At 40.6% G+C, this 72089-nt stretch overlaps 1 non-coding gene across 1 annotated transcript; it reads right to left on the bottom strand.

The window, feature by feature from the left end:
• Nucleotides 1-34000: 34000 nt before the first annotated feature.
• LOC121483686 lies at nt 34001-34103 on the bottom strand. Its single transcript, XR_005985807.1, has one exon. It is a non-coding gene; the product is annotated as a U6 spliceosomal RNA (small nuclear RNA).
• Between the last annotated feature and the right edge of the window lie 37986 nt (nt 34104-72089).

Raw genomic sequence — 72089 nt, 5'->3', positions numbered from 1 at the left:
ATCAAAATATTTTGGGTAGTCTGTGAGCCAGCTGATTTCCTTAAAGTTTCTCTCCCCTGTGAAACATTCTTAATAAAAGGTCTTTATCCTCCAGTGTAATAAATTTCTCTTTCTTCAATGCTTATTTTAATATCTATTTTGTAATGGTTCAGTTTGACTTACAGCCAAAATTCTAAAATTCTATCAGTAATATCTAATCGTGAAGATTAAGAAAAAGTAAGGCAAGTTTCAGATAGTGTTTTAGGTATTTTTCTTATACAATATGGTTATGATTTTCTGCTTTGGGGGGAAAAGAAGCAAAAGTCATTCTAGCCACATTGAGAGTTCAGAAAGTGAATATATTTTGGCTTAAAATATGTCTTGGAATCAGAATTAACTTTGCACAGGCCGTTATGCCATAGCCAAATAATTGTTCTTATTTTTACTATTAAATTCTATTTTTTTAAAGAAGAAAAATGGAGGAGACCTCTACTCCAGAGAGAGAAACAAGAAAGGCCTGGCCCAGTTCAGATGGAGAGGAGTAATCAGTGGGGAATCTCATCAGCATTCTGAATGCTACAGCCGGGATTCTATCCATCTTGTTAAGGGACCCAAACTCAAGCCGCTGACCCCCTTTTGTGCAAGACCAGCACAGCTAAGCCTTGATCTCACATAAGACTTGAATATCTCCTTTTCTGTAAACCACTTCTAAGCCAAGAGGAAAAGGCAACAGTTTACAAACATTTGTATTGGTCATATTTTGCCACATGGCCAAGAGGGCAGAGTTAGGGGAGGGATGTTTGATGCTGGTTTGTTTAAAACACATACCTAAGTAGGTTTCTTTTCCACTGTTAAAGAGCTATTCATGATAGCTTCATTTAATTGAAACTGAGCTGAGAAGTGAAATCAGTTTATGAATCAATAAGCAAAGCTAGAAGCCATTTTGCAGTGTGGAGTCATGGCCATAAGACATTCGATTCCAGTGGCTAGCATGATGTCTCAGCCATAGAATAAACTCAGAAAAGATTTCAGTCTGCAAAACAAAATGGGTACAATTGAGTTAACAGAGGTTTAAATGATACTGAATGGAACATCAATAGAAAGAATAAAGAGAAAACTGATTTTATTACGAAGTCATTGTGGATCAATAATACATAATAACATGGGCACGAGAAGCAGTCAGTGACAGAAGACATTCAATGATTCATGAGCACATTGAGTTCATGAAATAATAAGCCCACACTGTTACATACTATCTTTTTTTCTGAATCGATAGCTATGGAATTGAATAAGAAAGTGGGATCTTTTCAAAAGGTGCAATAATAAGGGTGACAGAACTGCGCAGAGTTGATTATCCAGAGGATAGCTCCAGTATGTAGCTACATAAGAAGACAAATATTCAAAGGTTTAGCATGGAATAAACGCAGACATGTTCACCATGACAAATTGAGTAGACACATTGGTGGATCGTGATTAATTATCTTGTGTCAATGACTGGTTCTCTGCTCAAGTATCTCTTTTCTAAGATGGAAAAATCTTATATGCTGACGTCGTTTCCTCCCCCCGCTTCCACTGGGTCTTGAAGGGAGCAGTGTATTTAACAGCAGTGCAAGCACCCCAAGCCCCATCCAACTGCAGGATTCTGACTAATGTGAGCTGAGGACAAATAGATGACCCGGATATCTAAGAAGAGGAACAGCAGTCAATGAAATCTATTTTTTGACCCTCCTCCAGACAATATCATGTCTCTTTCAGCAACCAAATAAGTTTGCAAAGGGATCCATTCAAAATCTCAAAACAGGGGCAACTGGGTGGCTCAGTGTTTGAGCGTCTGCCTTCAGCTCAAGTCGTGATCCTGGGGTCTGAGGATCGAGTTCTGCATTGGGCTCCCTGCAGGGAGCCTGCTTCTCCCTCTACCTATGTCTCTGCCTCTCTTTGTGTGTCTCTCATGAAAAAATAAATTAAATCTTTTTAAAAAATCTCAAAACACTATCTAAAATAGTCCTTACTCTGAACAAAGGTTCTTATCATATGTTTTGTGCCAATTCCTTTAGAGTCATTTTCTCTCTCTTCGTGTCTCTCTCTCTCTCTCTCTCTCTCTCTCACACACACACACACACACACACACACACACACACAGAGACCACAAACATCAGCCTCATAAACTCATACACCAGAAATGGAGGTCTCAGAAGTCAAAAATGAAACATGATTTTAAAAAAACCCTCTTTATTAGCTTATTCTAAAACACAAAATAGAGATTCTAAGCCACAGAAAACTTTATCTGGGTCTTTATTCCAGAATGTTTGTGTGTCCATGTGGGTTTACAGATGTGTTTCTGTATCTTCTGTTAGAGCATCTGAAGCCTCTTCCAGTCCATCTCCTCTCTCTCTCTCTCTCTGTCTCTCTCTGTCTCTGTCTCTCTCTCTCTCTCCCTAATCTTCTTTCTTTCTTATTCCAGTAACTAGGGATAAGAGAGAATGGAAGTGCATATATATATTATTTGTTCTATTTATTGATTTTTTATGTTCTCTATTCCTCTTGTACAACTTAGAAAAGTCTAATTGATACATTTCTCTTTTAAAAACAATAAAAACCTAATTAAATTGCCTTTTCTGTATTGATTGCCAATGGTTTCTACCTCCTTCGAGCCATTGATCCTGAAAAGAAGCAAGCTTCACCTTCATTCTTAGCTTATTTTTATGAAGTCAGAGTTGGTTTTTTTTTTTTTTTCAGAAGAAAAGGAAGGAGGGCTTCCAATTTTTCCTTGCAGTCAGAATTTTGGTTGTCACTGCTTCTGGACTTTAATTCTTGACTTTGCTCTGTTAACAATGAGAACTCATGTTTCTACATCTCCATAATTTTGTGCATACATCTTTGTAGACGCCTGGCCTAAATTCCAGTCCACCTCTGGCACACCTTACCTCACTCTTTTAAATGAAGGATCCTGCTTAGGAGACATTCTTTTTTTCCCTCTCTCTCTCTCTTTCTCTCTCTTTTAACATTCTCATGTAGCCAAACAATTATCTTGCTTTAGAACCTCATTCACTTCCTGATTTAGGCAGAAAACAGCACGTTCTAAAATTACAGCGACTTGGGGATAGAAGGGATTAGTCAATGTATCTAATTTAACTTAGTTGGCTCCCAGTTGCATTCTCACTGGTTTAAAGGATAAGGCAAGAAATAGGGCTCGTTAGTTGTTCAACTCTCTAAACATTTATAAAGCCAGGCATTGGCAGACACCAGAGGTTCAGAAATGAACATGTGGTTCTTGTCTTCAGGAAGCTCGTAATCTAGTGGGTGGAAAAGAGAAGTAAACAGTTACCAATGCTGGGAATCATTTGTGTGAGAGGGAGATACCGAGAGAGCAGGAAACCCAGGCTGGGGGGCTGTTTTTAGGAACAAGATGCCTGATATGGACTCTGAAGGATGAAGCCTCAGAAATCCTCGAACTCTGGAAAGAGTCTCTCACACAGAGAGCATGCTATTTCAAATGCAGTTGCGGTCGGAGAAGTTACCATCAGAATAACTGTAAAAATGTCACCTTTATACTCAAGGTAGCGCAGCACGGTGTCTGTGTGGTTTATCGGCAATGGCAGGCTTATTACTTTTAATGCTGTGATTTTCCCAGGGTCACCGTTCTACTTTCCCTGTTATATGCGTTACATAAAAACTCTCCTTCTTCGTCTCTATTGGAAAAAGCAAAAATGCCTATGGAGGAAGTCGCTTTTTGATAACAGCGTATTTTCCATGAAGAAGATAAAACCCTTGCACATTCACTTCATTGTGCTTGGCTCCCTCCTACATCAGCTCCTTCCTTCCTTCTCTCCTTCCCCCCAACCCGTACCCAGCCGGTCCCTCCTGTTGCTCTGGTGTGGTGACCCTGGCCAGACTAGGAGGACCTATCTTGTGCTCTTGTTAAAGTTATGACTCAAAGCATAAATTGATTATTTTCTTTTTTTTAAGATTTCATTTATTTATTTGAGACAGAGAGAGCATGAATGGAGTGGAGTGGGGGAGAGGGTGAAGCAAATTCCCCACTGAGCAGAGAGCCTGCCCTAGAGGTTCCATCCCACAACCCCAGGATCAGGACCTGAGGCAAAGGCAGATGCCTAATCGACTGAGCCACTCAGGTGCCCCTACATTGATAATTTTCTTTTTTTAAGATTTTATTTATTTATTCATGAAAGACACAGAGAGAGAGAGAGAGAGGCAGAGACACAGGCAGAGGAGAAGCAGGCTCCCTACAGGGAGCCTGATGCGATACTCCAACCCAGGACCCCAGGATCATGACCTGAGCTGAAGGCAGACCCCTAACTGACTGAGCCACCCAGGCGCCCCTAAATTAATACTTTTCTTTTCTTTTCTTTTTATTTTTATTATTGTGATAATTTTCTAATTATCTTTGGCTATTGGATAGTTCAGCCAAAATAAGTCTGTCTTCATTTAAGGCCATTAGAAGTGTCTGGAAAGCTAAGTTGCTTCTGGTGTCCCCGTAGCCAGAGAGCAGGGACAGCCTCGCTCTGATCAAATCTATTCTCTACCCGGAATGTTAAGGAGCAGGAACCCATTCCGGGGGCCAGGAGAGAGAGAGGAGGAGTCGTGGGAACAACAGAGTGGAACAAGGACCAGAAAACTGAGCCTGACAGGCCAGAGTGCCACGTTTGCTGCAGTCTGGTTCGGAATAGAGGGACTGGCCACGGTAAGAGAGCAGAAGTGGGCACTAGGGGCACTTGACAACAGGGTGTGCTAACTTGGGCTCTCTGGTACACCACACATGCCCATGCAGGCTGCAAAAGCCAACTTGCTCTAAAGAGTGCCAGTTTTGCAGCCTCACACCGCCCCCCACCCCGCTGCCAGGGCCAGGCCTTGGCCCCCATTCAAGCATAATGGGAAGGTTTCTATAATTATCACCCCAGCGCTGGCATTTGCACACAGCTGTGTTATCGCACACACAGGTCTGCCCAGTCCCTGAGAGGGAGTTCCGAAACAAGAGGACTGCTGTCCTTGACACCATCTCCGCGGCCTCCAGAGAACCTCAGACCTCAACCCAGGCCCCACCGGGATGCTGACCCAGGGCCTGAGGCCTTTGCCTTTTTTAAATTTTTATTTTATTTTATTTTATTTTATTTTATTTTATTTTATTTTATTTTACTTTCTGTAGGGTTTGGTTTTAAAAGAAAAAAAAAAAACACCTCAAAACTGGTGAAACCGTCTAATATCCTAGCCCATAGTGCCAACTGACCAGAACCCCGGTTACAAAAACTGGTGAAACCGTCTAATATCCTAGCCCATAGTGCCAACTGTTGCAGGCCCAAAGGTCGGATGCTGGCAGAGCAGTGCCCGTGAATTTGCCATGGCCGGTGCCTCTCCTGTGTGTTCAGCGGGAGCTGAGAGAGCACAATCATTAGAGCCCTGTGTATTCCCAGAGGTTTGATGTCTGGACATGTATCCTTTTTTCTTGACCCAAGGGGGGAAGCTGGAGCACAAGACGATCTAGCTTTGGATGACAGTGAATGCATTCTCCAACTCTGGTGCCCTCTATCCCACTGTGAAGCCCGGGGGCCCTGACCAGAGGAGTCTTAGAAGTTTCAGAATTAGGAAAGATGTTTGAGAGTCTAACTTTCCACTCAGTGTGGCTTCCCCCTGGGAGATATCCTGGAGCCATCATCTAGGAAGAAGAAGGCTCTCCTTGGCTGTTTCCAGGAACCCGATCCTCATTCCTGGGGGAGGCAGCTGGATTTATATCTGAACAGCTCTGGTCCTTGGCCATTCTGGCTTCCTTACCTCTACAATGGGAAGAAAAAAATCACACTTGGGGCCTCCATGGCTTAAAACCTATCAGGGGCTCCCAGGACCCTTGGGATCAAGCCCACATTCACAGCAGCTCTGCACCCTTGGCCTCGTCCTTGATGACAGTCTCTTATCCACCTGACAGAGAGAGAGAGAGGGAGAGAGAGAGAGAGAGACACTCAACATCAGGTTTCCATTGATCTTCTAGAACAAGCCTCTCGCTCTCAGCCCTTCAGCCCTCTCACCTGTAAATTGCTCTTCTGGAAACAATGCTGCCTAGGTTGTCCTTTCTCTCCCCTGCACTCTCTACTCATCCTGCAGTTCTTTTTTCTGGGAGGCCTCTCCAGCTTCCAACCTACATGAAATCCCTTTGCTATGAGCTTTTGAAGCACTGCTGAGGGGTTAACACAATGCTTGGCACGCGGCAGAGGCTTAATAGGATTAGCTAAAGGAGTACATGAACCCAATCTTCCTGTAGCTTCTACTCTCTTGTGTTAATTCCACCCTCCCTCTTCCATATGACAGCCCTTGAAATATTCAAAGGCCATCATCCTAATCATTCCAGCATCAGTATGAATCTGGTCCCAGCGGGAGACAAATCACACACTTGGGCAGGGTAATTGGGGACAGCATGATAGAAGGGGATTTACAAAGATGGGAGCAGGGCTGAGTGAATCTTAGGAGCACCCCAGAGCTAATAAGAGCAGGATCTTAAGCATGAAGGGTCAAAGGGAAAGAAAGCTTACCTGAGGCCAGAGAGGGCAGCTGAGCTGGAGAAGACCACCCAGCAACCCAGTAGGGAGGCAGCCAAGGGAATAAATACCCACTTCACACTCCTCCCACCTTCTAATCTTCCCCGTGCCTCCCACTGGCAGATAAAGGGCAGGGAGCCTCCTACAATACAGAGCCCAATGGAAAAAGGTGGAGAATAAATGAATAGGGAGAAACCAATGAAAAATACCCAGAACCATCATCCAATTCCAATAGCTACCCCAAATCTACTTTTGCCAGGCTAAACAGCTTGAGTTGTTTCTACTATTGGACCAAAGGTGGTGTCTGCTGGATTCCTTATTATCTGAGTCAGCACCACCAGGGTAGGTTCTGGATTGCCATTTGTTGCCTGTCCTGAAGCCTGTTGCCAGGAATACCATGATGCTCCACACACTCTCTGAGTGGTACAGTGGCCAGGGTAAAGGATACCAATCTCCGCCACTCTGAATGCTACCTTTGTATTAATAATGCAGGTTTAGAACCAGAGTTCCTTGCTTGTTGAATACATTTCAATTGTTTTTTAATTGGGCTTATGATCAATTAAATCCCCCAGGCTTCCTCATGCAAACTACAGTGAAATCAAGCTTTCTCCTAAATTGTACTCACGTCATTGATTTTTCTTTTAACCTAACTGCAAGATTTTACATTCATCCCTGTCAGATCTTATCTTATTTACCTCTGTCCATTGTTCCAGATTATTAAATCCTTATTTTGTTACCTAGTGGAGCAGCTTTTCCTCTCCACTTTGAGTCACTAGCTAATTTCATTACGTTGTTCTCTTTGTTTTCATCCGTACTGATGATGATTGAGCAGAATCCTGGACAGCTAGGTGCTGAAGACCTCCTCTCAAGTAGTATGGTGTGGTTTTTTACATTTTACCAAGTGTGAGATATAGAACACTATTTTTGCAGTGAGTTGGTGGTACAGAGCTGTTAATATGCTAATATCTATGGACTATGTCTGGAATCAGACATTCAAGGCTCTACCACATTGATTTGACTCTGGAACACTCACCTGTGTTTGTGTGTATGCATATATTTGCACATGAGCGTATATGTAGTATTGCCCAGGATAGTGTTTCACAGAGTGCATCTTGGGAAATGTTGACTGTGGAATCTAACAGACCTGAGTTTCACTCCCAGTTCCACCACTTACCAGTTTGGAGCAAGATATTTAATCTCTCTAATCCTTGGTTTTCTTATCTGTTAAGAGGGAGTAAAAGAAGATCTTACCTCAACAGTTTGTGCTGAGAATGAAATAAGATAATGCATGAATGAATCAGTAATTTTTACCACCTCCAGATAGTAAATACTCACTATGTGTTAGCCAACATTAAACAGTATTTTTATAATTATAATAATTACTAATGTTATTTTGACATTGATCCACTAGTTAGGCTCTGTACAGCAAATACATCAAAATATAATAATATAAACAAACTAAAAGATACACAAGAAGCTAGAAATATGTTCTAGTTTATGTGACTCATATGACTAATAGAGGATGAATATTCTAAATAAATGAGAAAAATTCTCACAAATAAGTAAGAAAAAAAATGACATCCTAACAGTCAGTAAGAGACATGAGCAGATAAATAATAATAGAAGATACAAGTGGTCTTAGGTTGGAAATTTTTATTTTTATTTCTTATTTTATTTTTAAAAAGATTTTATTTTTTTTATGAGAGAGGGAGAGCAAGATCCTGCACATCCACGCACAAGCATGAAGGGAGGGGCAGATGAAGAGAGAGAAGCAGACTCTTCACTTGTGGGGACCCTGGGGCTCAATCTCCTGACCCCCAGAGATCATGACCTGAGCAGAAGTCAGACACTTTAACCAACTGAGCCACCTAGGTGCCCCAGAAATTTTTATTTTTATTTTTTTAATTTTTTAAGATTTTATTTATTTATTTGAGAGAAAGAGACAGAGAGGGAGCACCAATAGGGGAGAGAGGGAGAAGCAGGCTGCCTGCTGAGCAGGGAGCTCAATGTGGAGCTCGATCCCAGGACCCTGGAATTATGACCTTACCCCAAGGCAGACACTTAACTGACTGAGCCACCAAGGTGCCCTGAAATTTTTATTTTTATTGGAAAGAATTCACTACTGGTACCTGTGTAAAATAACAATGACAACAACAACAACAACAACAATAATAATAATAATGATAATGAAAATTTAGCATTTAGTATATACTGGCCACTGTCCTAAGTATATTGTAAATATTTACTCATTTAATTCTTACAACGAAAACTGTGAGGTAGATGCTTTTTAAATCATTTTTACTTTATAGATGAGAAAACTACAAAAGATTATATCATTTCTGGAACAGTGTTTGTGAAACTGAAATTTTTGATGGTATCCATTAAGAGCCTTAAAATATGCATATGTGTTGACTCTCTATAGTAGAAGCTGTGATGCATTCCCCAGATTCTCTTCAAGGCTTATTCCTCCAGCTGCTCCCTTGTGATGGTCTTCATCTCTCAGGCCTCTCTAGATATTGTCTTCAGCTGGGGACATGTGCCTTTGGACCAGCCCGTGTGCAATGACCAGATGATGTAGAAATATAAAGGCCTAGCTTCCTCACTGTGTTTAGGACAACTCTTTTTTTTAAATTTTTTTATTTATTTATGATAGTCACAGAGAGAGAGAGAGAGAGAGAGAGAGAGAGAGAGAGAGAGGCAGAGACACAGGCAGAGGGAGAAGCAGGCTCCATGCACTGGGAGCCCTACGTGGGACTCGATCCCGGGTCTCCAGGATCGCGCCCTGGGCCAAAGGCAGGCGCCAAACCGCTGCGCCACCCAGGGATCCCAGGACAACTCTTTAGGACCATCTCTCCTGCAGAGCTTCCCATGGGGTCAAGTGAACCTTTGTTGCACCTCTACCACAACTGAACCTCTCCCTTTATCCAATCCTCCTTCTCCCCCTCTCTCTTCCAGAAGTTTTGATTCCAAGGGTAATTTCTAACAAACTTCTGCAAGGTAATCTTCATCCTAGAGTCTGCTTCCTGGAGAAGGTACATTGCAACACCCAGTAATTTAATGTCTAAGAATATATCCTATGTTAAAGCCTACTGTGATTGTAAATAATTATACATGAGCCCTAGTGGATGGTAAAACCACAAGAGGAAGGAACCTAGGTCCCTGAATCAATGCATGAAAAGTTTCATCCACCACTTTCAGCTTGGATCTCCCAGCCATAGAAAGCCGGGAAGAGCTTTGCTCTCATCCTTTCTACAACAACAACAACAAAAAGGTAAACAAACTACAAAGAAATGGCTTTTTATTGAACACAAGAGAAAACTGAGGTCAGAGGGCAAACAACTATCCTGAAATCTAGAGAGAGAGAGGTGATGGTAGGGAAGAACAGAATGTTAGCATTTAGTTACCTGGCACAGAGCCTGCCAGAAGCCACGTAAGCTGAGAAGAGGATTTAGCTAGATTTAAAAAAAAATCAAATTGCAAAAGGCTGAGTGTGTGCTAGTGTGGGAGAATAAAATGCCTTAGCTGAAAACATAGAAAAGTTCATATCTTGCAGGATTTTCCTATTGAGACCCACAGGTCCTCACAGGGTGGGGTGGGGGGGAGTTCTAAGAAAGTTTCCCCCCTCCCCGTGGTGCTGACTGGTGGAAGAGAACATCTGCTACTGCTAAAACTCCATCTAGACTCCATGCCTGTCTCTCATAAGAAACAAAAACAATCTGCTAGGAGCAAAGAAAACTGTAGCCTTATGGCACTGGTGGAAACCAGGGATTATCTGGGAGAAAGAAACGCAGGGAAAAAACCCTAAATTTCTGCTCCGGGGATAAGACAGGAATCCATAATTGGCCCAGCATTATGTTTGGAAGAAGGGCAGGGATACTTGTGAAGGCTACAACCCCTAACCCAGGTTTATAGCACCTGCTCAAGACTGAAGCTAAAGCAGAACATCAGAGAATGCCGCCCCCCTCCACTGCCACCAACATGGTAACTAGTGCCAAGTGAAAATAATAGTGGAATAGAACTGGGGAGCTGCAGAATAAAAACTGTCTTTGAGGAGCATGACAGCGAGAAGACCCAAACCAAGTGGAAAGCAAATTTCAAACTTAGCCCATCTCCCAATTATGTTATTACAACCTTTCATACTAAAAGCATGGTAGATGGAATAGCATGCTCATCTCTAAGCACTAAAAAATGTATACCATAGTATCTACTGTCTGACATAACATGTCCAGCTTTCATCAAAAAAAAAATGGAAAGGCAAACAAAAAGTCAAAGAAGGACACAGTCTGAAGAGACAAAGCGATTTTCAGAAACAGCTCTAGTTATGTCACAGATACTGGAACTAGTAGGGAATTTACTATGATTAACATGTTAAAGGCTCTAATTGAAAAGGTAGATTATATACAAGGATAGTTGATTTCATCAGAGAGATGAAGACAATAAGAAGAAAATGGAAATGCTAGAACTGAAAAGCACAGTAACAAAGATGAAGAATGTGTTCAAGGGGCACATCAGTAAACTCAACACACAGCCAAGGATATAATCAGTGACCTTGATAATAACAGATCAGTAGAGATTATCCTACCTGAAATACAAAGAAAGAAAAAAAGAGCAGGAAGAAAAACTGAAGATCCAAGAGATAAGGGATTTAACATATTTGTAATGAAATTTCAGAAGGAAAAGAGAGAATAGGGCAGAAGAAATATTTAAAGAAATAGTGAAATAGTGGCTGAGAATTTTCCAAAATTGGTGACAGACATCAAATTATAGATCCAAGAGGCTCAGAGAACACCAAGCTAGGAAAAAAACAATACCTAGGTGTATTGGTTTCCAGTGGTTGCTATAAGAAATCACCACAAACCTGGTGGCTTAAAACAACAGTGATGATTTTGTCTATTATAGCTCTGGAAGCCAGAAGTCTAAGATCAGTATCATGGGCCAGAATCAAATCAAGGCATACTTTCTTTTGAGGCTATAGGGTGAATCTAGTCCTTGACTTTTTCAGCTATGGGTTGCTGCCAACATTCCTTGGCTTAGGGCTGAATCACTCTAATCTTGAAGACCAGCATCTTCAAATCCCTCCGTTCTCTCTTCACATTGTCTTTTTTTCTGTATGTGTATCAAAAGCACAAGGGATGGGAGGATGAATTAAAAATATACTGTTATATGGTTCTGACATGACATGTGAATCAGTGTAATAGTCTTTGAAGGCAAACTCAGATTGTAAACCAACAAACATGTTTTTAAAGAGGTATAAATAATAATTCAATAAAAGAGATAAAATATACTCATAAGAATGTTAAATTATACCTAGAGAAAGCAGAAATGAGGAAATAAAAAAGAATATATAGAGCAAATAGAAAACAGCTAAAAAGATAGTAGATTTTAATTCAACCGTGTATAATCTCATTTAGTGTGAATTGTCTAACATACCAGCTAAAAGAGATTTTCATATTGGATTAAAAAAATCGGGACTCAACTATGTACTGTCTACAGGAAACCCATGTTAAATATAAAGCCATAGGTAAGTTAAAAATAAATGAATGGAGTAATGTATACTGTGAGTGGAAACTGGAGTAGTTATGTTAATTACAGCAAAAGTAAACTTTAGAACAAGAAATATTATCAGGATAAAGAAGGATATTAGAGGGACACCTGGGTGGTGTAGTCGGTTAAGCGTCTGACTCTTGATTTCAGCTCAGGTCAAGATCAGGGTCATGAGATCAAGCACCACATTGGGCTCCGTGCTCAATGTGGAGTCTGCTTGAAATTCTCTCTCCCTCTCCCTCTCCCTCCCTCTCTATTCCTCCACCCTGCACTCGCCCTCTCACAAATAAATAGGTAAATTTTTTTTTAAAGAGGGCCATTACATCATGATAAAGAAGTCAGTTCTTTAAATAATCCTATAGGTGTGTGTGAGTGTGTGTGTGTATCTAACAATAAAGCTTCAAAATATATGAGGAATAAAAAGGAGAGATCTGAAAGGACAAACAGACAGATCCACAATTCTGACTGGGATATACCGATTGATATTTTGACTACAAAATATCAGTACTACTACAGATGATCTGGACGACTCTATTAACCAACTTGACCTAGTTGACATTTATGGAATGTGCCAAACAACAACAGCAGAATACGTATTTTTTTCTAAGTGCACAGGGCACATTTTCCAACATAGATTACATCCTGGGCCATAACATAAGTTATGATATTTTAAATCAAAGTCATACAAAGTATGCTCTTGGACCATACCAGAATGAAACTAGAAATCAGTAATGAAAAGCTATTTATAAAAATGCCAAATATTTGGAAATTAAGCAACACATTTCTAAATAATTTATGGGTCCAAAAGGAAGTCTCAGTGGAAGTTAAAAGTATTTTGGCTTAAATGAAAATGAAAATGCAGCATTTAAAAATTTGGCTGATTTTAGAGCTTGGGCAGAAAATCACCCTAAAGCATCTTGTAGTAAAAGAAAGTAAGGACGTTCTAAAACAGAAATTAATTAATAAATAAAAGTAAATAGAAAAGAAATTTTAAAAGTTGGAAGCATGTCAAAAAGATACCGGAGCCAACCTGAAAGCGTTCCCAATGATCAAAGCTGGAATGATTTGAGTAACAAAATAAATAACATTAATTTTGGATTATAAACCTAGAGAGCAAATAAATATCCATGATTTCACACTGATATAAATAATTGAATAAAAAATAAGTGGGGAAGAACGGAAAAACTTGTTATAATACAATTCCACAGAATACATGTCAAAGGAATGAGAGAAATAGAAAATAAGCATTGGAGCTCCACAGTAATAATTTCTTCTGGCAGAGCCCTGATGGATGCAAAAATTAATGGGGAAAACTTTAAGGAGACACAAAATATTTGCATGGCCTCAAAGTATCTCCACCTAAATATTTATTAATTATGGTGGTGGTTTTAGCACATGTCCACAGAGTCCTGGCTACTCCTTCCTCCAGAAAATCCAGCTTACTTGGATTGAACATGGGCTGATCTTGGTGACTTGCTTCCAAGGAATAGAGTATGGGATGGAAAAAAATCATAACTTTATGGTGGAGAAACTGGGAAACACTGCTTAAGCAAGAAGACTGAGGCTAACATAATCAGGGATAAGTCATGTGGGTATTTTGTACCCCCTTAATATGATGTGGTAAGAAGGTATTTTTCTCTGAAATCCATAACTCCAATCCAATCACAGGAACACATCAGACTAACCTCAGTTGCTGGACATTTGACAAACCACTTGTCTTCAAAAGTGCCAAGGTCATGAGAAGCAAGGGAAGGCTGAGAAACTACCACAGATGAGAGGAAAATAAAGAGACATGACAATTGAATTCAGCGTGGTATTCTGGGTTAGACCCCGGAACAGAAAATGAATATTGGTGGGAAAACCAGTGAAATGATTTAAGTCTGTAGTTTTGTTACTAAGGCTATAGCAATGTTAATTCCAGAGCATTCCATAAATGCACCGTGATTATGTAAGATGTTAACATTAGGAAGAGCTGGGGAATGGGTATCTGAGAGCTCTTTGTACCGTCTTTGCGATTCCTCTGTGAGCCTAAAATTAACTTCAAAATAAAAGATTGTTAAGTTCTCCCCATACTAAGTACTCCCACACTGGACTTGTGTGTAAGAAATCAAATTCTATTGTGCTAAGCCTTGGAAATTTTGAGGGTTTTTCTTAATTGAAATTAGTGTCATCCTAATATATGGCTGATCATAATTATCAGACAGAATCTTTTCAAATTAATTCTATTCCACGAACACATATTTGACCACTCAATCAAGAAGAGATTGCATATTTGTTATAAGTTGTTGTAAGAGATCCAGAAAAAGTTGACCAGCTGCTCTCTTTTTGTAATTAGTTCTCCAAAATTAAACGCGAAATTATTCTCTACTTTGTCCTATGTTTGTTATTTTTATTATTACAGCTATAAGTACAACAAGATGCTTGAGATGAGAGTAACTAGAGAACTCCGAACTTGAGCGGGACCTTGAAGGACAGAGAAGACCTAGCATCATAAATTCAGATGCCCTCGGGGGCCAAGCAGGCAATAGGCATGTTTGAATGGGGCCTGCTAGGAACCACTGAATGCATGTGGAGCTATTTCGGTCTAGAATTTTTATGCGGATTGAGTGAAAGAGGTCTAAGGGTAAGAGACTACTCCTAGTGATATAGATCCTATGGGAGGAGAAAACAGGATGTCTTTCAGGTAGGAGGCATCTCCAACTGCAAGGTAGGTATAAGCAGAGCAGGTTCAGAGGATGACGGCAACAATATAAGGACAGAAGGTAGCATGCCTAGGGCATTAGGCCCAGATGGGATTTTGGTGGTCATGAAGCTAAGGAGTATGCAGTGTGACTCTATGTGGCCTAGAGGGTCACAGAACTCTCCTGAAATTTGGGGAGAGGAGCTTCCAAAACCTACCTCCCGGATCTGTTTAATATTATCTACATATGGTATTTCCCTGTAATAATTTATTTGAATAAATAGTTTCATATCAAAGAATAGATTTGGAAAACATTGATCCAAGAGCCCTAAGTCTTTTCATATTATGAAGAGGCCCAAGATGTTGAAGTGACTTGTCCAAGATTCCAAAGTTATGTGGATTTCCTTAGATTTGACCTGCACCTCAGTCCTCTTTCCACTAAACTGCCTTATTGTGGAGGTCTGGATAGTCCTGGACCAAATTTGCTCCTTGGAAGAACCTCACATTTTATTTTATTTTATTTTATTTTATTTTATTTTATTTTATTTTTTCTCTCTGAGCTTCATGTTAGGTGCTGCTCTGGAATCAAGGATTTAAGAAGGAAAATATGACTTTGAATTAATTTCATCCATTCCCTAGGTGAAGAAAACATCTGAAAGCAGGTTTTAACAAAAAGTAAAGAGCAATGGGCATAAGAGAGACAGTCAGGAACAAAAAAAAAAACAATAATAGTCATGCCTTGTATCTATTGACTAGTTGCTATGTGTTCAGCACTGTCCCAAGCACCTTACAAATATTTTCTCATTTACCCTCACACCAGCTCCAGTCGGTAACTAGTATTACCCCCATTTAAAGGAATGAAAATAACACCTAATTAAAAAGGTTAAGTAATTTTCCCAAAATCTAATTATATAATTATTAATATTTTATTGGAATCTCTTTAATAGCAGCCAAGCATAAATAATTCTATGCACTCCCCTTCACTGTTTCTGTCTAGAGCTGTATTTGCTGCTATGAGAAATCTAGTCTTCTGTTGATGGGATAGTTGCTCCCAGCAGCTCCCAGCCCACCCTCCTTCAGATAGGCTTTAAAAAATGGGCTCTTCCTGAGTCCACTAAAAAGGGGTGAGCAGATGTAGGTAAAAATGTGCCTGTAGAGCTAGCATCTCAACGTCAAGGCAGTAGGCCACAATAACAGTGAGAATGAGGGAGCCCAGCTGTAGTCTGCCTCCATCAAATGACTCAGATAGTTTTCAGATGTGGTGGGTGGGATGCAGCTCAAAGCTTGTTGGACTTCAAACATTTCCCCCTCTGTTTAATACATCCTGTGTGTTCTCCAGGGGAAATGCAATCCCTTATGCTTCTGTGATTCAACACAGTTGTTTCTTTTAAGTATATTTGAAATCCCAGAGGTCCCTTGGGCAAATCCTTTTAAGTGAGAAAGCTACATTTTACTGAATCAGATAACTCAATTTTGAGTTCCAAGAAACTTGGGATGTGATTTGAAACTTCCAACCATTAAAGTATGAGCTGGCGCAAAAGGTGGAAAAGCACATCTCATCTTTGCTTGTCTGACAGCAGAAGCTGAGAATATTCCCTCACCTACCATTTCAACATATAGGAGGGCAGGGAGGGGGAAATATAGAGCAGGAAAAGCAAATTCCCACACAGCCAGGGTAGAGGACTTAGTTCCTGCTCTTTCCCTTTCATTTACTGGAGAAGGAAGTCACAGGATTACAACATTATGGTTGCAGCTTGATAGCGTCTGGACCACTGCTTCCCACGGTACTCTAGCAGTGGTTACTGTTTGAGTTTGAATCCAGTCTCTGCAACTTTCAAGCTATGTGACTTCTGGATCCACTTAATCTCTACGTGCTTCAGTTTTCTCACATCTAAAATGAAAGTAATAGGGGGAGCCTGGGTGTCTTTGATGGGTAAGCATCCGCCTTCAGCTCAGGTCATGATCTCCAGGTCCTGGGATCAAGCCCCACATCGGGCTCCCAGCTCAACAGGAAGTCTGCTTTGCCCTCTCCTTCTGCTTCTCCCCCTGCTTGTGCTCTCAAATGAATAAATACAAAAGTCTTTAAAAATGAAAATAATAATAGTTCCAACCTCATTACGCTGTTGAGAGTATTCAATGAGGTAATCACATAAAGAGCATAGAACCATGCCTGTCACCTTGTAAGCACTCAGTAAGGGTTAATGGTATTAAAGCTATGGTAATCTATTCCTAAGAGGTTCAGAAGGCCCAGAAGAATCCTAAGGTTCTAGAGTGCTAGACATGATTTTGGCTCCCAGCCACTCTCCAAATCACGGAGGATGGAGGTGCTAGTTTGCAATTAGACTGGCACTTTAGAGGACATTAAGAATGGTCTGACCCATTATGACCACTAGTATGGTCTCAGCCCTATTCCTCCAGGATCATTGTAGAGTCTTCTGGTACTACTTTCAGACTCTAAATACAGACACTAAAAGAAGAAATGCTGAAACACGAAGTGACACTGTAATTCAAACCACGTGGTCAGTGTGGGTAAAATGCTAGCAATGGTTGAGCGGGATGGTGATACACCCCAGGTAATGCTAATGGAAATTGCACCTGAGGAAGGTACAGATGCTGAATGTGGATCACTGGTCATGGTTCTAACTAAGATTCTGGGGGCAGAAGAGGCCCTGCGTTGGATTTCTGGTCAGGGAAGGGAAGTCACACAGTATTTGATAAACACTTTCTAAACACTTACCATGCATTGGGTATGTTTTAAGACAATTATTTACACAAATATGTATTGAGCACCTGCTACCTACCAGCTTACTTCTAGGCTCTAGGTATACAGCAGTGGGTAAAATAAGCCAAAATCCCTACCCAAATGTGAATTATATTTTAGTGGAAGAGACAGACTACTAATAAGGTAAATAGCTAATATATTGAGTATGATAGATAGCAATCATAGTTAAGGTAAAAAAATAAATAAATTAAGCAGGAAATGGAGATAGAGTCAAAGATGGAGTAATGATCACCTTTTAGATAGACCCAGAAGAAGGAGTATGCCATATGGGTATTTATAGAAGGAATAGTCTATGCCAAGGAAAGAGCAGATGCAAAGGCCCCAAGGCAGAAGTATGCCTGGGATGGTTAGAGAACGACAAGAAAGCTTTGGAGTCTCCAGTGGTAGGAGATGAGGTTAGAGATGTGGTGACTGACCAAATCATGTTGGGCCTTGAACATTATTGTAAGGACTTTGACTTTTACTGTGTGAGCTAGGAAGCCACTGCAGGGGTATAAGCAAAGGAATGATATGTTCTGCCTATATTTGATGGGATTACTTTGGCTGCTGTTTTTAGAATCAAAATGAAGGAGGCAAGGACAGAAGTAGACAGAACAGTTAGGAGGCTATGCAGCAATCCAAGTGAGACATAACGATTGCATGGGTCAGAGTCATAGTAGTAAATTTGGTAAGAACTGGTCAGATTCCATATCTATTTTGGAAAAAGATCAAACAGGATTTTCTGATGAATTTGATGTATAGCATGAGAATGAGAGGAGTCTTCAAGGATGCCTTCAAGATTTCTGGCCTGATTAGAATTGTCATTAACTGATTTTGGTGGTGTGAGGGAGACTTCAAGAGGAAGAGGTTTGGAGAAGATCAAGAACTTGGTCAATTTGCACATGACATGCCTATTAACACCCAGATGGAGATGTCAAGTGGGCCCTTGGCTGTATACATCTGAAGCTCAGCAGAAGGTCTGGGGTGAAGATAAAACTTAGGGTGTTGTGAGCATACAGAGTCTAGAAATCTAGGAGATTGAATGAGTTCATCAAGATAGTAAGTGTACCCAGAAAAGGGAAAACGTTCAAAGACGAAGTCCTGGGGCTTCACTTAGAGGTCAGTGGGATAAGAAGGAAGTAGAAAGTGATGGAGAAGAAGCAACTAATAAAGTAGGAAGCAAGCAGGAGGGTATGGTGTCCTGGAAGCCAAGTGAAGGAAGTGTCTCAACAGGAAGAGTGATCAATTCAGTAAAATGCTGCTGATTTATCAAGTGAAATGCAATCATAGAGTGGACCACTGGGTTTAGCAATATTGAGACCATCCAAGCTGTGTAGTTTTAGGGAGGAATGAGGAAGAACTACCTGGAAGAGATAATGAGAAGGAAGGAAGATACTACCTCACATCTAGACTCAATGATATGAAAGGTCTGGGAAAGAAAACAGCTACTCTTTGAGGAGGCTGCAAGGGAAGCAGGGGTCTCTGAGGAAAGGTCAATTTCAGTTAGAGCAAAAAAGTGAAGACAATAGCCAAGGAAGCGTAAGGGATTATGAGGAATTTGGCTGCTGATTGATAGATGCTTGACAGAAAGTTCCTGTTCTTTCAGGAGATAGGACAGAAGGAGGGGAGATGGTTACAGAAAAGGCAATGCTTAGAGCCATAAGAGACTAGAGGCCAGGGAATAGGGGATTGCTGGAAGCCCGAGATTTCTTCCAGTGACTGACATGGACAGGAATATAGGACATGATATTCCAAAGCAGACTGTGCTATTAAGTGTCGGGCAGTTTGAGAACAGTGATGGGAACACATAGAATCTGGTAGCCATTCCTTGGCTTCTACTGGTGGAGGATGAAATCTGCATAAAGGAATCTTTGCTCTTTCTAGCCTGTGGGCTTCCTCTTTCTGATGGAGGACTAGGAACTAAAGGAGGGGTGACCTTACATTGAACTTACAGGAAATCACTTGACCTCTGATCATAGTCACTTGCCCAGCCAATGCAAGAAATATTCTTTCAGGGTTGATTGTAGCCATTGCAGCCTCCAGCATATACCTCTCCACTCTAGCTGGGGAGGGGTTGCCATCACCATTGGCACTCTGGGTAACCACTTTTGTTACCCAGGGTTCTGTGACCAAAAGTCAACCCAGAACAACTCCCTCGATCACTGGATCATTCTTAATTTATAGGAACATTTCCTGTGGTTGTTCTCTGCTAGCTTTGTTCCAAACGTGTCCAAATGTATTTTCATGTGGCTGAAAGTGTTTAAACATTCTGACATTTCAATCATGTAATACGGCTGAATGAACTTCCATAGTATTTGGCACAGCAGTGTTGCTTAATTCTTTTCTGACTGATCACCAAGCAAGAACCTAAGAAGTGGCAGGTATTCTCCAGGGAGGTACAGATGGCATATGTCTGCTCATGATTGCAGAGCATTGTTGATGCAAAGATGTTCTCTTGAGTCCAGTGGCAAATGGTGGGCATTATTTTGCCTGAAAATCAGAAGAGACTCAGAATTTTGAGAATTCTGAAGTCTTGAGTCCCCTCATACAAGTTTTTTTTTTTCTCTAAGATGTTGCCAAATGCTTTTCAGCTAATTCTCCTTCCTTGTGCTTCAACCCTATCATCAATGTACTGACAACATATCAACATATAAAGTAACTGATCCAAATTATATTAGAGAACTTACATGTGTCTACCACTTCCTAATTTAGTGATTAAAGGCCTGGAAGTATATTTTCTGACTTGGTAATATGGTAAGATATCATCATCTTCATTTTACAGATGAGCAAATGTCTCTCTAACTCCCCAGGTGAGATTTATTTTCACCAAACTATGCCATTTATTTGCTCATTCATTCATTTATTCAGTATACCTTCATTTAGCCCTAGTAAGGGCTCTTCAGTATTTTCACAGCCAAGACTTCTGCCTAAGATTTGAACATTTGAACATTTCAAGCAAACAGCTACTGAATTCTTACCATATGTGATACACCTTCAATAACTATTTTTAGGAGGATACAAAGATAGCTAGAATATAGACTCTGCCCCCAAAGGGCTCGAAGTCACATTTACAATATTTACTCTGAACTTCTCAGAGGAAACCCAAGCTGAGATGTGTATTGGTCCAACAACTTTTCTTGGTGTCTGTATTGCTTAAGGTAACCCTAGATGCTGCAACATACAAATCCCAATGTATATAATGCTCCAAAAATAATAGAAATTTATTTCTTGCTTGGGTGAAGTCCAAAATGGGTGCTCCAGCTGGTGGGCAGCAATCTTCCAAGTAGTGATTCAGGGTTTTTCCATGATGTTAGAACCATCTTCAGCACGTAGCTTCCAAGCTTGTTGGGCTCATTTGCATCAAGTCAGTAGAATGGGAAACAACATGGAGGGTAGCATGTGGGAGGTTCTTATGGGCCTGATGTGACAGTGGTACACAACAGTTTGCAATTCATTCTATTGGCTAAGACTCAGTCACATGGCCACACCTAATCTCAAGAGAGGCTTGAAAATGTGATCTAGTTGTGTGTTCAGGAAGATAAGAAAAAAGGCTTGATGAGCAGCTGCCATTCTCTGCCACTTAGTGTGTGTGTGTGTGTGTGTGTGTGTGTATGTGTGTGTGTGTGTGTGCAGCTTTGGACATGGGTTTATCTGGAGCAAGATGGATCTAAGTAGGGTGGCAGAAAGCTAGGCAGGTGAGCTCCCCAGTAGGCTTCCAAGGTGTTCTGAGAGAGATGAGTTCTGGTCCTTCCCAAGGTGTATCTCTTCCTCATGAGGGGGATTCACTTTTGAGCTTTAGCTGCGAGTTCTTGCCCCTGGTGCATTCATTCTTCTGACGTTCTTGTCTACCCATACGATTAATCCAATGATCTCCTGCCCTCTAGCTTTGGTACTACTTCTGGCTCCTGAAGGCTTTTACAGAAAGGACTTTCCTTGACTCTTCTGATCTTGGATCACATGCTGTTTTTTTTTTTAATATTCTTTTTTTTATTTTTTTATTATTTATTTATGATAGTCACACACACACACAGAGAGAGAGAGAGAGGCAGAGACACAGGCAGAGGGAGAAGCAGGCTCCATGTACCAGGAGCCCGACGTGGGATTCGATCCTGGGTCTCCAGGATCGCGCCCTGGGCCAAAGGCAGGCGCTAAACCGCTGCGCCACCCAGGGATCCCTTCACATGCTGTCTTATCCTTCAGATCAGCCTAAGCCTATGGGCCTGAGGGACGGAAAGAAATGCTTAAATTGAGTCCTGTCATATGTTCGTTAACAGGCATAGTCAGTTGGTTGATCACACAAGAGTTTTTCTCAAGTTTTAACAACCTATTACTGTCTCCAGGAAAACCACTTCCTGTTTCTATATTCTAGTTCTTCTGGGATGGGGTGGGGGGTAGAAATGACATTTTACACATCATGGCTATCTTGAGGGCACACAGTGGTTTCCCAATAAATGCTGTCAACATCCTAGCTTTCAGTAAAAGTGATTCTAAAGTCCTCTGAAAATTCCAGAATACCAACCAAGGGTTCCTTATTGCTGAGTCTGTGGGCACTTCCAAGTTCTGGCTGAGGTGAAAAAAACAACCTCCTCATACTTTTTACTTTGTAATTGGATGTTAAAATAGAAATTTCTGCTGAGACACTAATAGATACTAATACCAAAGGGACTTGTGAGATAAAGTTTCCTATAGGATTTGCGGAAAGAAATGGTGAAAACCCAAAATTATGAGTTTTGTGACTCACTCACAACTGGGGAGGGGGGAAGGGTTGAGGATTAAGAGTTTAGATGTTTTTTTAGACGTGATTTATTTGAGGAAGCTCTGTTGAGATGGCCAGGAATGACTTCTCTCTTTACCTCAGATCATGAGAGAGGGACTTCGCAGAAACCATTTGGCAGGGCAATATGTGTTGCCCATGGTTGGAGGGGAGATACAGTAGATTAATATCTACATCATACCTGGAATGGATAGACTAACTGCTCTAGTGGGTGGCTACACTGGGTGGACCATGACCAAAAGTTCTGGAATCTACTGGAGAAAAGGATGCATAAGCGTTTCCTGTGAAACAGATTTGGATGTGTGTGTGTGTGTGTGTGTGTGTGTGTGTGTGTGTGTGTGTGTGATTGAGAGAGAGAGAGAGAGAGAGAGAGAAGCATCAGTAGGATCAATTTAGGAACTATGCAGCAGGGCCCACTTAAAACAGTGAAAAAAAATCTTTGGAGAATAAAGCTAACAGTAAACCCAAGGGGACAGCCATCAGCCAAGAAAACAGCGAAGAGATGAGACAGGAGACAGTCCATCACCTGGAACAAGAGAACTGCAGGTGAGAGAGCCCCAGCATTTGGTGAGGGGGGAAGGGGAGACACTAGTTACAGAAGGCCTGTCTCCCTGCTGCCCCCAACTACATACTTTTCCCTCCTCAAACACTGGGTGCAGGACTGAGGAAGCAGGTGAACAACTGGGAGAAGAAAAAAGAAAAAAGCACCATTTCTTCTCCAGATCAAAAGCTGATTACGTCTCTCCCCACCCTATGCCTGCTCCAGGCTTCCTACCAGCACCAGGTCAGGTTCAAAATTTTGATCATCACACAGACCTGGAAATTTGGGTTACTTATAATTACCAAAAAAAAAAAAGTGTCTTGGACCAGAAGTGACTATAAGAATTTTTATTACCTAAGTACTCCAGAAAAGAAATAGGACTCCCCATGATTTTGTCGAGGGGCTGGGGAAGGAGTTATCCTTCCGAATAAATGTAAAGGAGCAGTAGGAGACAAAAAAAAATATAAAGTTACCTTGTACTTAGGTGGCCACGTGGTGACAGCCCCTTTGGAATACATTGGGAATGTTTGTGATCCCCCTCCATGACATATATCCTAGAAGGAGGCAGGGGATTGCTTTCTTTTATGGACATATTAAGTACCTCTCCATGTGCAGTTGTATCCCTTTTCCTCACCCTGACCTCACAGAAAAGGGAGAGACCCTCATTTCCATTACCTGCATTTATTATTATCTTGCGCACAACGCTAAAAAGGCATCATCTTGGAGTCTGTTTCTAAATTTTGAGACGCTTAATTAATAAATGCATGCAAGTTTTAGGTGCATTTTTTTTCCTGCTTACACACAGGGCCACAAATTTATTGCTTCAAAATTGTGCTTCGCTCCAGCATTTAGCCAGAGTTGTGAGCATATTAGCATTGCACTCTGAAATGACATAATCATTTCAGCATCAGGCTCCATTTCAAAAGATACTTCAGATGCCAGGAGGTCTCCAAGGGATTGATTTCTTCCCTCTCCTTATTTACTTATTTTCTTTCTTGGTATTGCAGTAAAATTCAAGGCTGAAGAAGAGCTAGCTCTCTGAATCCCAGGCTGGGAGTAAATAATTCAGCACAGTGTGGCACAGAAAATGCTTCCCTCTAACTCATTTTTTAAAAACTTGTGTCTGTGTGGATTCAAGATCATGCTGAGTGCTCTGATGTAGAGCAGGGCAGAAGTCCTGGCAGAGTCGAGAGATACAAACTCAGTGAGGTGTAAGTCATGGGATGATTGACTGTTCCGAAACTTGATGGAAAATGACACCACTTTGAACCTTTTGTTTTTCAGTGGAATAAGGGCTCTTAGGTGTCCTTTGCAGCCAGGTCGGAGCAACAAGGAGACATGCAATGCAAAGCAGGGGGAATGTTGTCTGGCAACTTTCCTTACCTACTGTGTTCCTCTTTTGCTTTTGGATTGACAGCGCAGAGTCCTGGGTGCAAATCATTGGTTAACTTCCAGCTGATATGTTAGCTTCACTGATTACCCCACCAATCTGGCAATATGTCTTCCCCACAACCTTAAAAAATTATAAAAATTCACTCCTGTATTTAACCACCAATTCCACTGCCCAATATGGTACTTCTCCAACAGTGCTATACATGCTGGCTCGATTTCGTACACGATCAACTAGAATTCTGTTTGGACGCCGGGACACCTGCACCCCGATGTTTCTAGCAGCAGTGTCCACAATAGCCAAACTGTGGAAGGAGCCTCGGTGTCCATCGAAAGATGAATGGATAAAGAAGATGTGGTTTATGTACACAATGGAATATTCCTCAGCCATTAGAAACGACAAATACCCACCATTTGCTTCAACGTGGATGGACCTGGAGGGTATTATGCTGAGTGAAATAAGACAATCGGAGAAGGAAAAACATTATATGGTCTCATTCATTTGGGGAATATAAAAACTAGTGAAAGGGAATAAAGGGAAAGGAGAGAAAATGAGTGAGAAATATCAATAAAAAATAAATTTATGGGATCCCTGGGTGGCGCAGCGGTTTGGCGCCTGCCTTTGGCCCAGGGCGTGATCCTGGAGACCCGGGATCGAATCCCACGTCGGGCTCCCGGTGCATGGAGCCTGCTTCTCCCTCTGCCTGTGTCTCTGGCTCTGTCTCTGCCTGTGTTTTAGGCTCTGTCTCTCCTTCTATCTCTCAAGAATAAATAAATAAAATCTTTAAAAAAAAATAAATTTATATATAAAAAAAATCTGTGTGGACATAGCAGTTTAGGGCACTGTATTAAGTGGGTAGGGACCACAGAGCTGATGAGGACCATCCTGGAAATGACAATATAGCAGGTGTTGTTGAGGCCCCACCCACACCCAGTTCATTGCACTCAAAATGGCTTCCAACTGCCAGCATTTCCATCTCTGGGTCAGGAGGCCATGTCCCAAACCATGATGGCCACTCTGCCTGTGCGTGTGGCAGGCCGGAAGTGTCAGAAGTTAACATTCCCCAAGAGAAGCCCTCAGCCAATGATGCTCAGCAGTCAGTGGACCAATGTTCCAAGTCCTTTGCCTTCCAAGTGGGATGCTCCTGAGATGTGCATATTACCCTGGTTGCCAGAATTTGCCCCAGCAATTAAGTGCCAGTTGCTCACTGTGAGAGCTGGATTGATAATACCTCTTTTCTTGGTTTTTCTCCCTCACTTCACTCTTTCTCTGTTGGGGTTCCTTGGACATCCAGAATAAAGTCTGAGTCTGCTTTTCAGGAACCCTAACCAAGACCAAAAGGTCAGTCATAACCCACTTAAAACCTGAAAAGGCCTTCAAACTCAATATCGAATATTCGAGTATATTAGGATGATTCTTTTACACAAACATATCCTAGGAATGAAGAAGTGACACAGCCTGACACAACTCTCATGTGTCTGTCTTTGCCCACTCTGCTCGGGGCCACTGCAGTGTGGACAGAAATGGAAGATGTTCTAAGTTCTACACCATCCTTCAAACTCATCTCTGTGCCTCCAACTTCTCCTCCCTCCCATCTGCATTGGATCATACTGGCAGGCCAGTTCTCTTCACACCCCATTTTCAACTATTGCTCCCTGTTCAGAAATCTACAGCAGCCTCCCAGTTGGACAGCCACAAGGCAAAATGTCTCGACCTCATCCTAAGCCTCCCTTGTATTCTGGGGAGAGAAGCTGGCTGTTTATTGTCTCAACCCACTTCCTGCTGGTCCGTGGGGTGGCAGTGTCTGCATTCGGCCACTGAAGGCCACAGCTCCTATTGGATACACTCCTATAGTGACAGCGATGACTCTAGCTCTCTCTTCAGGTTACCTAACCACTCTGTCACCTCTGAGCCTCTGGGCTACCTTCTCATACTGGGGTACTTCACTGTCACTTGTTAGTTCTCTTTGGTAAGCTCTCTCCAGTTATCATTTTGACTGTGCCATCTTTTCTACCAGCAGCACCAGTGCTGATGGAGAAATCAGGAGTTCTGGGTTCCAGACTTGCCTCTGTCGTTTTCTGTCTTGTGTGACTTTGGATCTTAGTAATCTGAGTGTCTTTGAGTTCTCTACTCATTAACTTTTAACGAGAACAATTAGGCATCCCCAGCATGCCTCATAGGGTGGCTAGGTTAATAAAATTCAGCTTTGTGCTGGAAAAGATATTGTTTTATAAATGTGGAGAACCCCATAAATTTAAAGGTTTCATGATTATCATCTTAGAGGGAAGAATCTTGAGTGAGACTCAAAAAACACATTCCCAGAAAAGGAAAAAAACAAACAAACAGGAATAGGGTCACAGAAGGAAGCGGACAACTCGAGAGAAACATTCGTGCCACTTATAAGTCACTTATGTCAGTGATTCATCTGGGGCCGTCCTCACTCAGGGCCTCAAGCACAGGGCAATCCTGTGTGTGTTGCCATAGCAACTGCCAGCCAGAATCTGGAAATTCCAGCAGCTTACAATATCAATCATCATGAGAAAAGGGGTCAGAGCAAACTGCAAAAAATGTGTATCATGGAGGCCATAAGAAAGAAGAACTATAGTAGAGATGATCCGTGGAAGTTGTTCTCAAAGTACTGGCTCTGGACCCACAGCATCAATATTAGTGGGAACTTATTAGACATGCAGAGTCCTGAGCCCCACTCAAGACCTACTGAATCAGAAACTCCAGGGGTGGGACCCAGCACTGTGTTTTAATAAGTTCTCTAAATGATTTCAATGCATGCTAAAATTTGAGAACCACCGCCCTAAGGGTTGGGAAGTTTGGCTTCCTCTCCCAGGGTCCAAACACACAGAGTGTGAATAATGAAGAGACAGAAATAAAAGTCGAAAAATGGAAGGCAACTATGATCTCATAATTTCCCTGTGGTTTACCTGAGTCGGAATGGTTAACAGCAGTGGAAATTCTGATCTTATTCATTTTTCCATCTCTGCATGACAAATGATCTCAAATTGACTAGCTGCAAACAACACACTTTCATTATCTCACAGTTTCTGTGGGTCCCAAGCCTGGGCATGACTTAACCGGGTCCTCTGTTTTAGTATCTCACGATGTTGTAATTAAGGTATTGGGCAGGACTGGGTTCCCGCCAGAGGCTTGACTGGGGAAGGATTTGCTACCAAATTCCCTCACATTGTTGGCAGAACTCATTTCCTTGTCGCCATAGGATTTGTGGAAGTTTGCTTCATCAAAGCCAGCCGTGGAGAGAGAAACCTTGAGCTAAATGAAATCTTATGTAACATAACACAGTCATGGGAGTCACCATCCATCACCTTGACGTTTTCTATTGGTTAGAAACAAGTCACAGGTTTCACCCACACTCAAGGGAGGATAGGGGATGATACAAGGATGTGAACAGAGGGAGATAGGGATCATAAGAGCTGAGTTAAAGTCTTCTACAGTCTGCCCTCTGGCCCCCAATGATTATTCATGTCTCTCTCACATGGAAAATATATTTACCCAGGTCTAAAGGTTCCCAAAAGTCTCATGACATTATAGCATCAGCTCCAAGTCCAAAAAGATCAAGTCCAAATATGAAGGAGGCTCCTGGGTAGCACTTAAGTGCAGCTCTGGGGCCCCAGGCCCCTGAAACTAAAGAAACACATTATCTGCTCCCAACGTATCCAACATACAATGACTGAGACAAGCACAGCCCAACAGCTTGGACATTCCAGTTTGGAAAGGGACAGAATGGAAAGGAAAAAGGAGTCAACGGTCCACAGCTATTCTGAAATTGAGCCCAGCAAATTGTGCGAGTTACTTAATTAGATTTCAGTGTGGGAATCACTCTTCATGGCACTCAGCTCCACCCTCTGGGCTCTTGGTTCTGGGTTGATGGTCCTTCCGTTTGCGTGAAAGGTAGCCTGTGTTTGCTGCTTACTAGTTTTATCAGCCTGCTTCCTGCCAGTGTAATTTGGGGGATCCGACAGCCTCTCCATTTTGTACTCTCTTTGTCCTTTTCAGTTCAAGCTGGCAGTGTCTATCATGGGACAGTTTTCTCAGAAACTTTGTGGGTGTTCCATGGATTTCAATGGGATTTACTCCATTAGACAAAAGCCACACCCACACTTTTTTTTTTTTCCAAAACAATCCCTTCTCTATTTGGACCTTTTGTTGAGAGGGCGTAGAAGCTTTCTAGAAAGGCTATGGTCTGATTGACAGGATCTATGAAACACAATCTCTTGAAAGGGTCCTTTGTATGACTGAACCCTTTGACTTCTTGACCTTTCTGATGTTTTAGCAAAAGCTTATAGGGTTACTCTTCCTAGACACTCTTTTTCTCTAGACCGAGCTGTCTTAATTTTAGCATCTCTTTGCCATCTGAAAAGACTGTATTTCCGAAATCACCGAGTCCTCTTTCTTTTTTCTTCTTCCCTCAATTTATTTCTCTCCTCTCACATTTCACTCCAAGCAACAAGAAACTAGGCAACACTGTTAACACTTCACTGGCAAATCTCCTTAGATAAGCAAGTTCATTGCTTCTGAGTTGTGCTTTGCCCGGAACAGCAGGAGATCCTTTTTCTGAGCCTTCTGCCCCTACATAACAAGGATTCTCCTTCCTTCCGTTTTCAAAAACATATTCCTTACTTCATCTGAGCCCTCACCAACAGCATCCTCCAACTCCAGATTTCTACTAGCAGTCTGTGCAAGGCAATTTAGGCTTTCTCTATAATGTTCCTCCAGATTCTTCCGGAGTCTATCTACGGCTAAGTTGCAAAGCCACTCCCGCATTTCTAGGTATTTGCTACCCAACATCCTACTTCTTGTACCAAAATATCCGTTAGTTTTCTATCACTGCATAACGAATTACCATGAAATTAGCAGCTTAAAACAAGATTCATTTGTTATCTCAGTTTCTTTAGGTCGGAAGTTATAGTATTGCTTAGTTTGGCCCTCTGTTCAGGGTCTCACAAGATTGAAATCAAAGAATCAGCCAGGAGTCAGAGGCTTGAGTGGGGAAGAATTTGACTCCTAGCTCCCTCAGGTTACTGGAAGAATTCATTTTCTTGGGCCTATAGGATTCATGGAAGCTTGCTTCTTCAGAGCCAGTGAGAGAGAGACAGCTAGCAAGATAGACTCTTACATAATGTAACATAATCATTGGGATGACATCTCTCACCTATGCCATAATTTATTGATCAGAAGCATGTCACAGATTTCACACATATTCCAAGGGATAAGATTATATAAGGACATGAACACAAGAAGATGGAGATTAATGGACCTCACCCTAAAATCTGTTCAGCATGCTGATATTTTTTCAAAATAAATAGAACAAATGGAATTTTCAGGAGGAGAATCCCTTTACTTTAAGAACATGTATAAATTAAAACCCAGGAGCTCAAAGGTGGGTGGAAAGAGAAAGGCAATTAAGTATGGAAAGAATTTTTTAAAGATTTTATTTATTTATTTATTTATTTATTTATTTATTTATTATGAGAGACACAGGGAGAGAGAGAGGCAGAGACACAGGCAAAGGGAGAAGCAGGCTCCACGCAGTGAGCCTGACGTGGGACTCGATCCTGGGTCTCCAGGACCAGGCCCTGGGCTGAAGGTGACGCTAAACCCCTGAGCCACCCGGGCTGCCCAAGATTTTATTTATTTATTTGAGAGAGAGAGCAAGAGTGGCAGGGGGAAGAGGGAGAGGGAGAAGCAGACTGCCCCACTGAACAGGGAGCCCAATACAGGGCTCCATCGCAGGACTCTGGGATCATGACCCGAGCTGAAGGCAGATGCTTAACCAACTGTGCCACCCAGGTACCCATGAAAAGACATTTTTTAAAAAAGTTTCACTATAGATTGAGAGGTGTGGAGGTTGCTTTGCTATATATTAAAGATGATGGAGAAAGAAAGATCCCGAAGGGTAAACTGGTTAGGGAAAGAGATGTCGGTGAGGTAGGAGTTGAAATGTACATCAAATAGTGGATAGTATTTAGAGATGAAGAGAGAACATTTCTTTACACAGTGAAAGCCTGAAAACTAGTTGGAGTTGGTAACCAGTAGGGAACATAGAAGGGACAGCCGGGAGAGAGAAGTGATTCTACTGTGGCAACGCATTAGAATCACTTAGAAACTTTTTAAAATACTGATTCCCAGGCTGATCCCAGGTGTGGTGTTCTAACTAGTAGGAGGGGAAGCCCAGAAGTTAGTGCTCAAGCTAACGGCACTTTGATCTTGAACTTGTAGCCATTAACTGTGAGAAAATAAATATCTGTTGTTTAAGCCAACAATACAAAAAATAAAAAATAAAAATGGTTGAGGTAAATGTAGTGTAGAGCAGGGCCAAGTGCTGCAAGACTGACTAAAAGAGCATACTCACAGGTGCCTGGGTGACCCAGTTGTTTAAGTGGCTACCTTTGGCTCAGGTCATGATCTAAGTAAGGATCCTGGGGTGGAGCCCCATGTCGGGCTCCCTGCTCAGCCAGGGGAGTCTGCTTCTCCCTCGCCTCCTGCCCCTCCCCCTGCTTGCGCTATCATGTTTGCACTCTCTCACTCAAATAAATAAATAAAATCTTAAAAAAATAAAAAATGAAAAAGCATACTCCCGTGAAACAAGGCAGTAGGTCACATTATGTCAAGTAGGATGGACCTTAGGTTACCTATATCACCTAGGACACAGAATAAAAAACTGGTTCAGACTCACCCCAGTTCTTCAAAACCATAGAGCACAGACAGATGTGTCAGTCATTTCCGATCCTCTTGCCCTCTATTTCATTTGTTTTGTTTCCTTTTCAGCTGTTGTGGTGACAGGCAGTGTGATGAGAGCTTTCTTCCTACCTCCCAATCGAAGTGCCTCCCTTCCTGATCGTACCTGATGCTTGTCTCCTTGGTATGCTGCCTGACTCCTTCACCCTGGCCTGCTTAAAGCAGAAGTGTAGGCTGGTTAGCATCCCAGGGAGTAAACCTTTGGCCAATGGGATCCAGGAACCTGTGGATAAATCTCTTCCTCTTTATCCACACACTGTCCTCAGCAGAGTCCTTGAGTGCTTTTTATGGCAATATTTTCTTGGGGGTCGAGTGCCACAAATCTAGCATTCAGTCGCACTAACCACAGTGGGCTCAACAACACAATTTTATGTTTGTTCTACAGTAGTGGTCCCCCTGTCTGTTCCTCTCCTGCTTCCTGGAATAGGATCCCTGATAAAATACAAGCACCTGAGCTTCAGGAGCCTCAGGCACTGACTTCTGCTGAACTCCAGTTACAAATGTAGGTACCTTGCACAAGATCATTTTGAATTTATATTTCTATAGTAAAAATTGTATTTAAAACTTTGTTTTCACATTTAAACATGACATTTTAAAGCATGATACTATGTGGGAGAAATCTTAAGTAACATTCTAAATACAATTGATAGAACGTCATAATATGTGGAGAAGACACTTTGAAAAGGGACAACAAAGTGAATGTAAAGCCAGCGTGCTGCCAGTGCTACGAAAAGCTAAGTAACTGCAAATAAAACAATACTTAATTTAAAAAAAAATTTTTAAGTTGGCTCCATACCCAGTGTGGGACTTGAACTCGCAACCCTGAGATCAAAAGTCACATGCTCTACCAGCTGAGCTAGTCAGGTGCCCCCAGAACAATTACTTTTTTTTTTAAACAGCTTTATTAAAATATAATTGACATGCAATAAACTGCACATTTTTAAAGAATGCTATTTACAATTTTTGACATATATAGATATGCTTGAGACCATACCACAATGAAATAATAAACATCTCCATAACTCTCAAAAGGTCTTTTGTGGGCAGCCCCGGTGGTGCAGTGGTTTAGTGCTGCCTGCAGCCCAGGATGTAATCCTGGAGACCTGGGATCCAGTCCCACGTCGGGCTCCCTACATGGAGCCTACTCCTCCCTCTGCCTGTGTCTCTGCCTCTCTCTCTCTCTCTCTCTCTCTCTGAATAAATAAATAAATAAATAAATAAATAAATAAATAAATAAATAAATAAATATTTTTTTAAAAAAGGTCTTTTGTGTCACTTTGGAAGAGCTCCCCATTGCCCTCTGAGCTGTAGCTTCACTTCCCTGGGAAACTTCTGATCTTTTATCTATCATTATAGATTAAGTTGCATTTTCTAGAAATTTATATAAATGAATCATACTATATATCATATATATATAATATATACTCCTTTTTGGTCCAGCCTTTTTATGCAGCATAATTATTTTGACATTTATGTCACATTGTGCATCAGTAGGTCATTTCATTTTATTTCTGAGTAGTATCCCATTGAATAACTACATCAGTATTTATTTACTCCCTTGTCAGCTGATGGATATTTGGGTTATTTACAGTTAAGGGCTATGTCTTAAACAGTTGCTGTGGACTACCTGTACAAGTATGTGTATGGATGTGTACTTTTGTTTTTCTCTTGGGTGATTACTTAGGGTGGAATGGCTGGGTCATATATCACAGATGTATGTTTCACATTTTAAGAAACTGCCAAAGTGTTTTCCAATGTGATTGTACCATTTTACATTCTCACCAGAAGTGTATGAGTATTCCACTTCCTTTGAATTCTTGCCAACACTTGGTATGGTTTATCTTTTCAATTTGAGCCATCAAATAAGTATGTAGTAGTATCTCACTGCAGTTTTAATTTGTATTTCCCTAATGATGAGCACTGGTGTTGTATATAAGTGCTGATGAAGTTGAGTATCTTCTCATGTGCTTGTTTACTGTCCTCTATTTTATAGAAGAGTTTGTGAAGAATTGAGGTTATTTCTCTGGAACATGTTAGAATTCTCCAGTGAAGCCACCTAGGCTTGAGGATTTCTTTGTGAGAAGGTTTTAAACTTTTTATTTCTTTACTTATTTATTTTGAGAGACAGAGAGAATTGGGAAAGGGGCAGAGGCCAAGGGAGAGAGAGAATCTCAAGCAGACTCCACACTGAGCATGGAATCCAACACAGGGCTCTATCTCACAACTCTGAGATCATGACTTGAGCTGAAATCAAGAGCCAGACACTCAACAAACTAAGCCACTACATATTTAATTTAAAAAATAGATTAGTAACTATTAAGATTATCTATTTCTTCTTGAGAGAGCTTTGGTAGTTCATGTCTTCCAAAGAATTTATCCATTTCATCTGTTATCAAATTGACTGGCACAAAGCGATTTACAGTACACCATTTTTATCCTTTTTATATCCATAGAATCTGTAGTGAGGTTGTCTCTCATTCCTGATGTTGGTGATTTGTGTTCTTTCTCTCTCTCTCTCTGCTGATTAGTCTAGCAAGAGTTCTATCAATGTCATTCATTTTGTCCAAGAACTTATTTACAGTTTTATATTTTTTCTCTTGTTTTTATCTTTCCTAATCCATTGATTTCTGCTCCAAACTTTCTTTCTTATTTTTACTTTTCCTAATTATTTTCTTTTTTGAGTTTCTTTTTTTCTTCCAATTTTTATTTAAATTTCAATTAATTAATGTACCATGTAATATTAGTTTCAGGTGTACAATTTAGTGACTCAGCACTTATATACAACACCAGTGCTCATCATGACAAGCACCCTTCTTAATCCTCATCACCAATTTCATCCATCTCCTTCACTCACCTCCCCTCTGGTAACCATCAGTTTGTTTTCTATAATTAAGAGTCAGTTTCTTGGTTTGTTTCTTTTTCTTCCTTGTTAATCTGTTTCTTAAATTCCACAAATGAGTGAAGTCACATGGTATTTGTCTTTCTCTGATTGACTTACTTCGCTTAGCATAATACTCTAAAAATATGGAACACTTCACGAATTTGTGTGCCATCCCAGCTCAGGGGCCATGCTTTTAATATATCATTCCACTTTTAGTATATGTGTTGCTGAAGTGGGCACTCTTTTTCCAGTTTCTTAAAGTTGAAACTGAGATCATTGATTTGAGACCTCTCTCCATTTCTAATATAGATATTTAGTGCTATAAATTCAGAAAATATAAATATTTTCTGAATATTGTCTAGTGACATCCCACAAAAAGTTGCATTTTATTTTTTATTTGTTTTAAAATACTTTTAATTTCTCTTTTTATTTCTTTTTTTTTCTCATGAGTTTTTTGTTTTTTTTTTTTTTTTTTAGAAGTGGACTATTTAGTTTCCAAATATTTGGGGAATTTTCCAGAGATTTTCCTATTATTAATTTCTAATTTAATTCCATCACAGTCAGACAACATACTCTGAACCCAGCATATGCTCACCTTGGTAAATGTTCCATATGCCCTTGACAAAATTGTCTTTGGGTGGCACGTTCTATTTAAACATCAATTTGGTCACATTGTTGTTAGGATTTTCTCTATCCTTAGAGAATATCTTATATTCTGTCTACTTGTTCTATCAATTATTGAGAGGGGGATATTGAAATCTTTTACTGTATTGGTGGATTTATCTAGCTTTTCTTGACATTCTATCAGTTTTGTTTCATGGATTTTGAAACTCTGTTATTAGGTGCATAAATATTTTAGATTTTTATGTACACTTGACAAAGTGATCCTTTATCACTGTGAATTGGAGTTCTTTATCCATGGCAATATTCTTTGTTCTGAAATCTACTTTGTCTGATATTCATATTGCCACTAAAGCTTTCTTCTTACTAGTTTTAGGATGATATATATTTTTCTATCCTTTGAAGCCACTTGTGTATTTATATTTGAAGTGTTTTCTTGTAGGCAGCATATAATCAAACCTTACTTTTTAAATCAAATCTGGTATCTCTGCCTTTTAATTGGGACATTGAGACTAATTACACTTAATATGATTATTGGTGCATTTAGGCTTAAATTTATCTTCCTGCTCTTTGATTTTTATTTGTTCTATCTGGTCTGTGTTCTCCTTTTCCTCTTTTTTCTGCCTTATTTTGGATTGAGTATTTTTGTGATTCCATTTTCTCTTCTGAGTTGGCTTAACTCTTTGATTTCTTATTTAGTGGTTGCTTTAGAATTTATAGTATACAACTTTAACTTATCACAGTTTACCTTAAAATGATATTATACCATTTAACATATAGTATAAGTACTTAACAATTGTATATTTCTTTGCCTCCCAACTTCTGTATCATTCTCATACATTTTACTCCAACATAGGTTATAAACACCAAATTACATTGGCATTATTTTAAACAGTCCATTGTGGCTTAAAAAATCATTAAATGACAAGATAAATCTAAATTTATCCATATGGTTACAATTTTCAGGTCTCTTAATTTCTTTGTACAGATTTCTTTTTTTTTTTCTCTTTGAGAGTGCTCTCCTTCCAGTTTTTTAAAGTTTTATTTAAGTAATCACTATACCCACTGTGGCACTCAAACTCAGAGCTCTAAGAGTCACAGGCTCTACTGACTGAGCCAGCCAGGAGCCCATCTTTATGTAGATTTCTATTGCCATCTGGTATCACTTACCTTTTGCCAGAATGAGTTCCTTTAACATTTCTTATAGTGCCTGTGTACTAGTGATACATTCTCTCAGCCTTTTCATCTGAAAGATTTTTATTTTGCCTTCATTTTTGAAAGATATCTTCACTGGGTATAGAATTATAAATTGACCTTTTTCACTTCTAGTAAAATGTTGCTTTGTTGTCTTCTCACTTGTTTCCCACAAAAAATTTGCTGTCATCTTTATTTTTGCTCCTCTGTAGGTAACACATTTTTTGTTATCACTAATTTTTAAGATTTTCTTTTTACCACTGATTTTGCAAATTTATTTTAATGTGCTTTGCAGTAGTTACTTTCATCTTTCTTGTGTTTGGGGTATTCTAAGTTTCTTGAATCACTGCGTCTATATTTTTCATAAAATTTGGATTTGGAGGCCATCGTTTTTTTTCACATATACTTTATTCCCCCATTTTCCTTTCATAAACTTCAATTATATGTGGATTAGTGTGCTTGCTGTTGCTCACAATTCATGGGTGCTCTTTTTACTTTTTAAAGCTAATTTTTCTATGTGTGTTTTATTTTGTATAGTTCCTTTTGCTATGTCTTTGAATTTGCAAATAGTTTCTTCTACAATGACTGATCTGCCATTAATCCTATCAAGTGTATTTTGCATCTCTGACATTGCAGTTTTTATTTCTAGAATTTCAATTTGGTCTTCTATTGTATTTTCTATCTCAACTTAACTTTTGAACATATGAAAGACAGTTGTGTAAACAGTTCTAATGTCATTGTTTACTTATTCTAATCAGTGTACCTATTCTGAGTCCCGTTTTGATTGTGTGATTATTTTTGTCATTATACATCAGGTTTTCTGCCTTTTTGTAAGCCTGGTAATTTTTTACTAAATGCCAGATATTCTGAGTTTTGCTTTTAAAATGTATTAGTGGGACTGGAACAGTGTTGTCTAGTACTGATTATCCTTCACTTCTGAGGTAAAATCCTTCTGTGTACTCTGATGCTTCATAAATCATGAGGTTTTCCAGTCTAGTTACTTGGATTACTCTCAATTCACTATGAGCACCAAGCATTATAACTTATAGTCCTTTTTGGGTGATTTTTCTCCAGCCTAAGATTTTTCACACTTGCATGCACTGGTCAATACTCTGCTAAATACTCAAGAGTGATCCCCCTGTAAATCACCAAAGTTCTGTCTGTGGGAAGCTATCTCTTCTCTGATACTCTGTCTTGTAAACTCTACCCATAGTATTCTTTCCATACTCTCATACACATCTCCTTAACTCAGTGATTCCTCTTGGTTCTGCCTCAGTTCCTCTTCTCTGCACTTCAGCCTGTGAATTCTTCCAAATCACTAAACTGGGTTAATCATTGGGTTTACTTCATTGGTTTTTCTTTTCTCAGGAATCACTGTCTTTTGTCACATGATATACAGTGTCTTAAAAAGTCATTGTTTCTTAGGTTTTGTACAATTTTTGGTTGTTTTTGTTGGGTGGGTAAATCTGGTGCCTATTACTCCATTTTGGCTGGAAGTGGAATTCCAACTATTTGTTGCTAACCACATTGATTGTTTGCCTGTTAGAAAGTGATAGTTTGAGCATTTTACATCTCAAAACAATTTATTGTAACTTACATGTTGTCATTTAACTATGTTTCCATTATGTTTTAAGAAGTTGGTGAGCTGCTTTGGTTGACATTTAACCTGTTTTTTTTTTTCTCGTTTAAAATAATGGAAATTAGGTTTCCAGTAAGCATTTTTATGTAGCATGTCTTATTTTCTGTAATGGATTATTGATGTTAATTAGAAAATGCCTATAAATATTACTTTTAGGCTTAGAATTTTTTCTCTTGCATGCAAATTCTGGAGGTAGCCTGTCTAGAGCTGTCATGGCAGCTCCATGAAGTCTTCAGAGACAAGTGCCTTCTGTCTTTCTGCTCCTTAGTGCATGAATTTCATCTCCCTCAGAATTACCAGATGGAGCATTAGTCATCAAGCCCACATTCTAACTCCTCCTAGCTAAATCAGCCTTCTTTTAATAATTATTCTAGGGGCCTATCCCTTGCTTTTCTCTTACTGTGATGGATAGGTCAATCATATCTTCAAGAAACTGCTTACAAATGTATTCTTTTTCAGAGAGACCTGGCTGTATCAGTTGGTAGAGCATGCAACTCTTGATCTTGGGGCTGTGAGTTTGAGCCTCATGTTGGGTACAGAGATTACTTAAAAAATAAAAATAAAAACAAACAAACAAATAAATAAATCAAACAAATGTAGTCTTTTCATTAGGCATCTTGTTGCCCTGAATAAAACTAGAGTTCTGTTGTTAAGCCATAAAGAGAAAAAGGACATGGATAAGCTATTAGGAGTGTCTACACATTTGACAATGGACATTAATGACAGGCTAGGTATTGTGAACTCATTTTGAACATGGACATGACATAGATTGAAAGAAGATTCTTCTGGTAGTGTAGGGCAATATATTGTAGAATGAAAGAGGCTGGTGACACTCTCTTATTTGGTCTTTCCATGACAATAATCCAGGAAGGCAGCACTGAAAACCAGCAATGGAAAAGATAAAGGAAACACTCCAAAATACTTATCTAAGGAAGAAATCTTAGAAAGTACTTAGTGATAGATGGGTTGTAAAGGGCATGTACAGCAACAGGAATGTGTAGCAAAGAAAGACAAAATTATGAAAGGAGTGTTGGAAAACTCATGGAAGCCACTCTTCTATATATCTGGTAAGTTCAGCCCTGCCCAGGACTTGAGAAGACTCTCTATTGGTGATAGGGGTGTTAAAATAGTCTGCCAGTGACACATCTGGGGTCTGCAACGATCTCAGATGGGTGGAGTACAGCTTGATATGTAGAGTAACCCGCATCAAAGATGGCCAGATCACTGACACCATGAATGTCCAAGCCTTTGTTTCCATGTCCCTGCAGGAGTTCCCTCTAAGACAAGGAGCTAACCCTAAATCTCAGTCCTGAAGTCTTTAGAGACTGCCGGTTTCTGTACCCAAAGTCAGTTCTATATTTTGCCATATCAAAGATAGAATAGGAAAATAATAAACATGCTGTAGTAAAAGAGTAAATAATCTGGCATCAGACAGGTCAGGACAGAATTATTGATCAATATTTTGTTAGTTGGGTGACCTTGGGCAGGTTACTCTTTGTCTCTGAGTCACATTTACTGATCTGAAAAAGAATTATTATAATACCTGTCTTATATAATTTTTTGTGAAACTTAGTTGTGTTTGTCAAAGAGCATGGCAGTTGGAGAGCTCATGCTCTGGCCTTGGCTCCATCTATTTACTTGATTACCTTTCAAGTAACCCCTTTGGGTCTTGATTTCTTTATCTGTCCTTTTATAGAGCTTCAAAACCAGTTTTTGGCATATAGTGTCTACTTAATAAGTATTTATTTAAAAATTCTGTTGGATCTATAAAATAAAGGGTTTCATTTAAATTAGCGTTTTCCAAAGTATGTGTCATGAGATACTAATAAATTGATAATGCACATTGTAAATGCTTGTGCTTGAGATGATACAGCAGGAAAACCCAAGAAGATAGTGTCATTGATGACACTCATGAATGCAACATACCTACTTTTTTTCTTGCTCTAAATTTAATGTTATCTGAAATTAAAACAAACCCCCTATCTTTGATAAGCTATTCTTTTATGGGTGTCTATTATTACAGCCAAACAGAATTCTTTACTGATCTAAACTATTAATATTTACCCAGTAGTATTTTACAATAGAAGCCACTATTCCCCCTCAATCCTTGCCCATTTGTTTCTTTCAATTTTCAATCAATTCACCAGTGAAAATATCCTCAGACACTTATGTGTGCTGTGTGCTAGGTGTTACCCAAAAGACGTACAAATCCCAAATCTTGCTACTGCAGTGTATTTGAATATCGGACATCGACTTAGCTACATCATAATTAGATATTAGTTGATGGGCCTAAATTGGGCAGAAATTTTTCTGAAGGAAGGGACTGATCAACCTGTGGGCATGTCCTTGCCCCTGATGTGGAGTATAATGGGAGCCTGAGACATGCTTGCTGCACAGATGGTTTAATTTGTACACCTTGTAGGCCAGTTGCTCAACCAATTGGCTTCCTTATTGAAATGACAGCTAATTTAAAAGAATAAATGGCTATTTAATAGAATGGAAAACCATTAAGCTCAGATCCTTCTAATAAAGACTGATTCTTATGTAAGTTCTTATGGAGTGTTAATTGCTGGTTCCTGAGAAAAGGGAAAAATGAAAAATTGCTTGTTACCTCACTGTGAACTCGGACTCTACTCTGAATAATACTGACAGTTCTAATAATAATAAAAATGTTGCTGCTGCTTCTCTATTTTTCATTAGTACTTTGTGGCTTAGAAACTATGTAAATTTGGAGAAGTAATTGAATATAAAGCAAAGAGAATAAAAAATAGCACCCTAAAAATAGAAAAAAAGGAAAATAAAATCATGTCTGAGAATTAAACTTAAACATCAACACCATGACTTATTGCCCAGTAGCTCTAAAAATACAAAATGGCTAGAAGACCTGGCAGCAAATTCAATTAAAATAGGAGCTGCAGGTCATTATAGAAACATAGTGGAACATTACAAATACAATTGTTCAAATATTGGGAAATGGAGACAGAATGTAAACCAATAAATTTTGGGTGTTTCTTGTCCCACAGGAGATAAACTATCCTAATATAGAAATAAAGGTGCAGTAGATTGAAAGCTCCTCCTATCAAGAGGTAAAGTCTATTCCTCCACACTTGAATCTTAGTTTATCCACATGACTTGCTTTGGCCAATGGGACACTGGCAAATATGGCACAAGTGAAGATTTGAATAGTGCTTACATAGTGAGGCTTAGCTTCTCTTGCTGCTGATAACTCCTTTCCCATTATGTGAACAAGCCTGGGCTAACCTCCTGGAGGATGAAAGTCTGTCTGTAGAGAGGCTTCAACTGTTTGGCCATCTCAACCATCACAACTGAGGCCTTATACATATGAGCAAGGCCATCCTGGACCCTTTAGCCTCAAACAAGTTGTCAGCTCAAGAAAACTATAGAACCACAGCTAACCCACAGAATTATGAAAAATAGTTGTTTATTGTTTTAAGTAACTGAATAGTAGTGACTACTACTTTTGGGGTCGTTTGTTATGCAGCACTAGACACCAGAGACTTTTTAGTTTTCAGTATTCTGGTCCGAGGGGTGAGGTCATCCCCTCTGCATGCATGTATATGGATGTATCAGGCAATCTTATGTTGATGTCATCAATGACTCCATTCTCCTGACTTCCCTTACTCTGAGACAATGCTCACCAACAAATGTCTACCCATGGTCTGTCCTGCCACATAGTTTGCCTACAGTGGCTGTGTTCATAGACTGACCACATGAACCCCAAGGATTCTGAGGCCTTGGTATGGTAATTATTTATGATAAATTAATGAAGTTGCTTCTGACCAAGGTTTGGCTTAGGGAGCAAGTATTCTGTCTCTAAACACTTACTCTCCATTCATCTCTACCCTGCTCTTTACTCCAGAAAGTGGATATGTATAGATTGCCTCAAGGAACAATCTTGCCTTGAGGCTTCTTGTTGGGCTACACCAATGGGAAGCTCTACCTAAAGACTGGAGGAAGGAGAGTGATTTCAGAGGATTGATCCCTACAGTCTCTCCCTATAAGATTGGTTTGGGTAAGCTGAGTCCCTGGACTGAAGACTGTGGCTCCTGTTAAGGTGATCCTTTCTCTGAAACTCTCTCTTTGAAACCAATCCTTCCTCTCATCTTTTCAGGCCTAGAGATAAAAATGGAACAATTTTTATTAGCCTCCAGTTCTGCACTATCCTATGTGGTTTCCCTACTCCTGCCCACACTTTTGTAAATAACTCTTTTATTAAACCCTTTCCCAATTATCCTGATTTCAGCACACCATCTGTCTCCTGTTGAGCCCCTGACTGATACATATGCTAAGCATGTGGGTTTGAATATCTGATTTGTCTGATGGTGATTTCTCTTTGGCTTATGATTTACCCCTGAGAGATGGCTCCACATTCACTGAGCCAATATAGTCAAGTTTTTAAGCCCATGAGTCTGAGAGTCAAGCTGAAATTCACAAAGGTAACAAATTCCTCTAGGAACTAGCCAGCTGGCCTTTCCCCTTCTGGAGTGGAGAACAAGAACTGTGCTTTTCTATATTTCCACAATACCCACTTTTCAGGGTGGCTATTAGGATTAGATAAACTACATGCAAATTGCTTTATATCTTTGTACCTGCCATCTTATAAATTGTCAGCATGTTAAGAATTGTTTTTGTTTTGTTTAATGTTCCTTTGGCTGTATAATATGGTCTTTGCCAATTAAATGACGTGTAACATCTTTCTTGGACTCCTTTTGTGGATGCTTTTGTTAATGTGGCACATTGAAATTATGGGGGTTAGCATAAAAAAAGAGAGAACATAGGTGAAGCATGATTTACACATGATGCACAAAGCTTCTAAAGTCTTATGACAAGCCACTGAGTGGAAAGGATTTTGATTGAGCAAATGTCACGTAAACAAGTTCAATGAGTCAAACGTGGAGTAAAAATGGCACTCTAAGTAGAACGTTGAAATTAAGCATTCATGGAGTGCTTGATTCGCTTGTATGAATCCACAAAAGGTGGATATAAAACAGTTGGGGATGGCAGGTGGATCCCCTCTGGGACATGGCATGGTGGCAAGATGTGTCAGTTTCCTTGTTATTTACTAAGAAGTAAGGAGAGTCAAGTAAAAAGACACCCTAGCATTCTTTCCTCCCCAGAAAAAGCCAGCATCCTGTGTGCCAAGTAGAGAGGCAAAGTAAAGAAGGCCCTGGTAATGTCACTCACATCTCTTCCCATTATGGGCTCAGGTTAGCCTCTACATTGTGAGGTCCTGCCTCTATTTCTCTTCAGACAGCAAAGATTCTCTTACTCACATACACACATGCACATGTCCTCCCCCCTCCCCAAGTATAGAGAGCCATTCAAAATCAATCTTAATCATTTTTATTCTCTACAAATGTCATTCTCTGATGGATGTTTTCACTTAGACTTGCTTGTTTATTTTAGATGATTTGTTTGGGGGCCTCAATTTCATTTCCCTACCATTCAAAACAGAATATGACCTCTGAGGAGCTCTAAGGTAGCTCAGGAAAAGGCTGCTGAGGAGCCATCATGAATGGGCACAGAATGAGCAGAAATTTTCATGAAAATGGGAGTATAATTTGCATAGGACCCCAGGGCGAACATTGATAGGAAGTGTTCCTGTGGAATGGCCAGTGGACAGAACATAGAAACAGACAGTAAATTGTAAGGTGGAGGATGATGTGTAAGATGGAGTGTGAGCCTATGGGAAGTAAATAAAGGAATGGTGTCTCAAGGTCATAAGAACCTTAACAGTCAGGGAGATGTAGAATGGAAATTTGATTCATAAATTCTGAGTCAAGATGCAACTACCTGAACTTGAAATCAATGAGCACCATAAATTAAGAGGAAGCTAATATAGATAGGTAGTTAAAATTTGCCCATGTTGAGGGGGCAAGAGATTTTAGCAATAATGGTAACTTAAAAAAATCAGATTACATCCCAGTTGGAAATGTCCAAAAATCGTGTGAAGAGTTGACTGGAGGCTGTGTTAACTGGGGCTGGAGAAAACATGAAAAAAAAAGATTATCAGAATTCACATAGACTTATCCAGCTTATATGACTTAATCAGCGACCTACCAGAAGAACCTTTGTTTGGGGAATAAGAAGATAAGGGGATTCGGGCCCCGAGTAGGTAAAATGATATTAGCTAGATTTCTTGGGTGTCTCTTGAGCCTGAAAAGTACCATATCACTCTAGAGTTTAGTGCCACAATCAAGTTAAGTGAATCCCCTGGTCTGTCTTTTCTGGACCATATTAATAACACGATTCGTTCAGCCATTTAAAAAGCAGGGTTTCTTTTCACCTTTAAAAGACAGGCTGTTGTTTCTCTCTGCTTGCTCTTACTTCTGACACTCTGAGCAGCAGCCCCAAAGCTTTGGATGAGCCAAATTGCTGACTCAGGAAAAGGAAAGGAGAGTGCATGGCCAGTTCTCCCAGAAGCAGAAAGCCATGCAGAGGAGGAAGGCCTTTGTCTCTTGTGTAATTTGATGGAACCTACTTGAATAAGAAAGAACTGGAGGCTTCAGAGAAATTTTGTGCTACTAAGTGAACAATAATCATAATGCAAGAAGAAAAAAAAGGGAAGAGGGGAAAAAAGTAAGAGGGGAGAAAATAAAGTGGCTTTTTTTTTCTTCTCAGCTGAGAATGTCTAAGGTTTCAGTAATCAAGCTTGGCTCCTTTCTCACCAAATGAGGTTCTGACTTGCTGGCAAAAGGCCTATGCAGAAATATCATATCATTAATAATGCCTTGAAGGGAAATGTGCTTTCAGGTGTTTTGTTATTTTTTAATCACTTACTGTGACTTTTAGATTATTATTTGTTTATGCCTGCATTGTTGCAGACTGACTTTAGGGTGACTGATGTAAACACATGTAATAATATAAGGTAAAAAAAAAAGATTAATAAGAAGCAAATAGGACAATCAAGGTGAAGGAAAAATTCAAGTAGTTGTGCATTCTAAGTCCTCGTCAGTCCACTAAGAACCTGAGATGTGAGGGACAATACCAGATACATGATTTACAATGTCATGAGATAAAAATCAAACGTGATGCACAGGAGAGCCAGAGTGAAATGTCTCCCTTGGGTCCTCACAAACAGGAGCATAATGGACAACTTCCTCAACAGCATCCCTACAGTAAATACAGAAACCAGCTTCCTAGGGCAGTTTCTTATACTTCACTTGGTGCCACCACATAAACATTGTCCAGGAAAAGCAATTCAGTGTGCGACTCTACACACATCTCTGATGGTCTGGCTTGCACCTGGTGACTATTATTAGTGTATGTAAAAAAATAGGTGGATGCATGGCCCATCACCACATTCAACCAATCACCTCAAAGTATATGATTTTTTGCCCAAGCTTGAGAGAAGCACTGAGATCAGGTTGATGCCTCAGACAAAAAGCTGGAGAGGAACTGCTCTGTGTTGCCAGCTTTGCCAACTTGGAAAAATAAGGATAATTTCTCTTAAAAATTTTTCTTTAATTTATTTGAGAGAGAGAGAGAGCATGAGCAGAGGGGAGGGGAAGAGGCAGAGGGAGAAGCAGGCTGAGTGGGAAGCCAGACTCAGGGCTCCACCCAGGAACCCTGGGATCATGACCTGAGCCAAAGGCAGACACTTAACCGATTGAGCCACCTAGGCGCCCTCCAAAATAAGGATGATTCCTTGTGAATGCTGAGGAGCTCCAACTCCTGGGGCAATTTCCCTTTATACATGTAAGAAGTTTCCCCCTTGACCCCCTCCAGAGCAAGCCTGCACAGTAGAGCGGTCTGAGGGGCTCCCAGTTCAGGGGTCATCTAGGTTTTACTGCACCTACAACTTACACAATTCTGAGAGTCACTTTAAGACATAAATACAAAATCAACTGCAAAAGTTGATTTTTACTTAGAATGAGAAAACACGAAACAATTACAACTTTTAGAAAAATTTGTCAGGTATCACGAGAATCTCTAAAAATGAATATTGTTTGTGAATTAACTGCCTGACCTACCTCAACAATAGAGCTTTCCTAATTTGGGGCCATGAATTACTGGATCTTTTCTAAAAATCGTTTCCTATATAAAGAATAGAAAGATCATTCAGACTTCCTTCTAGAATGGATGACAGAACATTTGTTTTTTTCTTTTTGACAGCTTAGGACAAATTTTTTCCACGTCACAACCTGTTATGGATAGTGGCACGTGCATTTTTAGAATTGTTTTTCATTTTAGAAAAACCGCTGTGGAATTTCTTTTATAGACATGTGGTGATATTTAGAATAATTTTTCACATATCAGTTTCAGGCTCTTTACATTTGTCTTTCCTCCACTACCTATCTACATACTTCTTTTTTTTTTTTAAGTTTTTATTTAAACTCCAGTTGGTTAACTCTATATACTTCTGGTGCCAGTCCCTGTGGGGCAGTTTCATATCACAATATGGCCCTGTACCTTCATGTTACAGTATGAGATGAATCAACCCCTTGGGAAGTAGGGTAATTCTACCAGGGTCACTAGCAACTGCTTAACTGTGCAAGGAAATGACAGCATGCTACATAGATGTATCCCACTAAACACAACTCAAATGATTCTAGTAGGTTGAATAATGGCAACCCAAAGATATCAGATCTTAATCTCTGGAACATGCAGCTGTTGCCTCATAAACAAAAAAGAGTGTTGGGTGTATAATTAAGAATCCTGAAGATCTTAAGGACAAAGAGATTATTCTGGAATATCCAGGTGGAGCCTAAAAACGGTCACAGGTATCCTTATAAGAGCCAGGCAAATGGAGATGACACACAGAGAGGAGAAGGTGATGTGAAGGCAAAGGAATGATGTGGTCACAAGCCAAAGAACATCAAAGAATGTGGACAGCCACCAAGAGCTAGAAGAGGCCAAAAATGGATTGTCTTCCAGAGCCTCCCAAGAGAGCCCTGCTGACACCTTAATTTTGGACACCTGGCCTCCAGAACTATGAAAGAAGAGATTTATGTTGTTTTAAGCCACTGAGTTTGTGATACTTTGTAACATTAGCCCTAGGAAACTAATATAGTTTCTTAGTTCCACTTCCTTATAGTCAGATCCAACAGAGGGCCATAGATTTTCCATGACCACTTTATATTTGGGGAAAAATGAAAGAGGAGAAGTTGGAGGGAAAGGAGACAGTTATCCTACCCAATTGCTGTTGAAATAACTGTTGTAAACTGTAGAAAACCATATGACAATGTGAGTTTATCACCTAGGCCCCTCCCATGGGCTAAGGAGGGCCCCAAGCGATGAGGGGTCCTGAAGCTTAAGACTCATTAGCTTCACGGTAGATCTTCCTCTGCCTCAAGGCAACCATGGTGGTTGTGTTGAGGAAGGTCTAAAAGGAAGATTTTACACCTCTGTGGAAAGGAAGGACCAATTTGGGGAAAAAACAAGATCTTCTGAGCATGATTACAATGGGAGTACTGGTGGCAGAGGACATGGAAGGAATAGAATAAGAGTGATAATCGAATTTTCAACAAATGCTACATGACTTCTATTCCTGCTTTTTCACTAGAAGAGGTGGAAAAGTTTAAGCTTGTTTCTTGTCCGTGATTCGGACAAAAAAGCATCAATTTCTCCTTTTCCCCTAACAATTGCACTTCATGTATTTACATTTTAGCCAAATATTCTATAATTATTTCTTAATGTATCTATTCCCTCCCCCGTGGTTTTGAGCTCTGTAAGCAAAAGGACCAATCAGTCAGGTTAAAAAAAATTATAAGAGATCAGGAAAACCTGGGGAAGGAGCCTGCAGCACAGACTCAGACCATTCCAGCTTTTACCTGCATGTCCTCTTTTCTCTGCTACCCTGGCAATAGAATCTTTATCAAGTCTAAGGAAGGAGAACCGACCTTCTCAGCATGTGTTATCACCAGTCTACTGTTTGTTGCATAAATATTGATTTTTTGTTACTCAAAACACAGGCTGTTGGGATTTAAAACCCATTCTTTCAACCCACTTTTTGTGCTATGAGTTTGAACCATCTATTTCGAAATCTCCAAGTCTCCACCCCAGCTGAGAATTTATTCTGTTACTGTGCTGTCTTTTCTTCATTAATTCAGTGAGTCCTGGATGCTCAAGAAGATGAGGGGAAAGAGAAACCATGGGACAAAGGTACTTAGAAATAATGGAAAACATACCAATTAGTAGTAAAATATTACCCCACTACAATTATGTCTATATTAGATCCTCTCTCCCAAAGCCTCATGGGTCTGACTGGTAGGAAATGCTATCTTAGTCATATTTTGGAAGCTCTACAATAGAAAGTTCAGGTAGTTTGTGATCATGATTATTGCTCTTCACAAATATTCCATGTCTTTCTCCTTCCAGTGCACTTGGCAGGACTTTCTTCTGCCTTGAAATTAGTTGTGCCCATTGGGCCTATGTGCCCATGTGCCCATTGACCAGTGAAGTGTGAGTGGGTATAATATTTACCTTCAAGAAGGGAGCTCTAAGAGTCATAGTGTGATTCACTATGCTTTCTTCTTTTGGCCTGATTACCAGAGTGAGGAGATAAAGAAGAGCTCTCAGCTGACCCTCAATGGACTCAAAACACTAGTGAGCAATCAGACCTTTATTAGTTAAGCCACTGTAATTTTGCATTTGCATTTGTTTGTTAAGGTAGCATAAACAACTAACCTCTCATGATTATTACAAACATGAGAACACAGCTCTCCCACCAAAGAGTGATGGCCTCAGAGTCCCCCCCCCCCATTTAAGTCAAAAGAAAGATATCTAGAAAGAACTGTGTATGGCTACTGGCATCTACACATAACTGGAATGAAATAGATTTTAAAAAACAATGTTTTAAGAGAGCTGTACTGACAAAGAAACCACGGGCCTGGCTGAAGAAATTCTGTGACAGTTTGCCTTGACTGAGCAAAAGTAGATTGAGGAATAAGTGGCTTAGCCCCGAAGGAGAACATAACTAAGAAATAGAACTGGGGCTGAATAATTAAGCATTCTCCATTCCCTTGACAGAGGACCCTTCTAATGTCTGCCCAGTAGAATAGCTACAGACCAATGTTGTCCATTTTTCCAATTTTAAAAAAGAAGTGCTATTGCTATTAGCCTGCCTCAATTCTACTGTGAATGTTATATTATGTGGAGATGCTTTCAGGTGTTAGTCTGTAGGTCTCTGGATGAAGAGAACTTCCATCCAGACCTGATGTAGTCATTATTACATATCACTCTGAGATGTAGAGACTACCATGCATGACCCAAAGTCATTGGACTTTGACTTTGATGCCAAGATAAGACAGGACTTTCAGATTGTCTTCTTTGGGTTGACTGTTTCCTGAATAAAAGTGGGAGAGTAAACTGAGCACTCAGTGATCAAAAGTGTAGGATTGTTCACAGTATTCCATTCTCTTTCCTTCCAGGCACGTGATAAGATTGAATTTCTACCCACATGAAGTTGGGTGCAGCCATGTGACTTACCTTGGCCAGTGGAAAGTGAGCTGAAATGATGTGTACCACTCTAGGAAGAAGCTCTCTGAGAACCACTGCATGTGTTGCAATGTTTCCAGAAAGTGTTTACTCTCTTTGTCTGGGCCCCAGAGTATGGATGTCAACAGTGTGGAGCAGAGTCCCTAGTCAACCATGAAGGCTGTGAACAATAAATAATAAACTTCTTTCATTTGAAGTCACTGAGATTCATGAGTGCCTTGTTTCCACAGTAAACTTTGCCTATCCTGGCTCACAGAGATTCTTATAGCATATTCTGGCAGGAGCCTGTTATCTTAGCTGATGTTTATTGTCCAAACTTGAAAGTGGTCCAAAGAACCACTCAAAGAACTCTCAAGTTCATATCTCTTAGCCTTCAGGCCTCTGGCCACCTCTTGTGCATAGTAAAAGTCATAGATATCTATCATACTATATAGGATACCTCCTCTAAAATAAACTCTCTGTGGCGTTGGGGAAAATTGTCCTCCCAGACACCCATCTCCTTGTGTGCTCATCTCTGCCTGTCGGGGCCCAGAATTTCTAAAACAAAAACCTGATTGGGGAGATTTTCTCCATTCCTCAAAAATTCTAGCTCTGCAGTACCCAAGCCAATAACAATTTTATCAACAAAGAGTTCTCAACTCAAAAACCAAAACTTGGACTAATCCTTTGGAGTTTATGGTAGGGGGGAGACTATCACACACACTTTTCACAGCAATAGGAAGAGGATTTTCTAATACACGTGTCATTGACAAAACAAGGAATTCAACTCAAGAAACTGGACTTGCTCCTCTGTAAGAACTTAATATGATTCTTTTTAATCAAAGGTCATTCTGCAAGTTAAACAGAAGAAAAAGAGGAAAGAACTGGCATTTCAGGGATCCTCCTATGTGCCAGGTACTTCACATTCAACCCTCTCAGCAGCCATATGAAGAAAGTGCTATCATTTTCTCAGTGAAGACCCTAAGGTTCAGCAAACTGAAGTCACTTGCCTAAGTTCACAGAGAAAATAAGTGGCAGAGCTGGAATTGTAATCAGATGTCTCTAACTGCAAAGGGATCACAGTTGTAGTCTTCTTTCTCTAGCTGTTGCAACATCCAAATGAAATTGCAAGAGAGAAAATATTTGCCATGGCAGGGTAAGAGAAATATAATGCAGAATTAAAGAACTTTTTTCTTAATATAAATAAAATTTACATTTTTAAACATTGTAACATTTAATCTAAAATCTCTCCATTAAACTACCACTCAAAAAGTCACTATATTTATATCCTTTATTTAAGAAATCCTGCACTGCTGACCTTTTGGATGGATATACAATCAATATCATCATCTTTAAGACATCAGACATAAAGGATACTTGAGAAATTCCTTACAGTTGTAGTCTGGGAAACAGATCACGCCCCCTTGCTGACCATTACATTTATAGCTTGCCTCTGTGCCCATGTAACTTTCACCTAAAGGAAAACTGGGGAGAGTAATTTCACAGAATTTTATTTGTTTCTAAGATTTATTTATTTATTTTAGAGGGAGAGAGCACAGAGGGGGAGGGGCAGAGGGAGAGGAAGAAAGAGAAACCCAAGCAGATTCCATGCTGAGCATAGACCCCGATGTGGGGCTCAATCTCAAACCCTGAGATCAGACCAGAGCCAAAACCAAGAGTCGGATGCTTAACTGATTGTGCCTCCTAGGCACCTCACAATTTCACAAAATTATATAAATTGCAATAGAACAGTTTTTGGCTAAGACAGTGTTTGATGTGTACAGAGCTTAACACAAAGCATTCCACCTAATACAAGTGTAACTAAACTAAGGGAACAACATGGGCTTTTGAGTGATGATGAGGATTCAAAGCTGGGTGAATTCTCCTGTCCCTCCTTTGACAGAGATTAAGTCACTTACCATGGTTGAAATGAGGCTTCATCATCTATAAAATGGAGAAAATGATACCTATCTTACAGGATGCTTGTAAGCATTGTTCAGGAGATTCTTGGGCAAATTCTACTTTAGAAGCTTAAAGCCCCTGACCCCTGTCATGGATTTATTAGTCTTCTCTCAAGAAAAAGATGGGAATAAAAGATCGTGTCTATTAGCTCTTCTTAAATTAGTCCAACAAAATTCTGAGTGTTCCTTTCTCAAAAAGATAAATTTCCTGCTGTTGCAACAAATGGAACCTCTAATGCTTGCAAAGTCTCTGGCAGGTGTCTTTGTCTAGAGCTTGTGCCAGCTTGACATTCAACGTTGATTCTAAAGAACATGGAAGGATCTGCCCATTGGCCCACCTTAATAAGGCCAGGGAATTTGGTTTGAATTTCACCACAGATAATCATTTCTGCCCTAGAAGAAATTATAAAAGGGGCGGGAATCCTTTGAAACAGATGCCCAGTATGAGAGTGAAACTTCCTATTTCCGTCCACCCGCTCTGCTCCCACACCATAATTAAAGATGGGCAGATGCCAATATGCTTACATATGTGAAAGCTAGAAGAAATCTTACAGGCAAAAGGCTGAAACTAGTCAGGGTAAGAGCTGCTGCTGTGTAATATTTTTTGGAGGAGATAATAAGAGACAGTACACACAGCCATTACCTGTTACCTCAATTTTTATCTTAAAATGTCTACCTCTTTGCTTAGCTTAAAAATCAGCCAAGACCTGCAGTCCAGATGAGATTTCCTAGACCCCTTTCACTCTGCTACTCCTCACTAAGCACAACTAAGAAACACTGGCAATTATGATAGAAACAACAAAAGGAGAAGCTTGAAAGATGGTAAGGAGATGAACCCTTTTGAGATCCAGGACAACCCAGCAGCACAGCGTCTTGTGGGCTCCCACCCAATGGAATAAGACAACTCAGACCCAGCCCTTCCCTGCCCCTGACCGAGCAACAAAAGGCCACCCACACGGGCTCATTCCTCCCCTGGATTGAATGGGAGTTCTTCTAACAATATCAGGCAAGACATCACTCAACAGAAGGGACCAGTACAGAGCTTCATCAACAATAAACAGCTAGAAGTGCTTCCTATCTTCGTGGTGGCTTCCATAGGTCCCCCCTACCTCACTAAGAGATAATTGAGGCAGGTGGACAGAACCAACAAAACGGAGCTCCACTGCAGTAAGAGGTCCCGTCCAGGAAGCCTCTTTGTGCCCCTGGGCCTGAAATTCTCTTCTCTCACCCAGAGACCCTGCAATTGTACTGTCAAGCATTTATCCTAGAGAAATGAAAATATGTTCATGCAACAACTTGTACACAAACGTCAAGAGTAAGAAACAAAAACAAAAAACAACAAAAACACAAAAGTCAAGAGTAGGTTTTAACTGTTGATAGGCAAAGGCTAGAGTTAGCCTAGATAGCCTTCAACAGGATGGCTAAGTGACCATGATACATAAATACATGCTCAGCAATGGAAAGGAACCAATGATCGATATATACAACAATTTGGATGAATCTCAGGAACTACACTGAGTGAAAAAGGCAATGCTGGAAGGGCATATACCGCATGATTTCATTAATGTAACACCTTTGAAACAGCAAAAGTTTTAGAATGGAGGTCAGATTAGTTGTGGCCAAGGATTCAGGGTAGGGAAGGAGCTGGACATGTTATAAAGGAGAACAAAAACAATCTTTGTGTTGATGGAACTGTTTGTTCTGGGTCTTGACTGTGGTGGCAGATACACAAATCCAGACATATGATAAAATTGAACAGAACTGTAAGCGTGCACACACACACACCCTTTTTATTTTTTTTAAAGATTTTATTTATTTATTCACGAGTGACACACACAGAGAGAGAGAGAGAGGCAGAGACCCAGGCAGAGGGAGAAGCAGGCTCCATGCAGAGAGCCTGATGTGGGACTCGGTCCTGGAACTCAAGGATTATGACCTGGGCCGAAGGCAAGCGCTAAACTGCTGAGCCACCTAGGGATCCCACACACCCTTTTTAATTCCCACTTAAAATCATGGAAGCTTGTCCCATTGCGCTCAAGAATACTATAAACCCAGGCCCCAGAGTCTTGCACAAGCTATAGCCTGATGATTTGCATCCTTTGTATTGTATTGACTTCCAATGCCTCCCAGGACTCTTCCACGAGCAGCCAGAGGCAGTAGAGGCCTTGCAGCCATACAGGTCACTGTGGGCCCCAGTGACCCTTGCCCAAGGAGCGCTGGAGGTCACCAGGAGCTCAGAACCAATGGAAGGAAAAGACCCACATGCAATGAATTAGAGTAATCTGATGTAAATCCTATAGAAGAGGTAAATAGTCTTTGAGAAGAGGTCTATGAGAGAGATGAGGGGGTGAGCTGCGCATTCACTCAGATGTGGAATGCAGGCCTAAATGTGCCTAAAATTACAAGTTTCACTGTAGGTAAAGCAAATCTCAGTTTCCACATATGTAAAATGGGGATGATAAGAGAACCTATCCACCCCATGGAGTTGCTGAGAGAATGAAATAAGATATGGTATGCAAAGTGAGGAATGAACTTTTATGGACTGACATGTGTCCCTTCAAAGCTCATGCATTGAAACCTCAGTGTGACTATATTTGGAGATAGGGCCTTTTAGGAGGTAATTAAGGTTGCATGAGGTTATAAGGGCAGGGTCCTAATCGAATAGGACTGGTATCTTTATTACAAGGGGGGAGAGATGCCAGGGGTGTGCACGCACAGAGGGAAGGCCATGTGAGGACACAGTGAGAATGTGGTGTCTGCAAGCCTCAGGAGAAACCAAACTGCTAATACCTTGGTCTTGAACTTCCAGCCTCCAGAACTGTGAGAAATAAAAGTCTGCTATTTAAGCCTCCCTGTCTGTGATGTTTTGTTATGGTGACTTGAGGTAGTACAAGCACCATCAGACACCAATTTTTGTGCTCAGTGAATATGAGCTATAATAATGATGTTTATTGCTAGAATTCATGTAAGTAAATTTTCAGGCCCTGCCGCAAAAGATATGGCTCCTGCATTCATAGAGGCCCAAGAGGTCTCTGTTAGTAGGGATGGGACTGTGGTCAAAAGGGAAGAGAATAAGCTAAGAGTGGATGCTAAGAAGAGCTCAAAAGAGGGAGAATGAGCAAAGGGAAGCTGGGTGCTGAATTTTTCTGACATGCATCCACACAAAGAATTGAGGACCATAGAGCAACAGCAGGAACTCGGTGGAAAGACAGGCAACCGGTGGGGCAGCCTCTAGTGCGTGTGTTGGGGAAGGCAGCATTAGGGTGGAGTTCTGGGACCTCAGCCAGTCTGAGGCTACCTATAGGCTAGCCATGAACAGAAGGACAAAAATAGAAGTACGGGTATTTCTAGAGAACACTGAGCATCGATACTTGGAAGAACAAGTCGAAATGTCAAGTCCAAATTGCTGGGGCAGGGGAAAAACATGAGAGACAGGCACAAGGGTCAACCGCAGGGAGAAATTGGAGTGTGCCGTAGAAAGCCGTGAAGGGCACTGAAATATTTGCTGTTTGCTTTCATTTGTTACTGCATCCTGCACAGTGGTTATGACTAGTTGAAAGTTATAAGGTCAGGCAGAGAGGTCCCAAGCCCGTGTTTTATAGTAATAAGAAACAGCTAACACTCAAGGCATCACAATAGACCTTGAAATGAGCAAAAGGAATCACAAAAAAAGCCAGAATTCAATAGGCCTTTCAAACAAACCCGAACAAATTGACCCTAAATGATTGCTCATCACCTGGCATCTGGCCAGGACCAATATCAGAATAAGTGAAGAGGGCCACCAGCCCCACCAGCACTAACTGGGCCTTCTACCAGGTGACCCTCGGCTGGACTTCTTTGAGATAAATGAGAGGTCAGCAAAGTTTTCTTGTAAGGGCCGCTAGTACTTTCTGGCCTTGTGGGCCATAGAGTCTGTCACAGTGAAACAGCACGGCTCTTACAGAGCTGAAGCCGATATTGACTGTACGTGAACAAATGTGGGTAGCTATGTGCCAATAAAGCTTTTACGAAGATGTTGGAGTTTGAACATCATGTGGTTTTCACGTGTCATGAAGTATTATTCCTGTTCTGAGTTTTTGCGACCATTTAAAAAATGTGAGAACCATTCTTAGCTTGCAGGCCACCAGGAAACATGCCACGGGACAGATTTGTTTGACAGTTGTGGTGTCGGACCCCTGAGATAAACAGTGCACAGCCCAGCAGCACTAACTGGGCATCCCAACCCAATGACACCTGTTCCATGACATAGGCAAGCCATTTGGGTTATGAATACGAGAGGTGACTTGATTTTTATTAGTGTTATATGTTTTATTTTTTAAAAGATTTTATTTATTTATTCATGAGGGGCACAGAGAGAGAGAGAGAGAGAGGCAGAGACACAGGCAGAGGGAGAAGCAGGCTCCCTGCGGGGAGCCCCATGCAGGACTCGATCCCAGGACTCCAGGATCGTGCCCTGAGCCGAAGGCAGTGCTAAACCGCTGAGCCACCCAGGTGCCCCTGGTGTTAGGCATTTTAGGCAATAATTGTGCTCGCAAAATAGCCATTCTTTTTAAGATTTTATTTATTTATTCATGAGAGACACAGATAGAGAGAGAGGCAGAGACACAGGCAGAGGCAAAGCAGGCTCCATGCAGGGAGCCCGATGTGGGACTCCATCCCGGGACTCCAGGATCACGCCCTGGGCCAAAGGCAAGCGCCAAACCACTGGGCCTCCCAGGGATCCCCAATAGCCCTGTTTTAAATCAACTCCTGTTTCTGCTGCTGATTGTTAAGGCTGGGGGCTCCTTTGATGGGCTAAAGAGCATTGTTTGATCCTTTTAGCTCTGGCTTTGGAAAATATCCTGATTCATTCTTATCACCTCCATCAATGCTTTTCTAGTCAAAGTTAACTATCATTTCTTGCCTGCATCACCGCAATCCTTCCCCAACTTTCTCTCTTTTCCTCCGACAGTCTCTTCCACGCAGAGCAGCCAAGTAACCCCTTTAAAATACAAATTTGATGCCATCGCTCCTTTGTCCAGAACCTCACAGTCTTCCCATAACACTGTGGCCACCTAAGCTAGTCCTTATCCAACTCTCTGCTGCAGGTTGGGTTCCTCATCTGACATGGAGGCTAGAGGGCAGGGAATTTATTAGGGAGTGCCCTTGGGATCAGCATCTGTGGAAAGGAGGGGAACACAGCAAGAATAGGCAGAAGAAGTTCAACTTTGACATAGGCTCAACAAGAGTCTTGGCCAACCTCACGTAAGAGCTCTAGAGTGGGAATGGGGCTTTAGAGTTGTCCTGAGTCAGGTCAAGACGTGAGGCCTTTAGGCTCCCTCACTCCTCAGTCTTCAGATGTAGGCAGCCCTAGGAAGGGGCACGACCTTGGTTGAGGAGGCACTCAGCAGCTGGGAAAGGTCTGAGAGAACTCAGAAAGCTGGGGCGGCAAGTCCATTAAAGGAGGATCTGTCAGCATATCACAGTGCCCAACACACGCTCCTCCCTCACCTCCTATCGTTCTTCCCCTGGTTCAGTCAGCTCCAGGGAAACTAGGCTCTTCGCGGCTCCTCAGGCAAGTCAAGCACAGCTGTCTGTGCCTCATGAACTTTGCTCTTGCTCTTCTTCTTGCCAAAGCACCTGTCCTACATTTCCTCATTTTATTTAAGGCTCTTCTGAAATGTAGCCACCTCAGAGAAAGAACTCCTCCAACAACCCTGTCCAAAATATCTGATAGAATTTATTTCTGCTTTCTTGATGGCTTATTATCTCTCTTACTAGAATATAAGCTCCTTGAGTTGAGGATTGTATCTGTCTCATTCATCGTTCTATCTCCAGAGCCTGGAGCAATGTATGACACAAAACAAGGCTTCCAGAATGGATTGTTGAATGCCTTCAAAAAAAGAACGAACTGCTTGACATTGATGCATGCCACTGACATCTGTAGGATCCTCTTCCGATTATTTAAATGCAGATAATGTCTGCTCTGCTCTGACACAGGCAGTTCTCCGCCCTCCCCTCCAGCTGGCTCCCAGAGCCCCCTCCCTAGAATACACAGCTTAGTTCCCAGGTCCTCGTTTATAACCCACACAGTTTCAGAGCATTGTCTCCCTCACCAGCCTGCACCTGCTAACTCTACTACCACTGTCACTCCCGAAATGGCAAATACTGCTACCGCTAATGAGTTTTCAACCATGCCCTATCCTTACCGTCACTAGCTTCCAATTGGTCTAAGTAGGTCACTTGCCAGTCCTCGAGCTACAAGAGAGGCCAGGAACACAAGTACCTGTTGTTCCAGCTTCTATTGCAGGCAATTTTTCAAATCTAGACTAGGGCATCAGATGCTGGGCATTAAAAACAGAAACGAACAGATGCTCCCCTGCCTAAGACATAGTAAATCCTGCCACTGCCCTGTAAGAAACTTGAAATTCTGTTGATGAAACAGGCCTTCACGGTTTTGTCCATCAATCAACATTTTTTAGCCTCCACTATGCACAAGGCATTGTGCTAAGGGCTGTGCATATTCTAAATAAGAAAAACACAGTTCTTGCCTTAAATAACTTTCTCCTCCTAGTAGGGGAAAGATAGTGACACGAGCAGCAGGATTCTGGGATAGAACTAACTCTTGCCCATTCTTAAATGTAATCAATATTGGTGGGTTTCTTTTTGTTTTGTTTTTTTTGTTTTTTTTTTTTTTTTTGCTCTTGTTTGAGTAGTCACTGCGAGGCAGCCATATTTTGAACAGAATTTGATATATTGTCAATGTCCAATAAATATTTTTAATAATGAGTGCTCTGGAGGAATAACATCCAAGGATATTCCAGCAGATGGTAAAACATTTTTGCACAGTTAATTTCTGCCAAAACACCCTCTATCCTACTTGAGAGCAGTGGAACATCAAACAGAAAATTAAAGACAGCTAGACAAAGCATGAGAAATGTCTGGCCTAAGCTATGGAGGAGGCTTATTCATTTGCCATGGTTGGATTACCTGTGTCTTTCCTTTGGCTCCCCTGAGGAGGGAGGAAGGGCAAAATGCCAGTACACACAGGGTACACATTGTATCGTCTCTTATTTGACTTCACAGGACCATTGGGGAAGAGTATCAACAATCCCGTATTTAGAGTAAACTTGTTTTTTGCTTGTCAAAGTATATTAAGACATTTCTAACATGGTTAAGCTCCCATCAAGAAGCATTTAAACCCCATTCTAATTATCCCCAGTTTACTAAAAAGACAACTGAGGAACAGAGTTTGGATCATTTACTACAGACCGGAAATTCAAATTGCATTTTCCGTTAGCCCAGTTCATGCCTTAGAATTCTTCTAGAAAAAAAAAAAAAAACACTCTGTTCAAACACTTTTGAAGGGTACTGCGGGGTGTGAGAAGATGAGAAAGGTTCTCTGCTCTATAACTCAAGCATGAGGGCAGTTGAGAGTCCCCAGAGTTGTGTAGTATGTTCTAGTTCTATTTGATATGGTGCTGAATAGAACTCAGCAAGTTCGTATAGTGCAGATGAAAAGAAATGGCCCAGTGTTCTTCCCAGGTTACGTGCTCACTAAATACATTAGATTAGGTGATAACATATATGTGCATGTGAATGTATGAATATGTGTATGTGCGTGGGTGACTATACCATAGCGAGAACATTCCAGACTTGGTAAATCTAATACTGTCTTACACACCAGTAAATGTATTATTTCAACACTGGAAAAGAAAAGGAGCCTCCTACCATGTTAAGCCCATCATTCCTTTTCTGCTTTGAGTTGGAAGTTTCTGTGTACTTTTTGGCACTCACTTAAAAATGGGCTGTAGAGTAGGGGACTGCCTCCTTCCTAATGGCCTCCCAGCAACCTCATGACCTCTGAGCTTAGGACAGCAGTTACCTGATTCAGTACACTTCAGGATGATGCCCATCTTCCTGTGTGTATAAATCACCCACTGCTTCTTTGTAATGGCCCCCTCTGATTCCCAGTTAGGGTAACTAGATGTGATAAGATCTACATTTCTGGGGAATTTTGCTCAACGTCAACATCTTATTATCTATGAGCATATTAATCCAGTGTGTGGACCTCTCTCAGTTTATTCATCCAAAGAATGGGAATAATAGTTCATGCTCTATTCCCCTTTTAGGAATTATTTTATTAGGAAAAATATCAGAAATGTCATTTTGATTTCCAACCGAAAGACTGTTTAATATAAGTTGCTACAGGGAGGATGTCTTTCAAGATGGTAGGCATTTCTGGTGACTAAACCTTGCTGCCGTTTGGCCCAAAAAAGTGAGAGGAAACCATTTTTCTAAATGAAAGAGAGCTTGATTTCAGCATTAGCTCCTCTGAGGCTGACTCAGAATGGTGAAAACCTTCCCAAACTAAATGCTAAGCTCCTTGAAGGCAGGGGCTGTATGTTAGGCTTTTCTTCACATCCCCCCTGAGAATTTCTTAGCCAACATCAGCTGCCCTAAAAAGACTTAGTACAAGTCATTGGAGAAGGAGATGAAAGAGCTGCAAGAATGAGATTTTATGATCTATCAGTTCAGGCCTTTACCCTCCTCCTGACCTCAATCAAGTACCTTTTTTTTTTTTAAGATTTTATTTATTTCTTCATGAGAGACACAGAGAAAGAGAGACAGAGACATAGGCAGAGGGAGAAGTAGGCTCCTCACAGGGAGCCCCATGTGGGACTCTGTCCTAGGACCCCAGAATCAGACCTGAGCCAAAGGCAGAAGCTCAACCACTGAGCCACCCATGGCTCCCCCAAATCAGGTACTTTTATTATGTAAATCCTGACTGGTTTTTGCATTAGGGCATAAATATACAGTAAATAACCCTCTTAGAGTAACTTTCTTTAAAATCACAGTTGAGGGGAGCCTCTCAACATCTTATGTGGTTTTAATCAGAAGAGAAAGAAATTCGACCAAGACATGACCTGAGAGAGCATGTTACAAGTACTCAGAAGTCACAAATGACCCAGAGGCAGAGTAATTGGTGTGATAAATGTGATTGATTTTAGTCTGTTTAGGGGAGCATGGCAGGATGCTCAGTGTGCTGGGCCTTGCCCCTGGTCCCCCATCACCTTCATTTCATTCATCATTTCATCATTTCCATCTCCTCACATTTTGGCAATTTCTTTCAGTCCTTTAAAAGTCTCATTGAATTCACTAATGAACAGAGTGCTGAAAATTTGCTAATTTGCAAACCTGGGGTTTCATGGCCAAGCTGATGCTGTATTTTCCCAGATGACATTCCCAGAATTGAAAGCGCCCGCAGGCGGTGGTCCTCATAGGATGGAAATGCATTCATGGATGAGAAATGAAATTGCAAGTTTATGGAGTGTCATTTCATATCTAGGCAGCCACGTTGTGCCTGGGTCTTTGGTTCAAACAATTAGCTGCATTATGGCTAAAAGAAAAGAAAAGAAAAAAGAAGAAAAGAAAAGAAAAAAGTCAATTTCATGAAATTTTTGGACTTTCATGGCAGGCTTTTATTTTTCCCTGATGATGAAAAATATCCAATGCAGAATTCATAGAACTGTCATCAGGACTTTGAGATATAGGATTGGGGAATACTCATTCATTCGATAACTGTGTACTTGGAAAGAGTAATGAAGCCTGAAACCCATCGCCCTGACATTTATTTCAGTTATCTATTGCTGGGTAGCAAACCACCACACAACTTCGTAGTTTAAAACAACATTTATTTTATGTTCTCACAGCTCTGTGGCCTGGGCTGGGCCCCCACGGAGGGTTCTTCTGTTGCTTCTCCTAGTGGTCATTAGTGTGGCTGAATTCAGCAGGCAGATTGGCTTGGGGCCAGGCTCAGCCAGGATCCCGAGATGGCTGGGCTTCTCTCTGTTTCCATGTGGCCTCTCCACATGATCTCTCCTGCAGAATAGTCAGACTTCTCTCATGAGAGCCCAGGCTCCTGGCAGCACGAGACCGAAGATGCTGGGCCCTCTTAAGGCATAGGCCCAGAACTGGCCAACGGCAATCCCACATATTCCTCGGACTAAAGCAAACACAGGTCGAGCCCAGCTACAACGTGCGAGAACACACAGAGGCATGAGCACCGAAGAGATGTGGTTCATTTGGGACCACCAATGACACAAAGTAGCACAACATTAGCACCAGGATCTCTCTTTCTCTCTGTCTCTGTCTCTCTCTCTGTCTCTCTCTCTCTCTCTCTCTCTCTCTCTCTCACACACACACACACACACACACACACACAGTGTATAGGTGAATAAATCACAGGGATGAAATGTCCAGCATAGGGAATTTAGCCAATGATATTATAATAGCGCCGTATGGTGACAGATGGTAGCCACTCTTGGGATGAGCAGAGGAGAACATATAGACTCGTTGAATTACTATATTGCACACCTGCAACTAATGTAACATTGTGTGTCAACCATAATTTAATTTAAAAAAAATGTTCAAAAGGGTGAATTTGTGGTATGTAATTATATCTCAACAAAGCGGTCTTAAAGAATCTCCCCAAAATGTACAGGTGAGTACTGGAGCTCTTCAGGCACCTTGGGATGGTTTCCAGAAGCCACCCGTATACTGAGTATTCATATCTACAGCTTGCCAAAAGATAGAAGGAGAGAAAACTTACTTTGAAGAAAGGAAAGCTGAATTAAGGGCCCGACATTGCCATGTTACATAATCTTTTCGAGTTTCAGTACATTCATATGAAAAAGAGGAATAATGGTGCATATCCACCTACTTGAAAGGATTATTATATTAAGAAAACATCTGTGAAATCGTATTTCAAAGTGTAAGCCACCATAGAAATGTAAGTTGCTATTAGAGCAGTCGATGGATTTCATGACTGTCATTTTGTGTTTTGTTTTGAATCTTCTGTGATTTTTGAATTATGCTTGTAATTTGGGATGAGAATTCTTATAGCTAACTTTTAGTGAAGACCAAAATATTATTAATGGTTCCACAGATCTTATTATGTTTAGTTTCTTTTTTCAGCAACCAGTTTGGATAATGGCTCTAAAATCACAATAGAATATTTGGTTATTATTTTACCCCGGGATTGATTTTAGTGCTAAACATTGTGTATCTGGTGATTAAATAATTTTTCATGCCATCTCCCTAATAGTGGAAGATTAAGATAATTTCCTGCCGAAAGTATTAGGGACATGCTTATTAATATTTGAGTTATTTATAGAATTCTCTACATTATTATTTTTCCACTATTCAAGCTCATACTGTTTAACAGTTGTCATGAAATGTAAAGATGACAGGATCTTGGTAGGACCCAAAGTATCTAGCCATATCTTTCTCTGACACTATTTCAGCACCCAGACTATGAAAAGCAGGAGACAGAGGGCAGAGGCTAACTCAAGGTCCTTCTCCTGTGTAGTGTAGACGGCATGACAAATTCGACCTCCATCAGAAAGCTCTGTCACTGGGAGACCAAATAAGAGCGGCAGAAATGATGGCAGCCTCTGTCTGCACTTCTCCTGGCAACCAGCGGACTGTAGCTCCTGCTGGAATCATGCTAATGTGGGCCCCTGGAGATTCACTGCTGAGAAGGGGCAGGCTGCTCCATCTGATGCGTTCTCCTGGGGCAGGTTTCTCGAGTGGCTCACAGTGAGGCCTGAGGCCCCCACAAGCAGTATGGGTTGCTGGTGTCATTTTTCCCAGAGAGGAAATTTTCAATGTACTGTCCTTCTTGAATTTATGTGGAATTATACATGTGTTTTAAATAGCAACAGCTGAAGGAGTCAGATTTCCAAAAATTATGAAGACAGAGAGAAACATATTTCTTTGTTTCATTCTTTGCTTCCCTCGCTGCCTGCCTGCCTGCCTGCCTGCCTTTTTGTCTCTCTCTCTTTCATGGCAGATGAAGGGTGGGTGATAAGGAGACTTGAGGAAAAAAAGAAAAGGAAAAAATATACACTTGCATATTATTGCTTAGAGGTCCTTTACTCCACACATCGATATGCTGACCCAAGAATCTAAAATATATAAGTTAAACTTTATTTGCTTATAAAATCAAGTTTGCTGCACTGAATTTGGAAGTTTGGCTTATTAATAATGCTAATAACCTATATAATGAATGCATTTCTATCTTTTTAATTCTTATAATAAGATGAGAAAAATAAGAAACAGAGGCCAAGGAACCTCCCTCAGGTCTCAGCTTGCAAGTGGCAGAGCAAGAATTCAAACTCGGTTTAATTCCAAACCCATGACAGTGAATTTTTGAGGTGACCCCAGAGGTCACAAGGAACCGAATCTCATTATTTTCTTTTAAAAAATGGACAAACTTTACATTCAGACAATAATCCACTGAATTTAATATATTCTAAATTTTGTCAAGCACAGAATCCAAGACTGCTAACCATTAAGAAATCTCACGCTTTTGAGAGCTTGCTTTTTAATGTGTAAATTTTTGTGACATGTTTCCTGGTGTCCTATGGTGCATCCTAAATTTGGCTAGAGTACATGCTTTCTGAGAAGGAGTGAAAGGAAACCAGCCATAGTTCCCTAGATGTTGCCATTAAAACTTAGTTTATTAAAAAAAAAAAAACTTAGTTTATCCAGCCATTTTCAGAGTTCACCATCTTCTGTTGTTTTGTCCAAAATCTGTGGGTTTACACACATGGAGACAAGCTTTACACTCCTTTGCCATATTAAATTGTATCTTGACTAGTCTAAATGGAAAGCATGACCAAACATAGACAAATTTATTCCATGTGCTATAACAGGCAATCACATAAAAAAAAAAAAAAAAACGAATGAATGCTGAAGGTTCCAGTCCAACATAGTGACAGGGGAACCTCCTGAGCCCCCTTCTTCCCAGTGACACACCCAGTGTACAGCTATATCTGGAGCAATTGCCTGTGAAAGAAATCCAACAACTAGCTGAGTGAATACTATACATCAGGCAAATGAGAGAAAACTCACAATGAAATGGATGGGAAAGGCTAAGGTACACTCTTACCATAAACCCTATCCTTGGCACAGTGCCATACAATTGGAAAGGAACTCCCAACTCCCACTTTCTCCCTGAGAAACAAAGGGAGATCTAGATCTAGATCTCCAACTTCTAAGAATCTCACCTAAGGGATGTGCCGCCAAGACACCTATCTCTGAAAGCTGATGGAGTTTGTGTACACAAGACTCACAAGACTATAGAAAACAATGAAAAAGTTCTTAATGGACTCTAGAGGACTTACAGTGGCTCTCCCCCCAGAGCTCAGTGCAGAGGGAGCAGACAAAACAAAACAGACATCCATATCCAAGAAGCCCAAGGAGTATCAAATAAAACTAATCGAAAGAGACCCACACCAATGGAGCACGGTTCAAGGGGTGGAGTGGGAAAACCCTGAATTCACCTCCTCTCACAGACACATCAAATTGACAGCTACATATGGGAAAAACTCCCTCTGAAAAATACCTTAAAAAAAGCTGAACAGCTCCTCCACAACAAAAGATAAAAGGGGCCATACCAAGAGAGCTAGGAGAAGCAGACCCAGTCTCACCAGAAAACCCACCTCCAGCACAGCAACCCACAACTGGGAGGGATCTCACAAATACGGAACGGGAGGTTCGTGCCCTACATTGGACATCCCAACCCTTGGGAATTGCACTGGAGAGACGAGTCCGCAAAAAGTCTGGCTTTGAAAACCAACAGGGCTTATGTCCGGGAGACTGCAAGGGCTGTAGAGAACGGATATCCCACTCTTGACGGGTTCCCGTGTAGATTTTCTAGCCCCAGGACCCAGCACAAAAGCAGCAATTTGAAAAGCACCTAAACTGCATGTATAAAGGAGATTCATTTGTTAATCTTGAAGTGTCTGCTGGAGTGGCAGGGACCTCTTGGAACACTGCAGGAATGGAGGCACTGGCTGGCACCGTTTTTTGCTCTTCGTCTACCTTGCTAGCACCAGAGGGTACACGCAGTCAGTTTCCTGAGCACCATTTATTGAAGAGACTGTCCTTTTCCCATTGTACATTCTTGCCTCCTTTGTCATAAATTAATTGGCTGTATAGGTGTGGGTTTATTTCTGGACTCTCTATTCTGTTCCACTGAGCTGTGCGTCTCTTTTTATGCAAATACCATACGGTTTTGATGACTACTGCTATGTAATACAACTTGAAGTCTGGATTTGTGATGCTTCCAGCTTTGTTCTTTCTCAAGATCGCTTTGGCTATTCAAGATCTTTTGCGGTTCTGTACAAATTTAAGATTGTTTGTTCTAGTTCTGTGAAAAATGCTATTGGAATTTTGATATGGATCGCATTGGATCTGTAGACTGCTTTAGGTATTATGGACATTTTAACAGTATAATTCTTTCAACTCATGAGAATAGAATAATTTTCCATTTATTTGTATCTTCCATTTCTTTCATCAATGTCATATAGTTTTCAGAGTACAAGTCTTTTTACCTTCTTGGTTAAATTTATTCCTAGGTATCTTATCCTTTTTGATACATTTGTAAATGGTATTGTTTCCCTAATTTCTCTTCCTGATTGTGTAAGCAGTCTAATTTATTCTTGAGAGGTCCTAGTTGTTGAGGATGGAGGATGTGCCAAGACCTGTCAGTGTTCCAAAGGGAGAGATCTCGGTGAGCACCTAGTTTCAGGTTGATTGGAAAACAGACTCTTAGGCAGCAGCTTTTAAAGGATGCAAGTATATACAATGCTGTGGGACTACAGTCCTAAATACTGCTGGCCTCCAGCCCAGGTGATCTGGAAATGTCCACTGGGCAAGAGTTGCAAAAATCGGGGCTCTAGATGTGTGTGTAAGCTCCTATTCAGAAGGTACCAGTGAGCTATAGTGAAGCCAAAGGAAATTGCAAAGATGATGCCCCCTAGCCTATGTTCTCTGAGGGCAACTTTATAGTTTATAAATGTGTGGTGAACCTGAAGATCCAGGACAAACAAATAGGCCTTTTTCACAGGGAAATGTGAGTGCATTTTAGGATGCTGTCTGTGCCATTTGCTGGGGGTGGTACCCTGCCCTAAACCATCTCTCTCTCATTTTTATTCATGAGAGACAGAGAGAGAAGCAGAGACATAGGCAGAGGAAGAAGCAGGCTCTCTGTGGGAAGCCCGATGAGGAACTTGATCCCAGGACCCAGGGAATCATGATCACAACCAATGTTTCAGTCCCATGGGGCCCAGAAACTCCAGGACTAGGTACTCAAGGGATTGTCTCATAAGAGCACAAGAATGGCGATTGCCAATGCATCCTTCCTCAGAGAGAGCCCCAAGAAATCCCTGTCATTCAGGCAGACATGTTAAGATTAGCAAATGAATCACCTTCACATATCCTTTAGAGGCTTTTCAAACTGCTGCTCCTGCTCTTGGTTCTGGGGTGGGTGAGTCTGCGATCTGAGTCCAACAGTGGAATCTCAGTTTTCCATAGTCCTTTGGCCCTCCTGGACATCAGCTTTGTGAGTTTTCAAAGCCAAACATTTTGGGGACTCATCTCCGTGGTATAGGTCCCAAGGGTCTGGGTGCCTGCTGTGGGGCATAAACCACTTGCTCTTCAGGGAGAAACTCCATATTTGTGTGGTCCCTCCTGATTGTGGGTCACTACACAAGCAGAGGGCTTGTGTGCATGTGTGTGTGTATGTGTATGTGGCTGTGTCTCTTCCTCTTCTACCTGTCTTGATGGGCCCTTTTATCCTTTGTTCTGGTGGAGCTATTCAGCTGGTTTGCAGAGGGAATTGCCACATATGTAGCTGTAGATTTGGTGTGTCTGTGGGAGGAGGTGAGTTCAGGATCTTCCTACGCCACCATCTTGAACTGCCTCTCCTAGTTCTTCTGAGCAGTCAACAAGATCATATATAGAAAAACCTTAAATTGAGTGCTTGGCATGATTTTTAATTCCCGAAACTGTATTTTATTTTAAAGATTTTATTTATTTATTCCTGAGAGACACAGAGAGAAGCAGAGACATAGACAAAGGGAGAAGCAGGCTCCTTACAGGGAGCCCTATTTGGGACTTGATCCCAGGACCGGGACCACACCCTGAGCCAAAGGCAGACGCTCAACCACTGAGCCAACCAGGTGTCCCTAATTCCTGAAAATTTAATGACTGGATTTTTATATAATTATTTTTTCCAGTCTAACCATCCTCATATTTTAATATTGTCCAGATAATATCAAGCAAATTCACCAAAAGGTACCTGAGAACTTTAAATTCCTAAAATGTGCTGCACTACTTTTAAAGATAGCAAATCAAATATATTGTTACTCCTATTCACATATTGCTTTTCATTATTGTTCCTTGATTTTAGGTTAAAGAGCACTTGGTCTATTTTTGTCCAGTCTTTTTGGGTCTCACAATTTTATTTATATCTGAAAATCAAATGTATTCTATCCAGTGACCCAAATCCAAATGAAATATTATCTCACAATTTGTTTATTTAAGCAGATTCTTACCCCTAACTATCTTTTTAAAAAGGATTCTAGGTCTCCTGAAGTAATGTCATTCAATATTAAATTGATCTTTGTCAGCACTTTAGTCCAGATATCTTGGGCAAAAATGACGTGCCCTTAAATATGTATATCAACTACATTTTCTGCATCTCAGCTCAAATAATTAGATCCATTTCCCATTAATTTTTTCAGAGTCCAAGATTATCTAGATGGATTTTTAGTAATGTAACCTTAATTCTTATACTTGGCAAAGTTCTCAAATGGTCCAATTTATCCTGTCATTCCTTTTCAATGTGACCTTATTAAAGCCATTATTACATTTCCCCTTAATTTCATTTAGAGGACACTTGTCCAGTCTCAGCCTCTAGTCTCACACATGGACCTGTGGAGACACTTATCTTGTTACATATATGGTAATTCCAAATCTTTGGCTAGCTAAGAAATATAAGTAGAAACTGGTTGTAAAGTGGGAAGTATTTTAAGAACCCCACGTAAAGGTGGATTTTTTGTTTTGCAGAGCAATGAACAAGCATATACACCTATAAGCTTTACTTGGCCTTGAGAACACACAGACCCAGGGGAGAACTTCAGCAACATGTTGCTCCCCAGGATTCTCTAGAGACTTCCAGCTGGATCTGGCTCTGAGAGCATTGGCTAAGCCAACAAGCCAAGATGTCCACATTTGCCATGTCTGGAATGGAGAGCTAGCCTCAGGATTTGCTCACAATCTTGTCTCTATTCCTTTTCCACACTGTGGGTGAGGCACAAGTGACATATATCACTGCAGCAGGGCCCTTTGAATACATTCCATTTCTATGAACTTTCTTATGCCTTTGGGCCACTGCCCTTTGGAAGCTAGGTTTCAGACATGCCAGCCACATTCAGCTCCTTCACGCCCTGCCACATCACATTGCACTCGACAACCTGTATCACACAACCTTTGGGTGACTTTAACAAGACCAAATTTAGCTTATAGTTAAGAGCATATAGATGTACTCCAGTGCTCCTTTGATCATCATGTATAATCAATTTTTACTATGTGTTTCGGCCAGAGTTCCCTAGAAATAAGAATCAATGGTAGAAGCTTGCACCTTAACCCTTTATTGTGGAGTGTAATCTCACAGAAGCAAGGAGAAAAAAAAAAAGTGAGACAGGGAAAGAAAGAAAGCAAATACAAGGTGGTGCATTAGGGGCTGGCCACAGCCTCATAGCAAAACACAACCTGTTCATATAGAAAGCGTCCAGACAGGCTGTTTGGAACCACTATGTCTCAGAACAGTCTGTTGAAGGAGAAAGGGAAAGCAATTGCTTCTTCCGATCTCTAGTCCCTTATTAGTCTACAGAAAGTTAACTTACCTGCACTTCTGGGCTGAGTTATTGGGTCTTCTGGGAAACCTTGAGATAGCAGGCCCTCTGTGGGCCCAGACCCACCAGGGTGCAGACATGGAAGTCTCTCCCTGTCAGTAAATGCTATACATGGGGGCTTCTCTGATTATAGCAGGAGGGACAGCCGGGGTGTTGAAGACCACAGGAAAAGCATGGCATTTTCTTACAGTCAAGCAAAGGCAGCTAGTTACATTGGTGTGGTATAAGGAAAACCAAGGAATCTTCCACCTCTATGATAGCTCCCCTATCATATTGCTTAACTAAAAAGACCACATTTTAAACCTATCCTTTGCTTGAGGCTCTGAGAGATTCTGTTAGGACACAAGTATATTGGATAAGAGACATCATATTGAGCCAATAATCAGATCGCTTTATTTGCAGAGTAAAGCTCTGAGGGAATAAACTTCAGGAAGGGTAAGGATTTATTAAGCAAAAGGAAACAAAGGCTGGGAGTGATATCATCCAATCCACCTCAGTACTGCCCAAGAAGGATACATCCAGGTAAGAAACAACTAACTGAGAAGTTCTAAGTAATTGGAGAGTAGGCTGAGGTCAGAGAGCTAGACGTTAGGGAGAGAAAGGATTGAATGGAAAGAATTAAGGATCGATTTTCCCTACCTCACCTTTGGCCTTGGCTTATTCAATGGTCCCTTTTCCCATGAGTCCAATGATGGAGAGGTTGAACACTCTGTGGGGCTCCTTACTTTGCATGAGCTTCTGTCAAACATGATTAGCTAGGTACTCTATGATGGGATCTTCCACACATGGTCATACCTCCATTACATTGGCTTCTCCTACAAACTCTGTCAAAAACTCCATCTCTTCCAACACCCACCACTCTGGAGAACCTTGACTCAAGCCTGCAGAGAAGCTAAACAAACACCCCCAAATATGAAATTCCTTTCAGCAGGAAATTCTCTGAAGGACTGTCTCTTTTCAATCAATCACTCTCTTTCCCGCCTCCCCCTCATCCCCCACCGGACACACCACCCACACAATTCTATCCATGAAACATTTAAGAATAACAATGTTATGTTGTCTGCATATTCCTAGGAATCTTGGTGAACACAATGTGGCCAATTTATTGTTTGGGGTTGTGCAATTCAAGGTTATGTTAAATGTGAATCTTTGGTACCATTTCTGTTGCTGTCTCTAATAGTTTTCAGATTCTTCTCTTCTGTTCATAAATTCAAGTCAGGCATTTCCTCCTAAGATCCTGCCCCTGATTCACTGCACCACTCACATTCTGCATTTAGAAGATGTTTCCCTATGACACTAAAATGTTTGATGTTATTAAAATCATGCTATTGATATTCATATCAATTATGTCTTGAGTGTTATGCTTAGTATGTCTATTAATAAGACTTGGATTTTCCTCTCTTTTTTTTGGCTTCTGCAAAAATAATTTATAGAGACACAAATAGTAATATTAAAGCTATCAACCATAAAAGTCAATACTTGACAGCACCATGTAATTCAAGAGTTGCATGCATATGAATTCAGATCTTGTGCCTGCTAAATGTATATACATTAGCTGCACACCAGAAATTTAGAGTTTCAGAAGCAGCAAGCTGTCAAATAATGGAGCACTGATGTTTTGAAAATGAACTTTTCAGCAAAGCAGGAAAATTGGCAAAGCTCGGTTGGAACATAAAATACATATGCCTCTGTACTCCACCACATTGTCCTTAGGTATGTCCGTTAACACTGTTTCTTTGTTGAAAATTTCTTTTTAGAAAAGGCTCTCATTTTAGCTTTCAAGTGGGAATTTCCCAGAAAACAGGAAAGTTTTGCTTATGATCTTGGAGGCTCATTTGCAAACAATATTAAGCATAATCTTCAATTTAAAAGTTCACAACTATATTTATAAGATGTTTAATCATCTTGTCACTGTATTTCTCAACTCCAAAATATTTTCACAGTAGAGAAAGATCAACAGAGAAAAATACTTTGCTATTTCAGGAAGTGGGTCTATTAAAAGTGATCTGAATTTTGAGGCCAATTTGAGAATTCAAGTCCCATCATGTAATATAAGTTTCCCCACAACTTGCTAGCCAATGAGTACAAACGCAGAGGGAGGAGAGATGTTACTTTAATTGCAACAACACTTGTTTCACTGATGCTTGCTGCCCACTAACGACCTCTGAAAGTACAACTCAGTTATTTCTTCTGCTAGTCCTCTAGGATGTTTCAAGCCAATTGAATTTTTTGTTGTTGGTTGATGGGTCTTTAGATTTTTTTTTCTGAGTCTTTGGGTTAAGTCCACTGCCCTCAACAAAACTACACTGTTTCCTCTTAGAAGTGGGGAAATGTCTCCTTCCCCAAACCTGTATCATCTTTCTTCACTTGGACAAAAGCAAGTGAAGTGTTTCAGTTTCTGCTACATTCCTCTCCCACAGGGCAGGTAGAAATCCCCTTGATTTTTGCCCCTTCAAAAGAAAATCCTAGTGACAACTGATAATGCAAATGACTCTTAGGAGCACCATGTCAGTTTATTCATTAAAATCGAGTATGTATTAATAGTGGCTAGGCAAATCTCACTACACATAAATAAAATAAGGAGTATTTAAGGGATATGAGAACTTTCAATATGGGTAAGAAGCAGCAGATAATCTGGCAATATCTATGAAAATTGCAACTGTACATCCCCTGTGATGTAGTAACACCACTTTGAGGAATATATATATATATATATATATATATATATATATATATTAGAATATATATAGAATATATATATATTCTAATATAATATATATTAGAATATATATAGAATATATATATATTCTAATATAATATATATTAGAATATATATATTAGAATATATATATATTAGAATGTTTACAGCAGCTTTGTTGGAAGAGGTAAAAAGCTGTAAAGAAATTAAATGCTCATCAATGAAGTAATAGAGTAACGGATTAATAAATTGCAGTACATCCAAAGGACAATATGCCATAACTATTAAAATTAAAAAACTAGATCTATTTTGATCTACATATTTTTTCTTTTCAGAAATGTTATTTATTTATTTATTTATTTGTTCATTCATTCATTCATTTGAGGGGGAGGGGCAAAGGGATGGGAGAGAGAATCTCAAGCACACTCTCCACTGAGGCCAATGTGGGGCTTGATCTCTTGACTCTCAGATCATGACCTGAGCTGAAATCAAGAGTTAGATGCTTAATCGACTGAGCTACCCAGGTGCCGTTTGACCTACAGGTTTCTATGACATACTGTCAAGTAAATTGGCAAGTGGTAAAGGAAGGCACATAGGATAATCATATGTTTTTTAAAGACAGAAATGTAGTATGTATAAATATGTGTGTGTACATACACACACACACACACAACAGATATAAGGAAATGGAAATAGAAGGAAGAAAATGGAAGGAAATAGAAGAAAACTGTGGAAAGCTAACAGTACAGTATGGTATGAACACTGGTTACCTCAAAAGGTAAACATGGAGGTAGCAGGGAGATACTTTCATTAAAAATAAAATCTTTGGATCATTTCCCTGGTTATTGTGATCACTTATTAACGTGTAACTAAAATGCTTCAGTTAAGGAAAATGTAGAAAGATTTTATGGAATAGAAAAAACAGTG

Source organism: Vulpes lagopus, chromosome X (genome assembly GCF_018345385.1).
Source record: "Vulpes lagopus strain Blue_001 chromosome X, ASM1834538v1, whole genome shotgun sequence".
NCBI lineage: Eukaryota > Metazoa > Chordata > Mammalia > Carnivora > Canidae > Vulpes > Vulpes lagopus.
The sequence above is the reverse complement of the archived record's forward strand: the minus strand, read 5'-3'. Positions and strand labels throughout refer to the sequence as shown.